The sequence below is a fragment of the Syngnathus floridae genome, chromosome 1 (assembly GCF_059516105.1).
Source record: "Syngnathus floridae isolate MCC-2025c chromosome 1, RoL_Sflo_1.0, whole genome shotgun sequence".
Classification (NCBI taxonomy): domain Eukaryota; kingdom Metazoa; phylum Chordata; class Actinopteri; order Syngnathiformes; family Syngnathidae; genus Syngnathus; species Syngnathus floridae.
Genome location: NC_142413.1, coordinates 9,497,705 through 9,563,269, shown reverse-complemented (window position 1 = coordinate 9,563,269; position 65,565 = coordinate 9,497,705). Strand labels below are relative to the sequence as shown.

General features: G+C 41.6%; 10 protein-coding genes and 1 long non-coding RNA gene across 29 annotated transcripts; 5 read left to right on the top strand and 6 right to left on the bottom strand.

The window, feature by feature from the left end:
• Window positions 1–292: 292 nt before the first annotated feature.
• commd5 (COMM domain containing 5) lies at window positions 293–2,892 on the bottom strand. Its single transcript, XM_088371625.1, has 7 exons — window positions 2,685–2,892; window positions 2,410–2,570; window positions 2,167–2,195; window positions 2,049–2,099; window positions 1,474–1,569; window positions 1,324–1,399; window positions 293–991 (listed from the first exon to the last, which is right to left on the bottom strand). Exons 1-7 carry the CDS (start codon window positions 2,803–2,805, stop codon window positions 890–892), a joined length of 636 nt encoding a protein of 211 aa, XP_088227751.1. The 5' UTR covers window positions 2,806–2,892; the 3' UTR covers window positions 293–889.
• fam199x (family with sequence similarity 199, X-linked) lies at window positions 2,875–6,530 on the top strand. Its single transcript, XM_088371614.1, has 8 exons — window positions 2,875–3,015; window positions 3,667–3,873; window positions 4,399–4,618; window positions 4,864–5,022; window positions 5,105–5,266; window positions 5,367–5,550; window positions 5,735–5,838; window positions 5,922–6,530. Exons 2-8 carry the CDS (start codon window positions 3,680–3,682, stop codon window positions 6,093–6,095), a joined length of 1,197 nt encoding a protein of 398 aa, XP_088227740.1. The 5' UTR covers window positions 2,875–3,015; window positions 3,667–3,679; the 3' UTR covers window positions 6,096–6,530.
• Window positions 6,531–9,286: 2,756 nt separating this feature from the next.
• Window positions 9,287–10,318, top strand: smim19 (small integral membrane protein 19). The gene is made up of 3 exons (XM_088371446.1): window positions 9,287–9,567; window positions 9,683–9,807; window positions 9,894–10,318. The coding sequence occupies exons 1-3, from the start codon at window positions 9,434–9,436 to the stop codon at window positions 9,956–9,958; spliced, it is 324 nt and encodes a 107-aa protein (XP_088227572.1). The 5' UTR covers window positions 9,287–9,433; the 3' UTR covers window positions 9,959–10,318.
• pld7 (phospholipase D family, member 7) lies at window positions 10,179–16,010 on the bottom strand. Of its 4 annotated transcripts, none has more exons than XM_088371327.1 (12): window positions 15,661–16,010; window positions 15,159–15,254; window positions 13,728–14,603; window positions 13,128–13,306; window positions 12,515–12,695; window positions 12,316–12,430; window positions 12,123–12,250; window positions 11,807–11,998; window positions 11,565–11,704; window positions 11,164–11,329; window positions 10,985–11,084; window positions 10,179–10,902 (listed from the first exon to the last, which is right to left on the bottom strand). In XM_088371327.1, exons 1-12 carry the CDS (start codon window positions 15,790–15,792, stop codon window positions 10,700–10,702), a joined length of 2,508 nt encoding a protein of 835 aa, XP_088227453.1. In that variant the 5' UTR covers window positions 15,793–16,010; the 3' UTR covers window positions 10,179–10,699. The 4 variants fall into 4 exon arrangements, with proteins under 4 accessions (XP_088227453.1, XP_088227461.1, XP_088227471.1 ...); XM_088371335.1 differs by having other exon boundaries at window positions 13,728–14,591; window positions 15,661–16,009; XM_088371345.1 differs by lacking the exon at window positions 15,661–16,010 and adding an exon at window positions 15,383–15,530.
• On the top strand, window positions 15,439–19,304 carry gpr137 (G protein-coupled receptor 137). 9 transcript variants are annotated; one of them, XM_088371419.1, is made up of 9 exons: window positions 15,441–15,645; window positions 16,053–16,131; window positions 16,605–17,056; window positions 17,158–17,207; window positions 17,369–17,603; window positions 17,750–17,899; window positions 18,049–18,183; window positions 18,401–18,519; window positions 18,602–19,304. In XM_088371419.1, exons 3-9 carry the CDS (start codon window positions 16,676–16,678, stop codon window positions 18,696–18,698), a joined length of 1,167 nt encoding a protein of 388 aa, XP_088227545.1. In that variant the 5' UTR covers window positions 15,441–15,645; window positions 16,053–16,131; window positions 16,605–16,675; the 3' UTR covers window positions 18,699–19,304. The 9 variants fall into 9 exon arrangements, with proteins under 9 accessions (XP_088227553.1, XP_088227545.1, XP_088227536.1 ...); XM_088371410.1 differs by having other exon boundaries at window positions 16,037–16,131; XM_088371407.1 differs by having other exon boundaries at window positions 15,441–15,958.
• Window positions 19,305–19,590: 286 nt separating this feature from the next.
• syvn1 (synovial apoptosis inhibitor 1, synoviolin) lies at window positions 19,591–25,897 on the bottom strand. Of its 2 annotated transcripts, none has more exons than XM_088371366.1 (16): window positions 25,497–25,897; window positions 24,595–24,746; window positions 24,417–24,509; window positions 23,799–23,951; window positions 23,240–23,288; window positions 22,959–23,062; window positions 22,739–22,865; window positions 22,560–22,659; window positions 22,078–22,143; window positions 21,829–21,945; window positions 21,539–21,696; window positions 21,193–21,333; window positions 20,964–21,110; window positions 20,650–20,833; window positions 20,404–20,522; window positions 19,591–20,330 (listed from the first exon to the last, which is right to left on the bottom strand). In XM_088371366.1, exons 2-16 carry the CDS (start codon window positions 24,724–24,726, stop codon window positions 20,149–20,151), a joined length of 1,872 nt encoding a protein of 623 aa, XP_088227492.1. In that variant the 5' UTR covers window positions 24,727–24,746; window positions 25,497–25,897; the 3' UTR covers window positions 19,591–20,148. The 2 variants fall into 2 exon arrangements, with proteins under 2 accessions (XP_088227492.1, XP_088227482.1); XM_088371356.1 differs by having other exon boundaries at window positions 25,591–25,895.
• Window positions 25,898–26,260: 363 nt separating this feature from the next.
• Window positions 26,261–34,287, bottom strand: smad5 (SMAD family member 5). The gene is made up of 7 exons (XM_088381612.1): window positions 34,135–34,287; window positions 31,297–32,075; window positions 29,686–29,982; window positions 29,053–29,160; window positions 28,253–28,474; window positions 27,926–28,182; window positions 26,261–27,161 (listed from the first exon to the last, which is right to left on the bottom strand). The coding sequence occupies exons 2-7, from the start codon at window positions 31,697–31,699 to the stop codon at window positions 27,018–27,020; spliced, it is 1,431 nt and encodes a 476-aa protein (XP_088237738.1). The 5' UTR covers window positions 31,700–32,075; window positions 34,135–34,287; the 3' UTR covers window positions 26,261–27,017.
• An 818-nt stretch (window positions 34,288–35,105) lies between these two features.
• ap1ar (adaptor related protein complex 1 associated regulatory protein) lies at window positions 35,106–40,482 on the bottom strand. Of its 2 annotated transcripts, XM_088391163.1 has the most exons (10): window positions 40,212–40,480; window positions 39,383–39,431; window positions 39,277–39,303; window positions 39,076–39,101; window positions 38,892–38,988; window positions 38,625–38,723; window positions 38,103–38,164; window positions 37,557–37,627; window positions 37,318–37,440; window positions 35,106–36,685 (listed from the first exon to the last, which is right to left on the bottom strand). In XM_088391163.1, the coding sequence occupies exons 1-10, from the start codon at window positions 40,436–40,438 to the stop codon at window positions 36,414–36,416; spliced, it is 1,053 nt and encodes a 350-aa protein (XP_088247289.1). In that variant the 5' UTR covers window positions 40,439–40,480; the 3' UTR covers window positions 35,106–36,413. The 2 variants fall into 2 exon arrangements, with proteins under 2 accessions (XP_088247289.1, XP_088247299.1); XM_088391173.1 differs by lacking the exon at window positions 38,625–38,723 and having other exon boundaries at window positions 40,212–40,482.
• A 512-nt stretch (window positions 40,483–40,994) lies between these two features.
• cfap100 (cilia and flagella associated protein 100) lies at window positions 40,995–59,877 on the bottom strand. Of its 4 annotated transcripts, none has more exons than XM_088400274.1 (17): window positions 59,026–59,877; window positions 50,921–51,015; window positions 44,888–44,994; window positions 44,753–44,824; window positions 44,568–44,677; window positions 44,275–44,497; window positions 44,138–44,202; window positions 43,208–43,371; window positions 43,033–43,113; window positions 42,775–42,950; window positions 42,652–42,709; window positions 42,512–42,551; window positions 42,288–42,442; window positions 41,957–42,086; window positions 41,673–41,875; window positions 41,461–41,554; window positions 40,995–41,216 (listed from the first exon to the last, which is right to left on the bottom strand). In XM_088400274.1, the coding sequence occupies exons 3-17, from the start codon at window positions 44,922–44,924 to the stop codon at window positions 41,091–41,093; spliced, it is 1,734 nt and encodes a 577-aa protein (XP_088256400.1). In that variant the 5' UTR covers window positions 44,925–44,994; window positions 50,921–51,015; window positions 59,026–59,877; the 3' UTR covers window positions 40,995–41,090. The 4 variants fall into 4 exon arrangements, with proteins under 4 accessions (XP_088256400.1, XP_088256328.1, XP_088256249.1 ...); XM_088400202.1 differs by lacking the exon at window positions 59,026–59,877 and adding an exon at window positions 56,867–56,944; XM_088400123.1 differs by lacking the exons at window positions 50,921–51,015; window positions 59,026–59,877 and adding an exon at window positions 45,438–45,569.
• Window positions 43,542–44,237, top strand: LOC148403960 (uncharacterized). The gene is made up of 3 exons (XR_015863553.1): window positions 43,542–43,838; window positions 43,911–44,025; window positions 44,109–44,237. It is a non-coding gene; the product is annotated as an uncharacterized LOC148403960 (long non-coding RNA).
• On the top strand, window positions 53,817–65,351 carry gabra4 (gamma-aminobutyric acid type A receptor subunit alpha4). Of its 3 annotated transcripts, none has more exons than XM_088400570.1 (10): window positions 53,817–53,979; window positions 54,104–54,241; window positions 54,332–54,450; window positions 55,138–55,205; window positions 56,132–56,352; window positions 57,251–57,333; window positions 59,228–59,371; window positions 59,628–59,780; window positions 61,955–62,208; window positions 64,010–65,351. In XM_088400570.1, exons 2-10 carry the CDS (start codon window positions 54,156–54,158, stop codon window positions 64,553–64,555), a joined length of 1,674 nt encoding a protein of 557 aa, XP_088256696.1. In that variant the 5' UTR covers window positions 53,817–53,979; window positions 54,104–54,155; the 3' UTR covers window positions 64,556–65,351. The 3 variants fall into 3 exon arrangements, with proteins under 3 accessions (XP_088256696.1, XP_088256781.1, XP_088256620.1); XM_088400655.1 differs by lacking the exon at window positions 53,817–53,979 and having other exon boundaries at window positions 54,000–54,241; window positions 61,955–62,016; window positions 62,119–62,208; XM_088400494.1 differs by lacking the exon at window positions 53,817–53,979 and having other exon boundaries at window positions 54,002–54,241.
• Window positions 65,352–65,565: the final 214 nt, after the last annotated feature.

Here is a 65,565-nt window from a genome sequence, read left to right as displayed (position 1 = left end):
ACCTTAAAAGACTGCAACAAGATTGCGGTGAAGGGATTTTCTCCCAAATGGTTGCGAATGCTTCCACCTTATCAGCATCACCTCGTGCCAGCTGGCATTTCCCCAACAAAGTTGTTTGTTAATCTGGAAACTGTGCGTGATTATGTGTTAGATTGATCGGCGCCCGTGTCCATCGTAACGGAGCGCACAATATAGGTCGGCTGGTCTAGCCTGTGAACTCAATCCCTTCCATAGACATTCAGGCAGACATAGACTTGCAGCAGACACAGTTAGACACGAGTACTTCTACAAATGAGGACACAAATGACTCAATTTATTCAAGAACATAGAAGCCAATGCTGAGGGGAACTTTTATATTTTCAGCATTATGCACCTAATCAGCCCAGTGGTACAAAAGGTAACACGCTTTTCATTAAGAATTTATTTTAGTGCAGAAATGAAGGATAACACGAGACAAACGTTTAAATTGTAGCCCCGCCAGAGGTCTTCCACAATAACATTATCTCACAACGTAATGTGTTACGTTGATCGACTGCAAATTATTAATAAAATTAATGATTTTGTTGTCATTCATCTTACAGTGAATGAAATATGGTTTAACGGATCGTAATTTTTGTTAACATTTGGCATACAAAATAGTTTGTTGTTTTGAGTCATGATGAAGCAAAATCAGAAAGTCATGCTCCTGTTCATACTTTGACTCGAATTTTTGTTTCGGCTTTGGTTATGCAGACTGGGCCATAGGACACCGGTGTGCACCATCATCAATCAATCATGTAAAGGTTTCTTTTTTTTTTCTCCAAAATTGCAAAGGTAAAGACCAAGTGAAAAATAAAAAAAGGAGCATTTTTTTATTATCACTGTATTGTCATCGATTGTGGAACGTTTATCAGTCCTGAATCCTGAGGATGCTCCTCTTTTCCAGATCATTCATTTCTTTGAGGATCAGAGCCACATTGTAGCGCAGCTCCTGGAATTTAGCTGGTGGCACCTGCACGGGAAAACAATAACATGTCACGTGAGAAGTCACTTCCTGCTGTTGTTCTGTAATCTGGTTGAATAACACTTTCACAGCGGCAGTCGCCTCTCTCTGGCCTCTTACTCAATTCATTCATCAGCCACCAACCATCGTTGGAGTGCGGCGCCCCCTATTGGCCAAAGTATTTTCCTCACTAACAGAATGCTTGGTCAATTTAAATTGATGATTTGTCTCTCTAAAGCACACAAAGAAATGGCTAATACATTTTTTACTACAAAACACCTTTTAGCACTGCATTACACTGCTAATGCCCAAATTCCAGCTCAAATTAACACTAATCGTACCTCAAATTGGTGAAAACTTCCATCCGACAGTTTTAGGTGCATCAGGACAGACGGCTGCAGTGCTCTGGCCAACGAGCTGTGTGCATATAAGTGTCAAATTTACTCACCAAGACCCAGAGCAAAAAAAAATTATGCATTTTTTTAGTTTACCTTGTAGAAATGGCAACATCCACTCTCCATTTAAATTCTTCTATTGTAGGCAGATGGGGATCCCTCTGAGAAGTTGCAGCTTCGAGAGCTGCGCGGCTGCAGTTGATCAGGTGCGTGGTACCATAAAAAAGATCATGTTAGATTTATTAAAAATAACACTAACATGTGTGCTGTAAACCGAGGCTTAGGTTGTCACAGAGTTTTCTAATGTGAGAACGACCCACCACAACTGAAAACTGGAGGGGCCCCCCTGAGAGCCCAGACCACAAAATTATGCATAATCTGTGGACAGAGGCACAATCAAATCTAGGCATACCTCCCCGCTTTGTGTGTTGTCTCTCAAGGGTTTGCCCTTGGCCCAATTCTATTCATTTTGTACATGCTCCCTGTGAGTCATGTCATTAGCTCTTCATTAGTAGGCTGATGACACAATGTTTTACAAAGAACCAAAATCTCTGAGCACTCACTGCAACCCCAGCAACATCCCTAATATATTTTTTTCATTATTATTGGTAGGTGACAGGCACTACAATATCATATAGGAGGCACCAAAAGACTGAATTGTCAATACACACCGATTTTCGAAGACCACGCTGCAGAAATCTGTGATGAAGTCTTCTGATACCCTGGTGTCAAGAAAAAAATCCGTGAAAGCAGAATCAATGCATGAGGTTATCAGTTATTGATACTTGCCTTAGTTCTCGAAGATCTTCTTTAAAGGCCTGCAAAGGAACACAAGCATTTTAAGACAATTGCCTTTTTGGTGCAATTCACCAATTTGATACACAATACTGCCGACCTCAAATCATCAATTAAAAGAGCAACTTACGGAAACAATATTACAGTAACACTATTCATAGGTCACGCTATTAACATACAACATCATTGTGGATTTGTTTTTGAAGGTCAACGATTTATTTCAAGTGATAAGCTTACCTCCTGTTTAAGTAACGACTGCGGTATGCGAATCGCCTCCGATAACAATCTGTACATTCCAGCTACAATGTGACTGAGCTTATCCTGTGGAAAAGCACTGTTCTCTGCTATTGACTTCATTGTGTCTCTGCAGTCTTTTCCTTCCAAGGCATTCACCACAGCTGAAAATACAGAATGGACGTTTAAAACACATAATTTCACTGCATACCGAATAGAGATGTTAGGAAATTGGTAATACACTTCCTCCAATCGAATTACTACTAACCAGCACATACCCTTCAGTAATTTTCGAAACATCTCCTGCTCCACATCCTTTAGGTTTTTTGACATCGACTCAATTTCAGGTGGTATTCGGCCACCCAGAAAGCTGGTGTCCTTTACTTGTGTCAACGACATTCCTAAATGTTCTCTAAACTGTTATAGAAGTCAGGACAGTCATGTTTTGTTTTAGAGTTGGCGACAACTTCCGGTTTGCGTCACGTGATTTCGTTCTCGCCGTAGTAAATCCCGCGATGTTTTCATTCTCGCGTGGACGGCTGAATTCGTTGGTGGGGAGGATTTGCAAATGGAGGTCGCGCATAGAGCTTAGATTTTGAACAACAAAAGGTTGGTTCTTTTTCTCTCATTATTTACCCATATCGATGTATTTTGTATTGAATGTTTCTAAGGATGCTTAATTTAGTAAAGTCACTTTAGTGTCTTTTGAATTTTTTTGTCAACGCCCCGTTGGCACTTAGCAATGTAATAAAAGCAAGCTAACCATTATGGCTAGCACTGCCGTACGACATTACGTTATGAGTTACTAATAAAACCAATAACTTGCCGATAATTATACTATCGAAAATATTTTGTCGTTCTATTACATTCCCTGCATTGCAGCAGTTTTGCCCTGTGTTTTAATGGACGATAAAATGATGACGTCAAAACAACAAGTAATACATTTAAATTGTAAAAGCGGTCCTATAAAATCTTTAAAGCTACTTTGGGTGGGACAATTAATAGAAGAAAATGTTTACGTTTACCGTATTTTACTGTGATTCGGCCGAATGGGCCATTATGGTGTAGTTTTTCATGTGGTTGTATTTGTATAATCGAGTTGGATGCATATTGGACCAAAACTTAATGCAACTTATTCACGTCTACTTTTATAGTATTTAATGACTATCAATATTGTCTCAGGTACATTCAGACTCATTTATGCTTAATGCAACTCCTACTCTTAGTTGTAGTATTTAATGACTACTAATATTTTCTCAGGTACATTTACACCATGTCAGATTCTCTGTATGAGAAGTTTCTGGCCCCAGAGGAGTATGAGAAGTTTCTGGCCCCAGAAGAGCCTTTCCCCCTCCTCTCCCAAAGAGCCAACCTCAGCGATGTGGGGACCCTGGACGTGAGTGATTTCAGCTGTCAGCTTTCCTCCTGTCACAGGACAGACCCACTACGCCGCTTCCACGGCAACAGGCGAGTGCAATATTGTCAAGGAAACTTTGTGGAAATAGTTTGCCCCGAAGAAAGTCATTTTAACAATGAACAAGACAGTTTAATTCCTCTGTCTGCATGAATCAGTATGGCCCCCCGACTCCTCTCCCAACAAAGACACTAGCGCAAATCTTTTTAAACTGTATTAATTGGTTATCAAAATCGTCATGTTCTTTGTTAAATGTAGAGTGTAGAAAAATGTCAAATTTAGAATCGATTAAGTTTGTTTTTTGTCGTATAAGAATGCCTTTGTTGTCACTGTAACAAGTAACACAAAATTGATGGTACATTCTCTCGAGTACTGTATAAACGTAAATCCCACAGCTATAAGAATAAAGGACAGGCATTGTGAATAAATTGCATTTTATATAAATGGACGACCCTCTGTATTCCCATTCGTAGCCTTATAAATGTGCATCTGCATTTAATTTGTAGTGTACTTTCTTTTGCCAGTCCAGTTCCGAATACTTGACACCTGAATTGATGCCTGGACTTACTGCTCTCCAGGTGGAATCTCACTTCCTGCGGCACAAGCGTGGCCAGCTCGGAGTGCAGCGAGGAGCTCTTCTCGTCGGTGTCTGTCGGCGACCAGGACGACTGCTACTCCCTGCTAGATGACCAAGAGCTGGCGTCCCTGGATCTATTTCCCGAGGGCAGTGTTTGCAGTGACGTCTCTTCCTCCATCAGCACCTATTGGGACTGGTCTGATAGCGAGTTTGATTGGCAGGTGGGTTTGTGATACAAATGCTTTTCCAATCCTTTTTCACGAAGCTATTTCAAGGTTTTTGTTCAGCCCCACAAAGAAACATACATTGGTGCTGATTTAGATTATAAAGACCAATCCACTCAACATGGAAAGTTATTACCACCATCTGCAGTGCCTTTTTTTTTTTTTTTTTTAATGTATAATTCATTCATTCATTCATTGTTTCTCCTAAGAGGAAGTACTCACATTCTTGACCCGTCTTCCAGCTGCCGGGGAGTGACATCACTAGCAACAGCGATGTCTTGTCCGACATCATCCCGAGTATTCCCAATTCACCTTGCTTGGTTCCCAAGAGGAAGCCAAAGGCCCACCCACACCGGAACCTGGATGAGCTGCCATGGAGCGCCATGACCAATGATGAACAAGTAATGCCAATGAAAGCTGGCAGATAAATGAACGTATTGGGACAACCGCAAGCGGCATGCTGACACCCGCTTTGTCTTTCAGGTAGAATACATCGAGTACCTGAGTCGTAAGGTCAGCACAGAGATGGGCCTGCGAGAGCAACTGGACATCATCAAGATCATCGACCCCTGTGCTCAAATCTCCCCCACGGACAGCGAGTTCATCATCGAGCTCAACTGTCTTACTGATGAGAAACTCAAGCAGGTGAGCCATCTCCATTAAAAAAAAAAAAAATCTCTACATTGCTATTAGGGCGTAGAGAATGAGCGAACGATTCTGAGGTGTATGCGTGCGCCGTCCCCAGGTACGTAACTACATCAGAGAGCATGGCCCAAGGCAGAGGGCCAGCAGCACCAGGGAGAGTTGGAAGAGGAGCAGCCACAGCAGCGCCAGCGCAGGCGGCGTCAGCGGCGCCAGCAGCAGTAATGCCAGCATGGTCAGCTCGACCAGCTCTTCCACCAATTCCACCGCGTCCAACTCTGTCGCAGGTACAGAAGCCATTGCGTCATGACTCCCTGCGGTTTGTCTCATGTTTCAGTTTGAGTTTTTAAAACCACTTCAATTTTTCAAAAAAAGAAACACTGTGCTTTGCATGGGAAGTGGAACACACACAACACAAAACAATTCAGAGGCCGAGGTTCACAATTGGACAATCTCTGTCATGTCCTTCAGGGGGGACCGCTTCAGCATGCAGCGGAAGCAGCGCCACTAACATAAGCCGAGCCCACAGCGACGGCAATCTTTCTAGCGCTGCAGAGCGGATCAGAGACTCTAAAGTAAGACAGCTTTTTCTTTTAATATCCCCGGCCCCTAATGTATTTTGCGCAGCGTCTCAAGTAACCTCCCCGCCTCTCGTTAGAAACGTTCGAAGCAACGCAAGCTCCAGCAGAAGGCCCTGCGCAAGCGTCAGCTAAAGGAGCAGCGTCAGGCCCGCAAGGAGCGCCTGAGCGGTCTGTTCCTCAACGAGGAGGTGCTGTCACTGCGGGTGACCGAGGAGGACAACCACGGTGATGACCTGGACATACTCATGTGACACCAGTGAAGGAATCAGTGCTGCCTCTAATGCCCGCTCTTGCCACCGCATGCTTAGTTCAGGCACCACCGTTTGATTTGCTGTTGTGGAGAGCTTCTAGTAGTTAACGTGATCACTTTGACACTTAAGCTTTGACTACTCCTTATTAAAGCACCCACAAAACATTTTGGATATTGGGCCTACCAAAGATTTATCAGGGTGAAACTAAAACCTTCACTTAAAGTTACTGAGCAAAATTCACAGCAGGTGTTTGATCCACGTATTGACCGATAAATTGTTTTGAATTTTGCCGTTCAGCCCCATGCTCCAGTACACCAAATTCTGCAGTGAGGATGATCCGTATTACCAACTACGCCAACTACTGCCAAGCAGGACTTATTTGATGTAATATATATTGGTTTGCCTTAAGCTAATATTGGTAGCTTAGACAAGAACTTGTTTCCCTTCGAAAAAGTACAGTTGGACATTAAGAGATGCTCAAATAAAACTCACTGGTAAATATTCGCGTTATTTTAGGTTCATTCTGAAGTTTCACCCCAACAGCTCAACATTACTACATTGTTGTGAGTAATGTACAACATATTTAATATTGACTACTGTGGTAGTCTTAAAGCTTGGACATTATAGAAGCAAAATTTAGCTGCGCTAAACTATCTTGCTGCTAACTAGGACTTCAGGCAGAAGGACTGAAGCGGACCAAGGTGAACTGCGCTGTCCTTCTCACTTGCGGTTCCATTACGCTGTCGAGGCTTTAGAGGGAGCACTGAAACACACTGCATGTAAAAGCCGGCACCTCCTCAATATGAGTCAGTAAACTTCAGCTTTGTTCCTTTTCCAACCCAGCCGTTAACCAAATGTACGTGTGCTGTATATAACTGCATAGCTTAGCGCCAGCGGTAAAGGTTTAATTCAATGTTTCCCACCTTTCTTTGTATGTATTTCTGCCACTATTGAAATGTATCAATATTTTAATAACATCTAAACTCGTTTTGTGTTTGTTTGGTTGGTTTAATCCTGTTTTTCCCCTGATAGCACTCAGAATGTAATTTAGCCATGCACAGATGAATGAAAGACTTGACAGTCCAGCTGGAAATCTTACGGTAGATCGTGGTTATGTACTGTACAGTGCCGCCATGGTTTCTGAATTTTAACATCAAACTAATAACACCTTTGAATGATCTTTGATGGCATTTTAAGTGACAACCGGTTTGTGCTCTCCATCTTTACTCTGATGCGTTGAACCACTCGAACCACAGCCTTGAAATTTGATGATGTACTCTAGCTGTGGTGCTCATTTCTCCGGTATTGTTTTTTAATTGCAGCAATTCTTTTCAAAGCAGTTCTATGTATTCTGATGTGTTAAGTAGTCAAATTCTATTTTGGGAAAAAAAAGATAATTTTGAAAAATAAAAAGTAACAGTGCAATCAAATGAAATTCTGTAAATAATGTTTGCTGATTATAACATTAAAATGTTTGAAAACGAAAAAAAGTCTGCATTTGTTTTAGCGAACTTTTTATTTGCTCACGAGACACAATGAGAATGTCCAGCAGTTTGCTTAGCCAGGGGTTAGGGTACTCTGTAGCTGCAGTTAGTGTTGGCTCGTGAGTGAACGATTCGGTTTAAAAGACCGAATCTTTTCAGTGAACGAATCACTTCTTAAACTGATTCGTTCCTTTTTCAGTTCATATGAATTCAACCAGTAGGTGTCGGTAATGCGCATTGAAGCTGGTGCCATCTTGCCATAAAACAAAACGAAGAAGAAAATGACGTATTTTTCAATCAATTTCACATTAGATTGCTGGTTTGAAATTTAATTTTATTATTATTATTTTAATAAACATTTATGTTCAAACTTGTCTGGTGTTTTATTCCTTGTTTTAATTTTTTTGGGGCATGAAAACATAAAAATCTGACATTTGGCTTTATATGACAATATGTGTTTTACCTTGTGTAATATGTGTTGGTGTCCCCCCAAATAAAGAGCAAGTAGCCAGATACACATTCTTGACACATACAAAAAATGCATAAAGTTATTAGGTACACCTGAAAATGGCCTAATAGAGTGTCTGAGTGGCGTCACAGATCAACCAGCCAATCAGGAGGTGGGGGTGAGGGCGGGTGTAGTACTTTTCACTTTCACTTAAGCTTTGGCCATGATTTTTCCCTAATGAAGTGGCCTGTTATTAGGTACACCTGAAAATGGCGGTGTACCTAATAGAGTCTCCGAGTGATGTCACAGATCAAACAGCCAATCAGAAAGTGGGGGTGAGGGCGGGTGTGGCACTTTTCACTGAAACCAGGGGTGTCGACCTCCGGTCCTCGAGGGGCCGCGTTCCAATATGTTTTACGAGTTACCCTCGTTAAACACACCTGCGTGAAAAGATTTTGGTCACTTTCGTGTTCTGCAGGAGCTAAAACTTTTCACGCAGGTGCACTTAACGAGGGAATCTTGGAAAACATGTTGGAATGCGGCCCCAAGGACTAGAGCTTGACACCTGTGACCTTTGACCATGATATTTCCCTAATAAAGTGGCCTGTTATTGGGTACACTTGAAAATGGCGGTGTACCTAATGGAGTGTCCAAGTGATCAAACAGTCAATCAGAAAGTGGGGGTGAGGGAGGGTGTGGCACTTTTCACTGAAACCAGGGGTGTCGACCTCCAGTCCTCGAGGGGCCGCGTTCCAATATGTTTTCCAAGTTACCCTCGTTAAACACACCTGAGTGAAAAGATCAGCTCATTTTCGTGTTCTGCAGGAGCCTAACTTTTGACACAGGTGCACTTAATGAGGGACTCTTGGAAAACATGTTGGAATGCGGCCCGAGGACTGGCGTTTGACACCTGTGACCTTTGACCATGATATTTCCCTAATGAACTGGCCTGTTATTAGGTACACCTGAAAATGGCGGTGTCAGTCACAGAATAAGATGTTTCTTACTGATGCAGCAAAGAACATAGTACATATAAACCTGCCCCAAACTGCAGGCCTGCATGGTCCTAAAATCCACCACAGTATGGTACATATATTTGGCCAGTGGACATCTTTTTTGTTTATTTTTTTTTTAATCGCATTTATGATTTTATAATTAAATTGAGAAAACAAATTCACTATTAATTTCGGTCTCTTTTTTTGTATTACGATCCGTTATTTTGAAAAATAAACCCACCAGAAACAGGAAGTGATTAGAAAAAAAACAGGAAGTAAATAGAAAACGTGACGTCATTGTGTTTACAATGGAAAGCTCTTTCACCGTTTAGCGCAATAAAAGCAAGCTAATTTAGCTATTGAATGTTTAACAGATATTTATAGTTTATCGTTTGAGCGCTTAGTGTTTGCATGGGGGCTCACGGCCTTTTGGGGAACGAGCCCGAGTCCATCGACTACTCTGTTCACGAAGCCTGGAACGAAGCCACCAACGTTTACCTGCTGGTTATTCTGGTTAGCTTTGGCCTGCTCATTTATGCCAGAAAGTGAGCACACTATTTTTACTTCTAAAATGAATCAATTGCACATGAAAACATTCAAGGTGGTGTTCTTGACATTTGCTTTCGGTCGTGCTGCTAAATTATTTATTTGCTTATGTAGAAATAAGCGGAAGATCATGCGCATCTTCAACCTGCCTCCCAGCGTTGGTGGCAACCCAGAGCCAAACTTCTACGACAGCCTGCAGAAGGTCCGTTTGAGACAACAGCTGGAGATGTACTCTCTAGGTTGGTATCGAGTCTGCTACTTCGGTGGTTAGTTTTGCACTTTAGAAATAAAAGACTTTGCTAAAGTCCTCTGTTGTTTGTTCTAGCTCGGAAATATGATCAGCAACAGCATCAAGGCCAGACAGACAGTGTTCAGCTTTCCATGGAATGAGGGTTCTTCTGGACAAGAAAAAGGATGAATAGAAATCCTTTCTTCAAGCCAATGATGCATGGAGACAACTCAGCCAGATTGGACCTAAGGATCTAGGTGTGACTGGAGAAATGTCATGCTGGGAGTACATAAAAGTGAAGACTATGTGTTGCACACTGAATTAAGTTTAATGTCTAATTTTTAAAGACTCATTTAGAATGCATAATCTCCCGTAGAAGTGTTTCTCATTGTGATAAATGTACTTTATTCTGCGAAATATCCCAAAACATTTGTACATATCCACATCCCTCATTCTTTTAGTTAACAAAAATGTTCCATGATAAACGTTTGCATTCAAATATAATAAATTGAAAGCTCTAACATATGTTCTCATTTGGTTTTTAAGGCATTCTTAATCACTTAACAAGAGCATGCTTTTTTTGCAGCATCTTTTTTTAAATATTTTTCAAGTCTTAGTATTGCATACCCAGAATTTTGAAATTACCTGAGGAAATAACATGCAGAACATATACAAATTGCTCCAGGCAAAAAAAAAAAAAAAGGGGGAGGGATCTGTACAGCTCAGATTGGTAGTTGAACAGCACTGAGCACAAAAACTGTACAAAAACATGATTGGGAAACCAACCATAAAAAGGGCAATTATATACAGTGGTTTCTCACAGCAGTCCCTTAGCATGCTAAAAGGGGGGAAAGGAGGGATGAAGTTGGACAGGCAGCAAAAGAGAGATGCTCATCAATAATTTAGTGTGACATACGAGGGCAGACTCTGACGTCGGTGGCCGACAGTGTGCTGGAGTAATGAGACCTCCAGTCTCGGAGGAAGAGCTCCTCTGCTTGGCTCTGCAATGTCCGCTGGCCTTGTCTGACCTCGGAATCTGTCTGGTTCACCACCAAACCCACTCCGGCGGTCTCGGTAAAGTAGGTCTCGGACCAGTTGGATGTGCCTGTCCACACGAAAAAAAAACCCCATGTAATTTCTAGAATTTGCAGGACCAGCTGCGTCACGAGTGGGAGTAACAGACTGACCGATATAGAGAACTCTGTCGGTGACCATAAACTTGGCGTGGTTGACTCGAGCAAAGGGGATCTTCATCTGCTCTACGGTCGCGGGCACTGTGAAAATTTTCTGCGTAGAAACAAAATCCTCAGTGTGACAAAATGTCCACCCCGTTAGCACCCAGCCTTCACTTCATTCAATGACGCACCACTTCAATGTCGCATTTCATGGGCGGCCTGTTGAGAACTAGCAACGACTGCAGGAAGGTGAACATGGCGGCAGGCGAGTGCTCCCAGCAGCTGACCAGGAGACGGAGTTTCACACCTCGCGCGCAAGCTGCTGCGCGTAGGGCCGAGTCGATGGCAGGCCAGAACCTGAGAGTGGACCACCATAATCCGTTACATTGCTGTAGTGTGTCCCACATCTGAAAGTTTTTTTTTTTTTTGTACAGCACTACAATGTATTTCAATATGAAAGCAAAAAGTGTGTGTTGAAAGAGCATGTTGTGCATTTTGTTAAGTCTAAATGACACCTGACCAGGCAATTCAGTATCACATGACCTTGTGATTCAATTTACAATTTAAAGGGACATTGATAGAAGTTGGTAACCTGATTGGCTTGGTGAACTCCGTAAGAGGAAGATAGTCCATGACAGAGATAAAAATAAATTCCTGAGCATCCTCGATGACGGACAAGATGGCGTGGAGATCGTCCTCGCGTCCTCGTGCTGAGATCTGTGGTGGGGAACTCTGCACAAGATACAAGACAAGCGGTGAGCGGGGCGTGCTCAAACGTTTGAGATGAATTAGATTGTGTTTTTATTATGATTCAAGAGTGATAGTGGAACTCACAGACAAGTAGACTTTGGCGGCGACTCCGTTGAAGTTGAGCTTCAGAGGATCCCGGGACCTGGACAGGGCGGTGAAGCGAGCTGGCCAATAGAGTGGCACGGATCCATTGAGGCTCCAGTACATCTCCAAGATACGAGCGGCGTCTTGGGCCAGGCAGCTGCAGTCCTCTATGACGACACCGACCTCCTTCACCTGGGAGGCACCAAGATCCATATTGACCCGGGCCACACTAATGGATCACGTTTACGTGAGCCGACCCACATGTGAGCCATTCACTCACGATCCATCCAAAATAAACCAACCCTAACTCTTTTACCTGAGTCAAAGAACGCCAGTCCATGTTGGCACTACCCAAGTAGAAGTGCTTCTGATCAACCAGCAGCAGTTTGGTGTGCACGATACCTCCAGATATAGACTTCAGATCCACCTCCCTGATGTTGACACCTGGGCAAAAATTCAAGTGTCTGTGTGAGGTCATGCATGTGGTTAGAAACAAGGTCATCATATACCTGCTGCAGCCAATTCACTCGTGTCCTGAGTGGACGTCTGTGGGCCATTCACGGCTATACTGAGCTTCACATGTTTGGATGGAAGTTGCTTCAGCTGCTCAAAGACCTCCCTGCCCTGCAAATGTGCAGTAACAACGTCAGAGGTGAGGACGGGCGGGGGCAAGCGTCACACGCGCGAGGCCCGCGCCACTCTTCTTGCCTGAATGTCCACGGAGCCGGCAAACTTGGAATCGTTGCTCCGCAGCGTCACGTAGAAAGCGGCGATGCTGACCGAGCTGTTGGCTTGGTCCAGCAGCTTGAGCCAGGTGGCCGCTGTGCTGTGCTGCGGCGACGGACTGGACGGGTACAAACCCACGGGAATGCTCTCCACCAAATGAGCTCTAAATAGGCAAAAGTCATTTCATTCATTGAGACGTGGTACGGGCTCCCAAAGTGTTGCTCTTGAGTCCAACGCAAACATGGTGAAGCAGCATTTAGCTGCACATAAACAGAATAAGATGCTAACAGCCCCAAGTGTAAATACTTTTAAATCCAGATTTAAAAACTGTTTTACCTCTGAATAACAGTCTTTTAAAAAACTTTTTTTCAAAATCTTGTTCTTGCGTTGTACGTTCTTTTAGTAAGCTCCTTTTTTTTTTTTAACTCTCAAACTATTTTGTTTGTAAATGCCTTTAAATGTGGTACTTTTTATGATGTCAAGCACACTGAGCAGCCACCCAACTTGGGAAGTGGTGAACCCTTTTTGATTTCATGTCTTACTTCATTCTGTTGAAAGGAACGTGATCGGAAAGATGTCGCTACAAGTCGCTCACCTACAATCTCTGCTACACTCCTCCGTGATGGGGCCCACGCCCTCCAGCCAGTGTAGCTCCAGATGAGCAGCGAGTTGGCTGACCGACATGGGGAGGCCGAAGCGCCACGCGTGCATACCAAACAGCAGCAGAGTTGCCGACAGCAAGAAGTAGAGGGCCAAGCCTCCGCATCGGGATCCCTGCAAAAAGAGGAAGGCATTTGAAACGCGACAACAGCTCAGCTTCTAAACTGACAACCATCTTCGGAATGCGTTTACGTTCCGAAGCTATTTGGAAAGGGTGTGGGTAAACTCCTCTGGCTATACGTCACACTCAGGTCCATCACCATTCTAACAGGCATGTTTCCCACTTGGACTCATCTGTTTTGTTCTTTGCGGCCTGTCCTGTTCAACTGCTTAGTCAGGTAAAATGGTCAATTTGCATGCTTTTCTGCCAAAACACTTAAAAACAGTTGATATCAGGTCACCATTCTTTTTACACATTACAACATAAGACAACTTTAGTGGCATTTGATTAAATCGCTATATTGGGTGGGGGCGAGGAAATAGCCATTCAATTATGTTTAGAAGTGTTAAGTGGTGCCTAAACACGCCTACTCACTTTTGTTGACTTGGTTGATGGACCTTTAGCAGGCTGCTTTGCTAGCACAGAAGAGGCCAATTTGGCGTCAATTGCAGCTTCGTCCTTTGCAACCTCCTCGCTGTCCTGTATGCTTGCTTGTGGTTCATTGCGGTCCTCTGTATTGACAGAATCATCTAAGGAGTGATCATCCGATGCCTGATCATTCTCACTATCTATGTCTGATGATCTTGGGTCATTTGACTCAGCTGCGTTTGGATCTTCGACCTCCCATGGTGGTTTTTCGTCCACAATAGCTTGTGTGTGGGGTAGGCAGGTGGGCTCTTTGGGTATTGTTAGAGGAATATTGATCTTTTTCTCTAAATAAGGCTTCTGAGGAATTTCTTCCAGACATGCGTTATTGCTTTGGGCGGCCATGAGCGGAAGGCTGTCCATTTCCGTGCGTTGGCTCTCGTTTTCCACTCGGATGGGATTCTCCTCTGCTCTGAGGGCAGGCCTGGGGCTGAGCATCAGACTGGGTGGCACTGCCTCACACAAGACGTAGTTTGGGGGGGCAGCCCCTGCGGCCATTTGTTCTATGCTGAACAGGGTGGTGCGGGCCTCCAAATTGACTTTAGGGGTGCGGACCAGTGGCTGGAGGTGGGGTTCAAGTATTTTGGTCTTGGATACGTCAACATTTGCAGGCTTGTCAGTAGGCTGAACCAGGTTGGGAGGAGGCTCTTTTTTTGAGACAGGCAGCTCTGCGCTCACAGGCCGCTTATGGAAAGTTGGGATGCGGGAGGCAGGCTTGGCGCTTTTGCGGCTCATGTCGTCTCGCTCCTCAGGTTCTCTTCGCGTGGCTTTATCGCCGAGACGGTCCAGCACAACGCTGCAGCGCTTCATTTCCTGAAGATAACACTTATAAGAGCATTTGACAGTGCAAGCATTGCATTTTTTTGTAAACACATCATTCCCTTGCCCATGGCTGCCCAACCGTCATTGTTGCAACATTTCCTTGCAGCAAGACGTTTTTCTGTCCCCGGCTAAAATTTAGCACCAGTTTACTAAGCTTGATGGCTCCAAGGCGTAATGCAATTTGCACTAATCGGGGCATGTTTCATGCAAATAATCCTGTCCTTGACAAATTATGCAGTAGAGGTGTTCGAACAAAGCCAGGAGTCTGTCATATATTATCATTTTTAGCCATATTAAGTACACCTAATGACATACAAGAGTATATATAGTCTTCAGTTGAGCAGATCATTACAAAGTAATTTTAGAGCTGTACATTTTAATACCTTGGCATGCACAGTATTGTGTTAATTTGTGTTGGAATCACATAAAATAAAAAGAAAAAACATCCTACTTTGTAATTGTAAGGTCTCAAAAGATGAAACGCTTCAAAGGGTATGAATACTTTTTCAAGCCACTTAAGATACAAAGCCGATAGACATGCATTTAGTGCACCGATACCGTGTCATCGTTTTCCTCCATGGATTCTTCATCATCAGTCTGCACTCTCTCCATCACTTCACCGTGCACAGTTTCAGAGTCCAAGTCCTCGAAGTCCTAGGACACAAAAACACAAGTCGGTATAGACAATCCACCTCTAAAAAATTAATGCGGCGTGGGTTAAGATACAAAGCGATGAGTCATCAGGGCTACGTAACAAACGTGCTCAGAATCAAACGATCTACCATGACGCAGGAGCTTGGCGAGTGTGAACGCACAACGCGTCGCAGTCAAACAATAAAAGCTTGTGACGATTAGCGAATTCTACACGCCCAGAGTCGATGTAATGCGCTCGGTCCGCTGCTTGCGGATGCTTCTTATTTTGGTTTTCCTTCAAATTTCCGGCTGAGGCGGCTGGCGATGCTGCTACCGTCGCTGATTGTGAGGAACTACGTGGCTCGCTGCGAACTTTTCTTTGCTCGGTTGAGGAGGAGAAAGAGGCGGAAAAGTTGAGTAATATTACCGCGTCCGTGGGTCTCTGCGCCAGGCGGAAGGACTTCCTCAACGGCATTTTGGTTGTTTCTGCTGTTTCTTCCTGTTCGTCGTCCTCATAATTGCGATTCATTGATTTTCTGGGTCGCAAAACCATATGCATTTTTTGGGAACTTGAAAAGGGACGGTGGAGGAAATTTGAATTGGATACTGAATACAAGTGAAATACTGTCGAGCCAAACCGTTCACTAAATATCACCCGGCGTCAATTTCCCCCTTAGGGTGTCCAATAAATGAATATTAAATCTGTTTTTCACACACCTTTCGAGGTAAGGTTAGTAAACAACAACTGAAAGTAACCGCGAGTTCCTGCTATCGCTGATTGGTGGTTGTAATCCAAACTCGAGGTTACGCCTATCACAGGTGACGCACGGGACGTAACACGGAAGTAACGACGTGAACGTCGTCCGCTGAGGATACAGAAGCTTCCTGTGTAAATAAGGTCTGTAATTTGTCATCCTGCAGTCATTTACGCTATGCTCAACAACTAATGACGGAATGACAGTATGAAATGGATAAAACCTCGCGTTGTTACGCTTTAAAAAGGCAAAGTCAACAATGGTTAGCTTAGCTTTTGAAAGTTAGCATTGAGTTGTTGACACAAACATCCGACCTTGTTGACACAGCGTTAGTATTATTCAAAGTCGTTATTGTCTTAATGTCCCTGTGCCCCTCCAGAATAATGATTCCGAATACACGCACACACAAAATGCCAAATGTTAACCGGCTTAGTGACAAGGGTCTGTTTACGACCCAACGTAGAAGGAAGTAAATTTATATGTCCAGCCTCAATTTTATCAGGTGACTAAAATGATAACCTTTTTAAAATGATTTTTTGTACTCAATATTGCACAATTCTCCTTATTATTAAAAAAATCATGAGTTAACTAAAAAGTCCCATGTGTGTGCCGTCAGGTGTCCTATGTTAACTTCCAATTGAGAGAGAAGGTTGGTCAGCATGGAGCTCTAGAAGTGTCAGGACCACCATGGAAGTGCCAGTCACAGCCTCCCCTCCCCCCAACTCCTCCAACCTGCCCGTCCCACTGCCCCTCCATCCCGCCCTGGCCCCTTCGGTCCAGCTCGGCTTCACCATCCTGTATACGGTGCTGTACGGCAGCCTCTTCCTGGCGGTGTACGCCGAGCTCTGGCTTCTCTACCTCTACAGACACAAACGATGGAGCTACCAGAGCATCTTTCTTTTCCTCTGCCTCCTGTGGGCGGCATTGCGCACCACCTTGTTCTCATTTTACTTTCAAAATGCGCTGGAGGCCAACCGCCTACCTGTAGTGGTCTACTGGCTACTCTACTGCTTCCCCGTCTGCCTGCAGTTCTTCACTCTGAGCCTTATCAACTTGTATTTCACTCAGGTGAGACCGTGAGGAGTTCCTCATCGAAGATAAATGACAGGTTGAGGTGAGCTTTGCCACAGTTGCCGTGACGAACTTAATTCCCTTTTCTGCTTCCACAGGTTCTGCTCAAAGCCAGGGAGACTTACAACTCAGATGTAGAAAAACAGCTGTGAGTAATGTAGATTGTGCAAAAAAATGGATTCATCCTGGCAAATGAACTGGAATTATTGGATTCAGTCAACAAATCACCCGAGTCCTACCTGGTCAACATTTTCCATTTCAGTCGGTACTCTGGAATGAATCTACAATCCGGAATCCATTTTGTTTCAGATGCAGAGCCCGGTGCATGTACGGGGTGCTGAATGCTGTCTTCTTCTGCGTTAACGTGGGCTGCGCAGCTCTCGGAGGCCGCGGTGAAGACACAGGGGAGCGGACTTGGACTCTGGTCCTCGTCCGGGTGCTCGTCAATGACCTACTGTTCATCCTGAATGCGGTGCTGCTCGCTGCCCTGCTGCTGATGCTGACGCGACACTCGCGCTCCACCGGGCCCTACCTGACCAGCAAGGTCTGTCTGTAAAAACACAGAAAATTTTATTTTTGGAGCTTTGCTTGATCTGCTTTTTGTTCGCCACATTCTTTCCCAACATGAGTCAGTTCATTGTGTGCTGAAGAATCATACCTAAATTTGATTTATTCTTCGACTCGTTCCAGGGTACCACAGTGTGTCGCATCGCAGCCCTGGGCGCCACAGTCATCTTGCTCTTTGCCAGCCGGGCTTGCTACAACTTGAGCGTCCTGGTTTTGTCTCAGCACCACCACGTCGAGTCTTTTGACTTTGACTGGTACAATGTCTCTGACCAGGTACTTGTCCAATTGTTTCAATGTCCATTTTTGTACACTGCCAAGACTTTGCGATGTTTGCTGCTGCTTCTTCAGGGCTCGTTTATTAATTTGCTGCTCGTAAAACTCAAATGCTTCCACAAAGCCACTGTGCATTGTTTTGCTTCCAGGCTGACTTGCGTAATGAACTAGGCGACAGGGGCTACCTGGTCTTTGGCGCCATCCTCTTTATCTGGGAGCTGCTCCCAAGCAGTCTGCTCATCCTCATCTTCAGAGTCCGCAGGCCTGCTCAGGAGGGCAATCAAGTAACTGAAAAATCCAAAACGACAATTTTTTTATTGGATATACATATACATTGATGCCATTTCTAATAAGTTGTGTATTCTTTTTTAAGTATCTTTGGATTTCCACTGTTACATTCGAACTTGCATTCCAATTTGTATGACCACAAGGGGGTGCCACTGTATTCTACAAGTGTTTCTATTTTCTGGGAAGTCATAATGTGTTTTGTGACAACGGCAGGTCAGCAACCTGAACGTCAACAACAGGCCCCTACCTCGTCCTTATTTCTTGGATGACCCTCAGGGTAATGAGGAGGAAATAGCACCTCTGTGGACTTCCACCTACCAGCCTCACTCAAGGTTGGCCCCATTGACTCACTGCACCAGTGATGCTGTCACAACACGTGTTCATTTAATCCTTGACGTCTTTCCTGTTTGTCAGTTGGTACGGATCGGAGACCGCTCCTCTTCTGTTTGCCAGCAAACCCCCAGACCGAAGTCACCAGCATCATTCTTTGTACTCCACGCCCCAAAACTGATGCACAGACCTGGTCATCTCAAGGAAAAACAAAAGCCAGCTCGCCAGTCCGTAGATTCTGGTCTGTGTTCGTTTTTTTGCACTGAAAACCTCAGGAACTGTCACCAATCAATAACTGCACCTTTTAGTGTTTTTACCAGCTACATCAAAACATTTTGTTGTTTCTTAAAGGGAACCAACTCCGAATGCCAAACATTGAGTCGGTACTCTGACAAAGTTGAACTTGAGTTTGGCTGCATTTTTTCACTTTTCTAGAGGTCAATCAACTATTAAAGTGATTTAAGCATTGTAAATAAGCTCTTAAATGTCCTTGAAAAGCTTCATTAGCATTCCTCTTTAAAAGAATGTAAGAGTGGGCTGACCAGTAATAACAGCTTTTCATCACTGCACTCTTTACTATCCCACTGGTTTGTGTATATTATTTTAAAATATTTTCCATCTTAATTTTTCAATACTCTTCCTTTGTGATTAACCTTTATTTTTGATGAAACCTTTACTGTTAATTTATTGTATTAACAGTTTGGCTGACAATTGTAGAAAGACATTTAATGTGGCTTTGACTCGATCACATTTACTGTGTAAAGAATTAAAATGTACTTGTACAGCCTGCATGTGTGAAATTTGTCTGATCCACATTTGTTTAAGAAAATATACTTCCAAACTCACAAGTGCAGAAGTGTTACAAAGCCCATTCATATTGTTGACCGCAGCATCTCCTTTCAGTTTGAGGGCACTTAACTTATCTTCACTCATAATTTCACCACCAAAGTTCTAAACAAAATAAGTTTAAACTAGGTCATTACACCACTTAAACTACCATTTGGGTAGTGGTGAAAAATGTAACTCCTTCAATCTCAATCATAAACTTCCAAGAATGAACTTTCAACATAGCCTGAAAGAAAATGTTGCAGTTTATTATCTATGTACAGATCACCCTAATAAAACTCTTTATACAGTATGTACACATTCAAACAAATGTTACAGAACCTGCACCAGTGGGAAGCGAAAAAAAAAACTGCACAGCACAAGCTGATTTGTAAAGGGGAGACCATGTTTATCAACTTTCCTTTTTAGATCAGAAAAGTTCACTGTGCAGCGTAATAAGTGACAAGCTTTCTACTGAAGCCAGTTTGTTAAAGAAAAAAGGAATTAGGGTGCAGGCACTGAGCCCAATGATAGCCAAACTACCAAATACTAAACCAGTGTTTCACTCACTCAACACAAACACATTGCAAGTTGCTCGCAACTTTGAAGTGCCTGCAGTCTTCTCATTGCACTATTGTGTTAAGTGAAACAGAAGGGGGGGAAAAACATGCTATCATTTAGGCGGAGTCAGGAGTGCAAAAGATCCTCTGGTTTAACCCCCGAAGTCCGACTCCAATTGGTGATGGTGAGAGGGGCTCAACAGATGAACCACGTAAAGAGCTCCTGTTGGTCTGCAGCCATTGGCCTTAATCGTCTGCAGGCGCAAGTGGCGCCGTTACGAGCTTCCGAAGCCTCCGGCGCCTCAGCTCGGCGGCGTTCGGCTCGCCGTCCTCGCCCTCTGATCCTTCATCCTCTTGGTTTCTTCTCTCGCTATCCCAAGTGGCAGAAGTGGAAGCGGATTCGACCGTTTGGATTGGAACTTTGCTCACTTGGACACAAAAAAGTGTGATTAAATTACGATGGAAATTTGAAATTCACACACTTGAAGAGTAGTTACTAACTGCTGGGAGAGGAGATTTTCTCCTGACTCTGATCATCCGTGCTCGCGCCAGCAGTGGGGAAGGAAGCAGAGCCGCTTGTCCCGCTGGCTTCTCCTATGTTGCCGTCAGACCTCGGAGGACTGCGAAGGAAGAGAATATTCTTTAGCCGATATCAGCGCCACCTATTATTTCTACTGTCTAATTCTCACGCAGAAAGTTACAAAACAGTAAGTACCCTTAAAAAGTGCGAGTAGGAAGTTTACTTACGTGAGCGTGGCGACGGTGCTGAGGTAATGGTGAATGTTAAGCATGGCGGCGTCCAACAGGGTGTGAATGTTTTGGAGACACTGCAGCCTGGCCTCTAGGCCCCGTCGACCCTCGGCCTCCAGCTCCCTCAGCTCCTCCTCGGACAGCTGCGACAGAGACGGAGGAGGAGGCGGCATCGACGACACTGAAGAAGATGGGAGAGGTCCGTTTGCAATGAAAATCTGATCAGCCCTATTTTGAACTACTTTATTTTCCAAACAGTGTGGAGATCTATCAAAACTGAAGCTCTAAATGTGGAAATACAAACAGCTTACTGAAAGGAGGAGGTGGCGGTGGCATGGGCAGCCACGGTGCAGTCGGGAAGGGAGGAGGGGGGACGGAAAAGGGGAATCCCGGCACGGCGGAGCCCGGAGCGTCACCTGTGGCCTGGTCCGTGCCGGATGAGGTGGACGGGCCTGTGCCTGATGAAAAACATGGATTCAAAGTCGGCAAAACCACTTCACCTTGACCGTCGATTCGGCGGCTCGGCTTCACGTGACCTACCGGCTGCCTGCGCCGCTTCCGTGTTTCCCTGCAGCGCATCGCCAGCACCGGGAGCTGCCGGAGCTGGATGAGGCATTCCGGGAAATGGACCCCAGAAGGGGAAGAGGCCTGGTGGGAAGCCGGCCAACATGCCAGGGGCCACTAAAAAACAAAAGAGTGGCAAATTAAACTGTGCCACTACTCCATGCCAAAAAAGAAATAAAATTACACTTTGCAGACACGTATGACTTTGAGGTCCACCTTTTCTCTGATCAACTTGCTTTGGAAATATAATAGCGGATGGCAATTTCATGAAACATCGGACAGCAGTGTTGCTGATGGAATTCGTCTTTCTCGGCACTCTCACCGTTAGCTGGCTGTGCAGCAGGAGCGTGCGCAGGGGCTGCTGCTGCAGGGGCCGCAGCCTGGGCAGGCGTAGGAGTCGGATTGTTATGCGATGCCCTCAGGACGTCCATACGACAGGTGGGGCAGGTCTGCTGTCTCTGGAACCAGGAACGCAAGCAACTGCGAGTGGAGAAGCTTTTGTTAGCAATCACGGCTTTGTTGGACTGTAAACAGGATTACACAAAGACCTGACTAAATTACAATAAAGCATTCATCTTCTGCGCTTGTGAAACCGGAGGGGTTTTAACGTACCTGGAGTGGAAAATGTGATTACAAGGTAACTTCTTTGCTCCGGTGACCATTTCCTCACGACAGATGATACAAACGTTGTCAGAAGCCTGCAGATCTTCAGGAGTGGCGTCAGGGTACCTAATGACCAAACAAAATCAGAAATCGAATTTAGCTTTTATTTTGGCTTGGAATGTTAGGTTGACAAAATATTCTTTCATGCAGTATTAATATTGCAAATTATGCCAATGCGACAATATTTGCACTACTCACAGTGTATTCATGTTGCGAATGGCTCTTCGAGACATTACAGCATCAGTTACCGCTTTCTTGAATTGCCTGAGAGGTCAAGGAGCAGACGTTTCAATGCAAAGAATAAAAAATCTGGTAAATAATACTTAGAGTCAGAGGTGGAAATAAACTTAAAAAAAATCAGGTATATAATAATAAATAAAAAGTCAGAGGTGGACATAAACTTTAATCAAGCTGTAAGTGTTTTGAATATTTTGGATTTAGCTGAATAAATGGACAATACTTGGTAACTTTTCTGTTTAGTTACGTCTTATTCATATCTTCATTGGGACTTTAAGGCACCATGTTTACTGTCAACTGAACAATATCAAGCAGACAGAGTGAATTACGTATTATTGATTTAAAGCTATTATTTGTTTTCTTCTGCTACAAATAGATTGGAATTGAAAATGGGGGTTAAAAAAACAACAACAGTACGTTCGAATAGCTGCAAGACTCCTTACCTCATAGCCAGATACATGGGCCGGATTGCAAATAGGGGGAAAGTGTGAACCTTCATCATAATGGTCATAAAGGCAATGTACAGGATAACTTTGATGAAACCTGAAACGGACAATCCCCCATTATTATTATTATCGTCATCACAATAGACGCAAGTCAAGTATGAAAGAAGCACAGTTACCAGTGAGGAGCTCTGTGTAGAGCATATACACAGCCTTGTTGTCCCAGGGATTCTCACTTTGCAAATCAACCGTGTGCAGGATGTACTTAATGAACATGGTCAGTACCATGGTCAGCAGGATGGCGTACTGAAGTGCACAAGAGGAAACATTAAACAATTTAGCAAGCGCCATCATGCTGCAATCTAATTGACTGGTAGTTATTATTGGAAGATGACAAACCTCAAAGCCAAAGACAAGCTGCACAGAGGCACCTCGGGTGATGATGCTTTGACAGGCGTGGTAAACAAACAGGAAGTCCAAAGCTCCCAGCAGACCCATGAGAGCTGGAGAGCATAAAGAACGATAATCCCATTTCCAAGACATCCTCACAGCAGCAGAGGGACAGCGAAACGCATACAGCATCCGGTACTTGCCAAAACGTTTTCGTTTGGAAAGAGTGGAAATAATAAGACAAAGGCAAGAAGCAGAAATTGAGAAAGCAATTTAGCATTTGCACTTACATAACACTCGAAAGTGGAAAAGACAGGATATGTTTGGACTTCGCTCCATCTGAGATTGAAAAGGGAGAAAATAAAAAATATACCTAAATTATAACACTGGCAGTCTCACATTACACAATAATGCATTTCATAGTATTTTTACCAATTAATATTAAAAAAGTTCAATACCACTTTTTTTTCCCCAGACCGATATTAGTAAGAGTACTCAACTCTACCACTGATAACTGTTGATACATAAAAGTACCCCCAGATTATAGAATAATTTATGGAAAAAAAGACCTTTATATCCCCATGTAGCAATTTTCCTTAAAATTGCAGAAAATCAATGGCAATTTTCGGTTCTTCTAATTTTGAGTTTGTAATGATAAAACAGCCACAAAAGGGTGCTCTGAATAATACCGCAACATGTGTCATGGTGGATATTATCACTTGCATTGTTACAGAAAATGGAAATTAAGAAATTAAGCATTAAATATGCTTCCCAAAAATTGCAGCCTTTGTGACTTGAAACCTGCAGCGATTTGCTACAGAATGTTTTTCTTTCTCTGCGATCACTTACAAAGTCCACGCGATCCTCAGCCAACCAGTGAAAGCACTTGAGGAAGACCAGAAGTGTGAAGAGGGCGACAAAGCGTGGTGAAAAGTCGTCCCTGAATACAGTGAAGGCCAGGCACGTCTCCGTCACCGCGTACCAGGAACGCTCAATGAGATGCTGTTGTCAGGGAGGGAGAAAGAGAAGTCATGGCGGATATAAATAATCTACACACCCCTTGTGCAAACGCCAGGGTTTTCAAATGAGACCAAGATGAATTATTTCAAAACTTTTTTTTTTTTAACCATTAACCTGGAGAGTGTCTGAACTGGATAAAATAATAATAATAAATACTTGAGAAGTTTAGTAATATTTGAGAAGGTAAGTAAAAATACAATCGACATAATGCAGTTGGAGTCAATTCACAACTGCCACTACTTCAAATGACCCTCAAATAAAGTTCAGATGTTTATTTGCCCTCCAAAAAAACTTTTTTTTTCCAAATGAGTTCAACAAGTTATAGGTCAGATTATTAGTGGAAGCTTGGAAATGATTTACTATTTTTTTTTCTTTAGTAAGCCATTTTATTTTCAATCATAGTTGTCCACAATATCTATTATACATCAACTTTTCCATGCAAACTACCTCCATTTCTGCAGCCCGTAGCTGTCCAAAAAACACTTTCCTCATGAACTTTCCCAAAAGAAACACCAACACAAACGCCTGAATGTACAACACCTACAAAAAAAAAAAAGGTCAGTGCTTAATGAATCTGAAAGTCACTCCAAACAACAAGAAATTAACTTATGTTGTATTTTCTTACCGCCATGCTGGGGCTGCTCTTGGTGAGGTAGACGACAGTTGGGTAAAACTGGTGTTTGAGGAGATACGCGTGCGCCACCACGGCACCGGTCAACACCAGACTGGTGACGGTCACCAAGGTTGCTCGCACCATGTTGAACTCAACTGCAGCTCCTGCAGGAAAAGGGGAATAGTTACTTTTTTTTTTTTTTATTTGAAATGTGTATCCAACACAAAGGAGCCACTCTTCTAACAGATAGAATTTTCAGATGTCTACCTTGTCATTTGTATTTATGGACGCTTTCACTTTGAAGTATTTCTAAAAGTACCAGGATTTTTTGCATAGTTTTCTTTGCTTCTGTCAAATTTGATGTAGATTGTAAAATCTCACAGATTGGCAAGTCCCTTGAGAAGTTACTCTGACCGGCCGAGGTGGCACATTAATTTCCCTCGCTCCCAACGCTAATTTCATAATCTTTACGAGTTTACTTTTGAAAATGAGGAAAAAGCTTCGAAGATTGAAAATCGGATTCTACTTTTAAAAAAAAAAAAAAAAACGACAACTAAAATCTAGACCCCAACTGACCTTGCCTGAAGACGTCAGCTACTCTTGGTGCATTTCTGATGCTTTATGAAAGTCACAACTTTCTTAAGATTTGTCATATGATACTTGTAAAACTGGAATTGTTTTTAAAAGAAAGTTATCAGACATAACGATGGTTTTAATCTATTACATTTGAGTGAAATCTGGGGTTACGATCTTTGCTCTTTCAACTTGACAAGCAACATTTTGGCCAATTTGGGTCCACGGAAAAATGAGACAGTCAACAGTTGTAAAATAAGTACAAAGGATAAATGACGGCGAAGAATTAAATGTTCAGTTGCTAAGCAACGTTAATTTATCTCGATTACTCGCACACGAACCGCAGGTAGTTCATCAGATGGTTAGCTTATGTCAGCTAACATGAGCTAGCTTAGCCGGGCAGCATTACAACTGTCAGTCCTCTTCGGAACTCACCAAACCGATGTATGCAGAAGACTGGCTCCTTGTCTGCAAGAAGAGGAATTCCTCGTTTACGAAGATCTGTGTTCCCCCCCAATCACTTCATTTCGGGAATTGAAATCAGCCTTTCAATTGTATTTCTGGGTCTCGCCCCTCTCGTTCAGGCTACGTGTTTATCTTTGGCTTGCTGTCTGGCAGCCACATCACATCCGGCTTTACGGTAACTCGACGCAACAATAAATTAACTAGCGCAATTGTACCCTAACATTTCGCCTATAGGAGTTTGTAAATACCCGAATTTTACTATTCAACACGTAGAAAACATGTTGGTGTCCTATTTATAAATGTTTAGGTTCTGGCTGTGTTCTGATCGCTGCACGACAAAGACGTTTTATGAGTATTACGGCACAACTCAACGTGGACCAATAGGAAGTTGCCAATCTGTCTTTTAAAGTTAACACATTCCAAATAATTCGTGCATTTTTTTTAAATCCCAAAATCAAATTTCCATTTGCCCCGTTCATATATCTAAAATAACTGTTTCATGTCTCTAAAAAAAATTACAAGAATGTAGGGCTTCTTTTGCAAACAGTTTGCCAGATGAGTTGCATATTCTTTCCAGGTTTAATATTAGAGAAATGAATAGATCTAACATGTCACAAGTGTATAAGAAGTAACCAAAGACTTGGTAACCAAATAACCGGTTTATTTAATGAGCTAATGAAGTCATTCAACATAAAAAGTCTTGTAACCCACGGCAACATTTAATATATGCCTCCACATAATCTTAGTGCACAATATTAAGAGTGAATGTGGACAGTGCAGTCACTCCTAAAATGTCTATTATCAGAATTGATTTTATGCAACTATTTCTACTGCAACACATGTAACATTGACAAGATGTTATCTTATGGCATGATGAACTTGTCCATCTCCCACATCAAAAACTATCAGATTACAAAGGCAGTAGCTCAGTGTTCTTTCTACAATTACATACTAAAAGATTGAAGATTGCAATATCTGAGTCTTAAATTGCGATATCTATTTCTTGACATTGCGTCATTAAAAAAAAAAAAAAGTTCCATAACATTCTGAATTAATTGTCAATTGCGCCACAATTCAGAACTAAACATACAGAGAAATAAAAAAAAAAATACTTGGACCAGATGCAAAAAGATCAAAATTGCATGTATCCAAAATGAAGAATGGGTCAAATGATGCAGGTATGGCAGTCCATGCCAACATTGCTAGTTGGGGATTCTTGTCTTTCTCCAGGTAACATTTCAACAACTGAATCTGGCTGCTGTCATTCCAGTCCAACATCTCTTCCCAAATAAGTGTAAACAGTTCAGTCGTTAAGACCAACTTAAATTAAAAATCACAAGGGGAGGGGTAAGAGTGAGGAGGGAGGGGGGGAAGAGTCTAATCCAAATGCTCTATTATTAGGACACAGAGGAGATTGGGTTTAGGGGAGAACCCATCTGAGTCAGGACCTTGTCCAGCCACTGCAGCGGCCCATGCAGGTGCACCTCGATCCAGCAGGGTGTACTGGTGACATCCTGTCTGTGGTACTCTGCTCCCCAGCCCTGGACAAATCACAGAAAAACAGACGAATTACAATCATACTATCAAGATATTTATTTACAAGCAGGGGAAATACTTGGTGTGCTTAATCACAATTCGGTAATCTCAGTTTGTGATCTTATTTCGATGGGTTTAGTTGCACTCATCAGCAATGAACTCTCAACCCAAATGAAGTGTAATTGCCGAAGCTACAAATGTTTATCATTTATTAAAAAAAAAAATCCACTGATGCAGCTGGGGTCAAAATGATATAATATAGGAACACAGTTCAGGGTTTTCAAAAGACTCAAGACTACAATAACAGAAAATGTTGGGCTCTTTTTGGAGAAGTGAGACACAATAAGTGTCCGTGAACTCACTAAATATATTTGCAAGGTCGCAAACGTGCTCTTTTGAAAGGGGCCATCCACAACACAATACACTAATATTGTGGTAACAATGACAATTGGAAATTGTGATACTGTGTGAAATGTTATCATACCTTAAAGGGAAAAGATTGCAGTCAAGGTTTTTAAGAAATTTGGGGAAATTTAATAGCGACAGTCCGCCGTCCTCAGTTCACCAGTACGACTAACAGCTCCAGACCATGACGCTGCCCCCCCTTACACATCAACCAGAAACCTTTACTTTTTATTAATGTTGGTCAATCCTATGACTGCCATCAAAGCAGATCATTCTTGGGAGGCTTAAAAACTGCACTCTGTAGTTCATGCCACTCAACATTCGATGAAGGTCATTATTACTCATAACGATGTGGCAATCCTACCTTTACAAAGCTCATCCGGATGGTGCACATTTTGGTAAGCTCATAAACTGCCTCAAAGCCGTGGTTGACGGACTGAGCCAGAAGTTGGGCAAACTCCTGGTTGTTGAAGATCTTCAGGCTGCAGCCACTCGGGATCTTGCAGACAGTGGTGGGATGGAAGCCGTGGTGATAGTTGCAGTTACGGCTCTGGACGAAAATGCTGGTGTCACTGAGGCACTCGGCGTACACCTCGCCGCCAACGTAGTACAGGTGAACACCTGGTGCGAGACACAATTGTGGTCATCAAAAGTGTTTGCCCTGTCACGTGTCGATCGCCGTTGGTCAAACCTTTGCCAATGTGCCGCCGGGTGTTCTCAATGGTGGAGTTGCGATTGACATTGGACAGCAGCCCGAGGCAGAAGCGGTTCTTGTTGTTTGACGGATCAGTGAAGCCGTCCACTAGCACGCTGGTTGATGAAGCGTGGTAAGCCTCACCCACGCGGTTGTTGAGTTCATAGTAGACGATAGAGCACCAGTGGCTTGGCTCCTCGTACTCCACGGGCTGCACGTCTGAAACAAAATGGTAGAGTTACACGCACACCGTGGATATCTGCCCACTCTACAGACCTATCTTGCGAAATCCCCCTCGACATTACACAGGGCCTCCGCTATGGCGCTATTAAACGATGACCATTGATCGAAGCTATTTTACTTGACCTTGCAACATAGAGAAGCGGACAAATCAAGAGTTTCAAAGCCATTTTTGAGAAAAACTGAACGTGCTTGAAAACAACAGCTTGACAATTTTGATACGTCTCTGAGTCCAGATCAATACTCAATATTTTGTTCCCCCTCTGTGTTACGGTCATGGTGGGTGCACTGCTTGTGCTTTTATTTCTTTATGACCTTTAAACAATGACCTTGTGCACTCTGCTCACTAGCTACTAACTTAGCATTACCTTGGTAATCCAGGTGCAGAATTTTTTGTGGTATAATTGTGTCAGGTTTGTATCAATTCTGGTTGACTCAGTATTGAATCCTACCCTGAATCAAATGAATGCAAATGACGTTACTCCCGAATGCACATCATCAAGGTACTCCCATAGTGCATCAACAAGCCCGGGTGGCCAGGGTGCTGTTCTGCTTACCTCCTCTGGCCATATTCGGTGGCCCTAAACTGCTGCTTGTTTCCATGGACTGGCTCTCCTGGCCCAGCTGCTCATCAGGAGGCATGTATGCTGGCGGTGGGGTGTCAGCTGAGACAAGTGAGGAAGAGCCAAAGAGCGGTCAGTGAGGATGAGCCACTTGCTAACGGTAAATGTTGCGCGCACACACCAGATCTGAACCGTCATCACACTATCAGTCCCACACAAAGGTGTCAGATTTCACAAGTCCCGGGACTGCCGAGCAGCCACATGCCAACTATTCCCGACAGAGATGCAATATGAGCCGTTTGAAACTGGGAGACAAACCATCCACTATACTGTGAAAAATATACTAGTCAATGGGAAAGATTGCAAAATTTAGACACACTGAATATTATGCCCTCCCCGTTTAAGAATTAAGAAAATCTTGGTTTGGTTCACAAAATGCAATCGTTTGTGAACGGTACATATGGGAACGAAGAGACAAGGATAGATTGCGCTTTCAATTAGGATAAATACTTGGAGGGCAATCAAGACATTTGAAATATAATCCAAGTAGGGATAAAACACCAATAAGTGTTTTCCACAAAACATGCTGGATTGCTTGTGTATAGCATAATACATAAATACACTTACCTGGGAGCTGGAATGGACTCGAAGGCCCCGAGCTGGCAGGAGAGTTGGGATAAGTACCACTGCTGGCAGGGGATGGAGGATACGGAGAGTTGGGCGAGATGGGGAAAGAGCCTCCTCCTCCCCCACCACCACCACCAGTTCCGCCACCGCCCCCGCTGTGCGGCTGCTGGAAGGACTCGGGAAAGGTGGCGTTCAGGGGCATGTGCGGCTCGTTGTGGGTCAGGTTGCGGAACTGGACGAGCAAGCTGTGCTGTGGGTTGAACTCGCTGTGGCGCGGTACCAAGACAGGGGGGAGCACTGGATGGCAGATTGAACATGGAAGAGCGAGAAAGTTGAAGGTGATGTGACAAGAGACTTCATTTGATGAATTCAAGAATTCAAAACAAAAGTGACTTCATTTGATGAATTCAAGAAATCAAACCATGCGAGGAAATTCTTATCCACATCTTCTTGGTTTTACAACGACAGACCCTTAATCTTTATTTGCACACTCATTTATCCTTTATTGTTCAACTTTTCCTAATTGTTGGTCAGAAGAATAGGAAGGGAAACATGCCGAATCTTTTGATTCTCTCTTTGATCACCCTCCAAAATTGCACACCAAGGCTAGTTTTACAATTTTGGATATGCAATACGTACATACATAGCACTGCTGATTTTGGATCTTTGGGATTCAAAATGAAATTCTGCGATGTAACTGAGTTTTTATGTGGCGATGTCCTTCTGACAAGTGCATCTGCTAGCATCTGCTTTATGTTGGGACCCAGTCTCGCCATGGAGGAGAAGAATGGCAGTTTTGTTTCTTTAGGGCTACATTTTTTTTCTCCAGAGAATCTTGTGTTCATAATTAGCTGGCATAATGTGATTTCCCCCGGCCGTGTAAAAAAATATAAATAAATAAATTTGTAATCTAATTTTCCTTTACAGAGTGGTGTGAACAATCATGGGACTTCCCATCTAAACAAGCAATGTCCCAATTATTATAAGTTTTCCATGTCTGCAGTTCTGAGGGTGAGAATGAGATCAGACACACAGCTATGATGTCATATGTTAACAGCTGTGGGCGCTAATTCGACGAAGATGTGGAAAGATAGACTCTGGAAAACGCTTGTGAAATATGAAATGCGGGTATTGCATTACTGATCTAACCGAGATGCCGTGACTTGTGTCTAGGGCCTGAGGTATTGATTAAAAAACAGAAAAGATGTTCGAGTGTCTAAGATGCTGTGTGTCATTCCAACGGGTGAACAAAGAAGTCCATGCGGCAATTTGTATCATTTCTAAATAAGAACTTCCATACAATGATATATTCCTGATCAATAGCCTGAGCATGATGATGCGCTATGCACTTAGTCTGAAATGTTCATACGTTTCCAAACACTTTCTCATGCCACACCCTTGTGGAGTCTCTGAGGCACATCATCTAATAAGAGCTCGTCATATCGATTTTCCGTGCAACAGAGGGAGCGGCCGAGCGGGCCAGATCCCTTCTCGCTCTCTGTGCATTTGCACGTCGAGGGGAATGTGAATGTTTTCAAACGCGTCATGCTTCACACATGGACACCATATATGAATCTTCAAAGCATTTCTACAATTTCGATGTGCGCTTACCGGGACTCTCCACTCGCTTGTAGTGGTACGGGTTGATGCACACCTCTTTCTGTTTGGAGCCAAAGGGATACTCGCACACCTCCAGGGGCTTGAGCTCATGATGGGACTGCAGGTCTGGCCAGCGCCACACCCGACAGTATATGACGTGCGGCAGACCTTTACGGTGCGAAACCTGCAGCCGTCCGTCCAGCGATCTGGGAATGGTAACGCATTTGCTGGGCTGTCCGGGGCAGCTCAGGGCTTTTTCCAGGTCCTCCATTGCCCCTTTCTTCTTCTTCAGCTTTTTCACAAGAGCGTCCACTGCCTTTTCGGCCCACTTCTCCTCCTCATCTCCTTGCTTCCAGCCGAGCAGGCGCTTGACCGCTGGACTGGTGAAGGAAAAGAGACTGGACATGGAAGTCATAGTGGAAACGAGGGCAGGTCAACAGGGAGAAAGTCTGCAGGGTTGTTTTCAAGGCCCTCGCTGAGTGCTTCCACGAAGTTATTTGGAGGCTGAGATGGGGGAAGCGAGGAGGCTCTGGCCTTGTCTGACCAAGCACAGGAAGGAGGGGAGGGAGAGGAGTCAGCGAGCAGGACGCAGCTGCTGCTGCTCAGGAAGGGCCCTGCAGCAAGCTGTCCGGAGTCGGGTCACCGCCGCCGATGGAAGGAGGGAAGGGGTGCGGTCAGTCGGAGGGAAGAGTTCGACTGCTGTCCAACAGACGGGCTGAAGCAGCGCTTGGTGCTTTCAGTCAACATCCAGCTCCTTTTCACTTGCCACGCGCTTTTAATCCATCACGCGTCTGGAAAAAACACCAGAAAACTTTATTGATAATTTCGAAAGCGGTTTGAGATGATATCATCGTTATTATTTCTCTACACTCTACACACACTTTTCGTTTGGTGGTAAATATGTGCCCTGGCACAAATACTGGGAACCAGCACTGCAACAACGCAAGCAATAATGTACAGTACATTTAAAATGCCACAGGGTGACAGTATCGACCTGTAGGTGCCTTCCTATTTCCCATCCAGCATCTTAAAATACTCAGGTATTGTACTTTATTAGAGTTTTATGATATGGGAGCTTACAAAGCTCTGTAGTTGTATAACAATGTTAAAATTAGGTCGGCATGAATTTTAGCAATGGGCAGCTCATGTGTACTATTTGTTTGCTAACTGTTTGTTCGGTAAAGTGATCGAAAAGTGGACCGACGGATGTCTATACGCTTGACCTTTTGTGAAAGTTGAGCCATGGTAGGCTCATTTAATTAGCGTGTTCAACACATTTTTTTTTCCCTGAGAACAATACCAATCCAAGAATTCACTCTTAACCAATGCCATCACCAGACTCCAAGACTACCGATCTCTTAAGATGGGAATTGGCATCGATACTTGGTATTGGTACTCACCCACCCCTATTAGTTGCAGACACTAACCAGTACAGAAAGAGGGAAATTAATCTTGCAATTACAACCGTTTCATAGTCAGCCAGCCTCATACGTGGGTTGAGTTCTGTATTCAAGAGACTCTGTATGAGATGTTGATATGTAATGCGGTCCAAGAAACAACAACAAAAAACAACGTGTAGCCTTCAGCTGCTGTCTGGGGGCTTGTGAAAAGCCATCCTGCTAGAAAAGGATGTAACCACCAAAAGCTGTTTCCTGCCTCAATCCCTCCCTTACAGCACACAGCTGTCCAGCGCTTACTTCCATGGTTCATTGTTCTACATTCACACACACAAATTTGGAAAAGCGCCAATGGGGGGGTGGGAGGGGGCATGTAGGCATACACATGACATTACTGGCCCATAAAGTTGATTTTTCCTGACACTCACCCTACTGTTGGAACATTCAGTCAATTGGACTCACGTCAACCCCATCGGTGATTCATAGCTGATTCATACATTGTAGGTGAGCTATGACGCTTTACATGTCGAAATAGGTACATTCTCAAACCTTCTGAAACATCCTGTATGAGGATCGTTGATGTGTGACCTGTCTTAAACACAACTACACGCAGTAATTTGCATCGAGTTGACCAACCTTGTAGATAAAGCTCATCATCTGTTAACTGATGAAACTTCTTTGCACTCTTGGCTCTTTGTGTCAACACGATCAGAGTACGACTCGTATCTCAATTTCAGAATTTTCTTAGAAAACATGAATAGCGTGCTCGTTTCAGCTTCAGTAATTTATGCAAGTGTAGGTTAGAGCCTTGCAAAATTCAAACCTGAAAAATGAATTCATTAGGAAATGATGGCCCGCATGCATTTGTGGCCTCGCTCAATTCTTCCATATTTAAAGATTTGGACAGAGACAATATGGAAGAACGATTTGGTAAGCACCCCCCACCCAGAGGAAGAGCGACTGGATTCAGAGAAACGCAACACGCCTCACACAAATCCCAAACAGCTGTGATTAGATCGTCCCAAAAGTCAACGCAACGTGAAAAAAAACACTCGTTGGGATTTGCGTTTACACACACAAGAGGTAGCCAACAATGACATAGTGGCAGAGAGCTATTTGCTAACTTAGCTCTGCTAACATTACAAAACTTGCCAAGAAACTGGTTAAAAACTCTAAACTCCTCATAACACCGTGTCCTTAAGCGATTGCATCGCGGTTTAAAGTGAACGGCAGCAAAGTACAAACGCATAGGAAGCCCCAGGCGAGTGAATCTTCCTTGTCTTCCTAGATTCCGTGAACTTTCTGAACTACACCAGCGGAGTTGAGCTATGCTAACTGTTAGCCTAGCTAGTCCTCCCAGAGAAAGTGGTGAGCTCGGCGTACCGTGCAACTCCATTTAACTCTCCTTTAACATCATACCCTCAAGGACGTTAAACACACCCAGGTGTCATACCTTGACCGAGGTGCGTTTCATCTAGTTTGCAGAGCGCCCATGTGTGACGTCCAACTTTTAAAAGGAAGAATTTTCGGCTGTTCTCCGCCGCCTTATCCGTCAGTCTCGCATGCCCTCCAGATTCTGAAAGCAAGTTGCTGAAGGAGAGAAGAGGCGGGGTACATATCCCTCCACTGTGCTGACGAACTAGTCCCTGCATTGACATGACGTCTAAATCAATCCGCAACACATAATAAAAACTCACATAGATTTGATTATTTTAATTATATAAAATGTGCATTTTCATTTAAAACGCACCAGTTTCCTGAAATCCACATTCTAAAATACATTGTATGAGAATATGCGATGAATTGCGCACTAGTTTAAACCATTCTGTCACGTTTTTCGTAGTAAGGTGGAATATCACAAACTTTATAAATCCTAATGGAATGATCGGGGGAAAAAAATCCTGGATAGTTTGGAAGCGTCTCCAAGGTTTCCGCGTCTGAGGTCTGAATTCTTCCGCGGGTCGTGCTACGGCTCTGGGACGCCTCGTAAGTTGCTGGCTCCACTCTGTCTGGGGCTCTGTGGTTTGTTGTATATTGTTGTCCTTTGTTCCAAGCGCCACTGGCGACCGTGCTGTTAATTGCATTTCAATTAATCAGACCAGTGGCCACTCTTCCTCACGCATGTGGGCCAGCAAAGCGCTTGTCTGGGGCAAGGACACAGCATTTGAAAGTTTGGGTACTCCTGAAATCCTCTACAATTATTTTACAGTTTATGTACATATTGCAGTGGCCATAACTGGCGACATATTAAATAATGGGATGCCTCAGTGGTCTTTATAATATTGCAATTATGCCCAAATGAGTTTAATAAACAGCTCATTACAATGGAATGGTGTTTTTACAGGAGCACATCCATTTTTGTTGTCACCCTTCAAAGGGGGTTCATCTGGGGTACTTAAAAGGATGAAGAATCAATCAGGCAACTGTATGTTGGTGTTTTATTTGCAGGTTTACATCCTATGTAAACAAAAAACTTAGCTAGGCAATATGCAGCGAGCCCGTGCATTCTCAGACAGTTCAAAGAGACATTTCTCAGTGTTTGTCATTTTAGGCCCAGTTTGCAAATAATTTCCAGTGACTGTAACTTCAAAATAATTACAAAACATGTTAGTTTCCCTTTAAAAGGGAACAAGCAGACATAAAACATGATGAATTGTTATGTGGAATCTGCATGTCATCGTATGTCTCTGCTACATTCTCCAGCAACAGAAGCAAAGAATGACTATACTTATAATTGCAAATAAAACACTGGTGTCATGCTGCAAAATACATGACTAGAAAACTGAAGGATGGATGATGGACACATGATATGGAGAGCAGCATTTGATCACCAACACATCTCAGTTTGAGCCATGGTCTTTGGTCCTGTTCAGCCTGAAATATTGCTTTCAGTGTTTACAGTGTGCGACAGCCACAGACCAAATTTACAATAAAAACAATCCCAACAAAAACAAAATCTACTTTCTCTGTAAGGAACATGAGATAATTTGTGTTTCCTTTCTATTTAAATAGCAATCCTAGCCCAACATGTTCTAAACACAATTTAAAGCTATTCTAGACTCAACATACATGTTACATATTGTGCAGATTGTCAAAAACAGTTTAGTTGATCAGCAACTCCTTCCTGTCATGCAATTGGTTACAAGATGGGAGCGTAAACCTGAAAAAGTGTGGGATTTTATGACTTGACATGTTTGTGTTCCCGTGTACAGCAGCGAAGAGATTCATTTTGCAAAAATGTGATTTTTTTTTTTTTTTTTACATCGTACTTGTACCAAGTGTCTTGTTTACTTTCAATTGTGTGCAGTATTTTCTTTTTCTTTCTTTTTTCTGGAGTTCTAATCAGCTCTCAGGCATCATTTCAGTATAATGAGCAGCATATTATTTGTTTTGTATTGTTGTAATTGTTTTAAGGGTTTGCTCACATTTAATGTTGAGAACCTTTATGATACCGTCTAAGTAATACATGCTTAGTTGTAACGATCCTAGGAATAGTTTGGCAACAGATTGATTATGTGGGCAGTGTGAACTGGTCATAAGATCTTTCCTTAGACGGTAAATAATTGCAATTGTTTCGCGACAATACAAGAAATGATCAGCAATGAAGGCACTGAAAAGGAAGTTAGAATTATATTTATTTCATGAGATGGGGCGGGGGGGGGGGGGGGGGGGCGGGGCTGGTGAGCTCGTGTGTATGTGAGAATGTGTTGAAGTCTCATTTTGTGCTGGACACTATCTGTCCTGGCCATCCAACCCAAGACTGTAGTCCGAAGCCTCCTCTGAGGGAGTGTCCATCACAGGATTGACAAAACCCTCAAATTCCGGGTCTGCATTGTCCTCCGGGTGGGTACTCACAAAATCATTCTCCCACTCCAGCGCGTTTGAGTCCTCAGAGGCGGAAGTTGGGCCGCTGTGCGCTTGCTTTCCGCCGGGTCGCAAGGCTGCGCGCAGGATGTCCTCTTCTGTCCGAGATCTCTCCCAGGCTGGAAGCGCTCGGTTGATTCCTGAGAGAAAGATGACTATTTACATTATTTTCACCTCTCTCTGCTATGAGTCACTGTGGCTTTGCCACATGGATGAATGCTTATTCTCTCAGTTTAGATTCTAAAATTTCATAAGTAGTAGAGGTGTCAAAATTAATCGACAACCAATCGATGATCACATTTATCACCTCGTATTTTAACAATCGTTCAGCGCAATTTTTAACTAAAGGTATTTTTTGATTTCCCAATTTCAAAAGTTAGAATTCTCTGATTCACAAAAGCAGAGTGATTTATTTTTTGTGTTTAATCAAAATAAGACATTTGCAACTGCTTTTACTTTAGAAAACAATGACATTTAAGCCTTCTTGTGTGATATAGCTTAACTGTTGTTTAGTACTTTTTGATTGCAAAATAATACCAAATGAACTCAAATATTTTTAATACACTTTAGCACAAATAAAATTCTATGACAACTCTAATGCATGGAAGCCACAAGGTACAACATCAGAGTAAGAACAAGACAGGTAACATATTTATCTCCACATATGTATTTTGTATGACTCCATCATAACCTTGCGACATGGTTTCAATGTATATCATCTGGAAACAAGTAAGCCGATCTCCCCAAAACTAAACAATAGAATTGTACTCACCCTCCTCATCCTCCCACTCTAGGTCCAGTGAAGTGGCGTCATCATTGGTGGAGCGTGTCTTGGTGGTGAAATCCCAGCTGCACTCTGTGTTAGGCGTCACCACGTTTGTGTCGGAGGGAAGTCCTAAAACAGGGGAGATTATAAGCGTGTTTTTTTTTCTTATGTACAATTAAGGAAATCATAGTTCCTTGTTAGCGTGGATTTAGATTAGATAAGACTGGGAGGTTGAGTTCACTCACGATTGCTTCTGAAAGCCTCAGACTGGGCTTTGACATTCTGCAGGGAGGGGTCGAAACCATCCCCGGTTTGTCTGAAACAGGTCAGGATGACAATTATAAAAACAGTCCCTCACAGCTTTGGAATGAAAACACACAAAAGTGGGGTGCAGACACGAAAGGGTGATAAGTGTATTTTACCGGCTAAATGGGAATTCAACCGAATATTTGACAATCGTGAAGAATTTTTTTTTACTTTTAAGATATTTAAAGGCAACCTCTGGAAAAATGTTGTGAACTCCTGTTTTCATGCCATTGCTGTACCATCTCATAGATCAGTTCTCAGCTGACGTTTATAGCCCGTAATCTCCTCCATTTTGTCAGCTACTGCAATGTCCATTGAGCCATTCATTTGCGATACTGCTTCCAACTACATTTCTGAATCGCTCTTTACATTTACTGTCAAATGGCAAAAATGAAAAAGGACATCTCTCCAACAAGAAAGGTTTATAAAAACCGCTGACACAGCTCCAATTTCATCCGGCTGTCCGATGAAGGGACATGACTCACTTTCTCGTCTGAGGATCGCTGCCGCACCCATCTGCTTTCCCCCTCGTCTTCTTGGCCAAGCGCTGCAGAACAAGTCAGATATATTCAAATATCGCAGATAGCATTCTGTCATTCATTCACTCGAGGCACTGTTGTAAGACTACACAAACAAATGAAGTGTAAACAGAAGAGCAGTGGAATGAGGCATTATTGTATTTCAGTAGTAGTGATCTTTCATTCGCAACTTTACTCCAGTCATTTTTACATCATAAAATGAGAAGAAATGAGATCTTCTGGACATGAACCAGAAGTTCAATTTTCCCATTTTGTGTCTGTACTTGTAACGACAGATTCTCAGAAATTATGTACTTCCCAAATGTGCAGCACGTACTCAAGGCCACCAGACAAATGAGGACTGGCACAATACAATCCTGACAAATATTCATAAAGATGGAAAAATAGCCACAGAGCTTGCATGCCGGTCAGTAAAGAAAAGTGGTCCAGTCAACTGGCAGAAGGGAGGAGCGCCCAATGTCGCCTCACCTCCTTCCCTTTTCGTTCACGTGCCAACCTGGCGGCCTCCCGCTGGGCAGCATTTCTAGCCTCCTCTTCTAGCCTCAAACTCTCCTCTTGTGCCTCTAACTGAGTGACATAACAAAATGAAGCAAAACATAAAGACAACAGAAAATTACCAAACAGAAAAAAAAACAATGCGGCAAATGATAGGATAAGCAAAATTAGGTCTCAAACGAGAAACAATAATAAAGGAGGACCCACGGGAAATGAAGAGAATATGAGGAAGAATATTACCTCCGCTTGAAGCTTCTGGTCTATCAGGACCTGCTTTTTGGAGATGTCAGCATATCGATGCTCTCGAAGGTTTGTCAGTTCATCCTCACTGATGGGTCTGAATTAACAGCAAGAAAAAGAAGACAGACAATGCGTCAAGTTTAGATTTTGTGCTTGAAATGTGTAATTTCAACAAATATTCTACCTTGGGCAAGGCTGAGGGCTCTCCTCCTGCCAAAAAAGACAAACATCACTTCATTGAGAATTCATCACTGCACTGCTGAACTATTTAGGCACATTTCTTGTATTCAAAAGTGAAAGTTTTAATAATAGCGGGACCTCTGAATTTGAATGTCCTTTACATTGTACAAGCCTGCACAAAACCAAAGAGCACAATTGCACTTACCTCATCACTTTCTACAAGGTTTTCAAACTGCAAAATTAAAACAAATACAACAATTAGATCAAAATGTACAGTTAAGACAAGACGAGCCTCAAAGTGTAAATTGTACCTCGATTGTATAATGCTCCCCGGTGGTGCTACTGCGAAAGTATTTGGACCTGTGAAAACACGAAGGTTATTAGCAATTAAAAATGTAATTCAAATGAGCTCAAGTTTGTCTTTGTGTGTTTATTGAAGGCGTCGCCGACACACCTAGACTGTGTCAGGTTCAGCAGATCAAAAAATGACAGAAATGGAGAAGTTACACATCACTTCAAGGCAGTGCGAGTTTTGAGCTGAGCTGCGATGGGAATTATTTACTCAAACCCTGTTACCTAAACACTATAATGGGATTCATTACTCCTTTAGCACATTGGATTGGTGTGTTGCGTCATGAGGTGCATTTGCTTTTCTAGTGCCCATCGTTGTTTACTACATTTCAATATGCATTGTCGGTACATGGAGGAGAAATTCCTGGCATCTCGGTGAAGTCAGTCTGCTCGTGACGTCACACAAAGAATACCGTTTGAAAAAACCTTGAGCAAAACGACAGGTAGAATTAACACTTGGCCTTTATAGAGTCATTCAATTACTACACTGATATAAGATCCAATACATGCAAGTTATTCCATCGTAGTTATTCAATGTAATCTCAAGATAATGGCCACAGGGGTGGGGTTTTGTGCTCTGCTGGTACAGCCACAGCACAGGTTCATACCCCACTGACATGGGGGTCACTTTCAGAATATATGAATTTTAACAATTGAGTCTCAAAAGGCACACAAGAACATCACAAGTCATCCATTTTAAGCTAACCTTATTAGCAGGAAGCAAGTTCCCCATTTTCATGATGCTGTCAAGCTAGTTAGCTCACTTAGCCAAGCACACGTATTACTTACCCGCCTCCTCTTTGGATCCTATTAGCCTCTCTTCTGAAGAGTCCTACGCAAAAGGCCCAACAGTTACCCATGGCATTTTCAAATATTACAAGGATGTCGTTGCTTCGCGTGTACTTGGCACCAAGGCAGGATTTGCATCCCCTATGCGAGACAGCGAGATGAAGCCGCAGCACTTCCTCATCCTTCTTCTTCCTTGCCTTCCTCGGTGACAGCACCACGAGTACCATTACCGCCCCCTATCGTCTTGTTCGGAGTAAGGGCTTGATTGTCACCTGTCACAATTCATACGCATGGATATGGAATTGTGGAGTTGCAGATCTCATCTGCGCATGCGTGAGTCAAGGCTTCAAATAAACTATCAGTCATTGAAATTTGGAATGAAAAGAGTGCATAACTGAACTGGACACTATAGTTTTAAATTCTAGACGACTCATTCACTTTGTGCCACGTTTAACTCCTCAAATTGAGTGTATATAATAACTGACAGTAATTTCTAAACACAAACATCCATATAGTACCTTAAATATCAGAGTGTAGACCTGCCCTGCATTACCGACACTGAATAAACTTTCCCACAGATTTGCACTGCAAAAATGGAAACTAGTACAATACTATATTTATTTAATAATCAAAATGTTCATAATTTATTTCGCAATCAATCTAAAAGCTGGCCCAATACCCATATCAATGTGGACAAACCTGATCACCCTGACTAAAACATAAATTCACACAAACTTATGTACCCCCACCCCACACACAAAATAATGAGATTTGACACAATAATGCCTTGAATACTCTGCAGCAAGATCAAACTGCATGTATTTTTAATCATGTATATTGCCAGTCAAATCAGGCATCGCACGGTTTCATTTTGTGTCTTTAGTCAATATCTAAAGTTGCAAAGAAGTAGTCACTAAAGCCATCATCGGTAGGAGCACTTTCCACTTTTTTGACTTTGACCTTCCGAGCAGTGGGTAAGCATCTGGGCATTAGTTTGCGTCCACTCTGAAAGAGATAAGAATTTCAAATCTGACAGGTTGGCGTCTCAATGCCAATATAATTTAAATCAGAGCAGCCAGAATTTGTGATTCTACTGAAGATATTTTGTCCATATAGGGTTGCCATTCTCACATTCTCAACATTTAGTATGTGTACTATTGAATAATTCCACTGAATGCATATGTTAAATATAAAGTACCAGAGAGAGAGAAATAATTAAAATATTTTGGGAAAACTTTAAATAACTTACCGTTTTCTTGGCATCAGATAGGGATCTCTCCAAGTATCTCTTCATTCTTTCTATCTGTTTCTCTCTTTGCAATCTCATCTTTTCTTCACGTTGCCTCAAAAAATAATTTTTAACGTGTCATGCATTGCAGTCAGTACAATAACGGGTTGACGTAAATTTCTAAGGTAACATCTACCAATGTCAAGGCATGGCTGCAGATCACAAAGACATACCTGGTCCTCCTCTCGCTGTCCTTGATCTTTTGCATGGTTTCCAAACTTTCCTTGGGGATGTCTTCGATGGAGTGCAGCAGTGAAGACATCTGCTTCTCGATGCTGGCCAGCTTCTCCAAGGTGCTATGGCTGTTCACCCTATCATCCACACAGCACCTATATACCTCTGATACTTTCTCGCCGAGCGCCCTCATCATATCATCCTGCGATCGAGAAGGCAGATCCATGAAATAAATGTCCTTACATCTGTAAAATGTGGTGAAACCTGTTTTCTATTTCCTCACCTCATCTTGTGTGTTCAGCAAGACGTGGAGCTTCACCTTCATTTTCAGCTTTGAAGCTTTTGTTTTCTCTTCCTCAACTCGCTTGTTCATGTCATCTATTTGCTGGGTCAGAAGTTCCTCCTCCTTTTCACTTAAAGCGGACAAAATATAGAAAATTGACTTTTAAGGGGTCAAGTAAAGTAAGTCAAAGTCGAGTCAAGGGTAAATTAAGTCAAAAATCTTCTTTACACTGATATGATTACGCGGCCACACTCATTTAAACATAGCCAACAAACGGGAGAAATAATAAAAAATGTTGTCATCATCATATTTATAAACATGTGCCAATTACGTCCGCTTCCTGATTTCCTCCATGGACTGTTTGAGCTCCTCCAATGTTTCCTCGGCTCTTGTAGAGTTCTTGATCAAGGACAAGTTCTGCTCAGTTAGCTCTGTCATCAGCTCAATAAGTTGCTTAGGATCAGTGAAGTACAACTCTGGGTCATCCTGCATGGATGCAACATTTAATAAGTCAGAAAAGAATACTAAGCTGCAATAGATTTCAATAAAACTGACCTCATACTCTGAAATATCTGGTTCAGACACTTTTGTGGCCCTAAAATGTGAAGACAAATATTTAGGAAGGGTGTTTAAAAAAATCGCAAATATTTATTTCATGTAGTAATGGTGTGTAGAATGCTGTGTGTGGTGAACACCTGGCGCGCTCTGCAGAGGACTGTCTGGGCCGGGCACCTTCAAGGTTGCTCTCCAGTTCTGTGTGTGCAATAATCCAAAAATCAGAACAGCAAAAAAAGAGTATCTTGTAAAGAACTTCTTACCTGGCTTGAAATCTGCGTCGTCAAGGTCCTTGTTCTGTTCATCATCTGTGTTTTTTTTAACTTTATTGAGAAGCTTTTCCCTCTGGGCTTCCTGCCACTCCAGAGGAGACAACTTGAAGAGAAGGTCCTTGTATCGTTTGTACTCTTTGAGGATTTCTTCATAATTTGCAACTTCACTAATATGAGAAGACTTGATTTAGATAAGCAATATATTCAGATTACCATAGTCACAGTGAGTTCTTTGAAGAAAAGGGCCACCTTCTTAGCATTGATATTTCAGAAGTCAACTTTTGGATCTCAGCAGTTTTCTCCTGTTTGGACTTCACCTCTTGTTCAAAACTGACAACAGAAACAAAATTAATTAATTAAAATTAATTTTCGTTTTATCCTGCATTTCCAGCTAACCCTATACTTTCCATGAGTAGATTTTTACATTGTTTGGGCCTCCAAAGACTTCTTCTCATTGTCCCTCATTAACACTGCAAAACTCTGATTGTCCTTCTCAATGGTCTTCTCCAACTCCTTCAGCTCTCTCTCCTTTTTTGCGATGGCCTTGTCCATCTTACAAATCTCCGACTTCTTTGTCATTAGTGATACCTGAGGAAGAGGGGAGGTGGAGAGACGGTGGTTTCTTGGGTTAAAAAATAGAAACGCCTCTGAAATGTATTCTACGTGTTGAAATAATTGGATAGTGAAGCCTGACCGTGGGCCTCATGTCTTTGCTTCAACAAAGCTTTGTCTAGCTTCAGAGAGTTCCTTTTAACTCCCAATCATACATACCTCCCTTCTTCTCTTATCTTCCTGTATATGCCTGCGAGAGGCCCTCACTAGTTATGAGTAGAATGTCTTTCATCTTTTTTTAGTTCGAAAGATGTTCTTTCTCTTTAAGTCAACTCTGTAGCTTTTATTCATAAATTGTTGTAGATCAGGATTGTTTTTCTTTGTTATAGAAAGGACATACATGTTGAAGTAGTTGCATCTAAGTTATCCCATATTTACTCAATGTTTAAGTAACTTCATACATGTTATCTCACTTAATATCTGTTGAAGTGTTTGGACAAAAGGTATCCGATTATTTACTCAATATTATTATTGTGTGAAACTTAGCAAGAAATTCTAGTTGCATTGTTCCACAGGAAAACGGCACTCAAAACCTTTCGAGACATCTAATCACAGTCGAGGACGAGGCTGAGGAGTACCAGGACATCTGCACTGCCAAGGTCACGGGACGGCTAAGACCTTCGTTACAGTGTTAGTAATGTAACCCTTTACTCATGTTATGAGTGATTTTTCAACAACATTAATTATAGTGAACCTCTTTCATATTCCTCTAGGTTATTAAAGTCTGAGTGCAGTTGTTTACCTCCAACACTGCCTTCTGACGTTCCATGGAGATCATGTCATATTTAGATTCTCTCACGATGTTTTCTATGAATAAATAAGACACAATGAATTCAAATGTAGGTTGTGAAGATACGTTTCCAATCGCTTTCCACTTACTTTGTTTAAACAAAGCAATCTTCAGCCCACGTCTTGCGGTTGTTTGTGTTTGGAGTGTTGGCTTACTCTTGGCTTGCTTCATCATTTTTACTTTGTCTTTTTCCTTCTCTTCTTCTTCCTCCTCTTTTAGCTGCTTGAAAAGTGCTTTTCTCTGCTCTGCCATTATTTGAGTAGCATGATTTGTCTTCTTGTGAATTGGGAGGGACAGGAAGTAACGCATCTCCTGAGCAAGGAGGACAAGATATATAGCGACTAATAGAGTAGAAGATTTGCATACACAAACAGATACGCACCAATTGTCGCTGATCTTTTTCAACTAAACTTTGTTGAAGAATGCTTTTCCCATCGAGTGAGTTTAATTGACTCTGAGGTGTCTCTCTCTTCATGCTTCTCCTCCTAACATCTACAGACATACAGTGAGGAAAATATGTTTTTTCAATAATTTCTTTCTGTATGTAAGCATGGCACACTGCTTTACCTGGTTTGCTGGATTTGACGTCGCCATTCTGTTTTGATGCAAGACTATCTGAGGAAATTGCCGGACATTCAGCTGTTGATAAAAAAAATGCAGTAATGAGCTTCTGTTCTTTATGCTGTTATATCCAATACTTACTGGAATGTGGCATCATGTCTAATGTGGTTTGATGCATGTAGCCAGTGATATGTTGAACTGACTACTGGTTGGCGGCCAGGCCAGGATGCCTCCAGCTCACCTGAGTTCTGATGAAGACAAGCAGTATAAAAAAAGGATGAATGGACCGTTTGCAAAAGTGTAGAAACTAAATTGCATCAATATTTGGTCACTTGCATATACTGTAACAAAAAAAAACAAGTTAGCAATCGTGTCATTTTTTCCTATGCAGCTCCTACTAATTTTTTATTCGGAAAAAATCTATACATAACAGAAAAAATATCATTATTATTATAATTATGAATGTATGAAATGAATGTTTTATAAATGTATTTTAGTTTTACTGATGTATGACAAGGCAAACAATAACTAATCAAGCGACACAATCACTGCCTATCATGCTCAGAAAGTTATCTTAGTCGCATTTAGATTACGTTAACTAGTAGTTTACGTTAGCATTACATCACACACGCAACGCTCACTCCGTTGAACACGATTGCGCAATATCGCTTCACAATAATTTTAAACTAACCTACTGCACTATGATGATATCCAAGATATTGATTAAATTTAGCAACAAGACAAAATAACGATAAAATCATGAATAAAGAACAAGCAACGAACGCTTCGAGCCTCTTCTGTGTACTGTTGTCATGGTAACTGGTTACCGGGATTTGTTGCTGTTATTCAATCCGCTCGTCTTCACGGGTTAACTACACTGTAGGTAATTCTTATAATTTAACTCTGCAGCCATTCTTATCGGACAAAAAGCATTTAAAATCAAAATCAACCAGATTAATTTTGTGTGGCAATCAAATGAATTAACCGCTAGATGGCGTTAAGAAGTCATATGAACAGATTTAGCTGGCACAGACGAGAGGAAATACAATTATTTATTTCTATTGTGCAAACAACGCCGACTATTTTTTTTATAATAATTAATTACATCTATAAATTGTGTTAAAAAAATATGTAATTTTGTTTAGACGAAATAAAAAATATTCCGGATGTGGTCTGGTAGAGTCCTCTGATTAGCAATGTGCATGAGTGGGTATACTTAGAACCGAAGAGCGTCCTGTTACTCCCCCGCATCCACACATGACCCTGCACATCTCAGCTGAATAAAAAAAAAAAAAAAAAAAGAAAAAAAAAAGAAAAGTAGCCCACACACTACACTCCCTTGTAGGAAATCCCAGGTTAAAATAGCGCAAACTCACGGGGGAGTGAGTTGGCCCTCAAAAGGTCACGTTGCGTAAGAAGACAAAAATTGAGACGTTCACATTTGAAGCAAGTCATCTTATATTGAGTTCTTTTGAAAAAAAAAAAAATCAAGCATTGGTATTGACATCATTAAGCAGTATAGAAAATGGATGGGTGGAAGGAGGACACACAGCTCATTTTTTTAAATGATCAGTTCTTCCTTCCACTGCCCTTTAATCTACACTAGGTGGTGGTTTCTCTAAAAAACACCGCTTTAAAAGTTTTCCCGATTAATAATTCTATTGGCTGATTTTTTGCCATAGAAACTAGGCCCTAATCACATGTTTTCTTGAAATTATTATTTTTTTCTCCCGCTTTTAAAATAAATGTGCTTCTCCCCTTGTTCAGCATTTGAGCATCAAATGTTGACTGGCATTCCTTCCATCACTTGGCCTGATTGCATTGAGGGCTGTGTGAGGAGGAGGAGGAGGAGGAGGAGGAGGAGGAGGAGGAGGAGGAGGAGGAGGAGGAAGATGATGAAGAAGAAGGGGATTGTCGTGCCGTAGACTTAGTACTTACTTTTTGTTGTTGCAGAGAATATGTTCCAAAATATGTTCCAAACATCACCACCACCATGTTAGCATGTTTTATTTATTTATTTAAGGCCGCATAACTCTGTCAAGCATGCGAATAGTAATTAATCAGCATAATACTCTGTAAAATGGTATCTGCCAAAGCTTTGAAATGTAATGAGTATGCACAATTGATTATAATTGGTAGCATATACGCATATGCCGTTTAATTGAATTAATTATTGCACTGTGAATTGAGAATTGGAACACATTCTAAATATAGGGTGCTCACAAGTTAATCCCCGGTAACAATGAATAACAATTTAGTGGGTGCAAATTCAATTGTCAGTTTGACACTAAGCAAAGAAACAAATTGAATCCCACCAACATAGTAGTTTTTATTGAAGTGTTTGAACAAAAAAGTCTAATCACTTTTATGTAACAACTGCCTATTAAGACCGGAACAATAATAAGAAGTTTGTAGTCGTTGGCGGCAGCAAATTACAGGATGTAGCTGCAAAAAGAAAATGTTGTGGTAGCGATTCTTTTACAATGAGCAGACAATATGAATGATCCGATCTTGTGTGACATCCATGTAATTGATTAAGTACTTTCATATCATCAGTAAAATTTGAATAAAGTGACAGATTGCTCTAAATACAATCCCCGACAGGGGCAGAAACAAAACAAAAAAATGATAGACTGAGACAAAGGAGGGCTGCGCCAATGTGCAAGTGGTCACAACCAACTTCAATCACGTGAGAATGGGAAGTGGAAGAAATAGAGGTGACTCATGTGTTGTGGTGTGGTACATTATCTTTGACATTATTTCTCAACATCATTTTTGAGGATGATCAGCCCCACATTTAAAAGTGGCCATCAATCACAGATAAACCACAGATTCCTCATCAGTTCCATGTCACAACATACAATGAACGACTCCCCACTGCAAACCCAGAGCACTGAAGTAATGAGACGGAAAGATGGAAAATACTAACAAGGCCCAAGAAGATAGAGCAGCAAACCAAGTCGTCATGAGTGTACCGAATCCAATAAAGTATACACAATGTATTTGTGTGCAATGACCAGAAACCACTTAAGTCGAGACGTATTTGCACAATGACAATGATTTTGCCTTGATATATCACCTCACTAGATTAGAAATAAAAGAACATTAGCGTTGTTGTTTTGACTGCACAATGATTGATTCATTTTCTCTGGACCCGATAAGACTGCCTCACTATGTTGTGCCATGCATTTGTGTAGAATCCACTGAGATGTAAAAGTCTTATCAATCAGCCTTGGTGCTTTCTTTACTCATGTAGTAGTAGTATCGTGCTATATGTTAGCATTTGATCAATTACAAAATCAAATGAAATGAGCAAATGAGTGACTGAATTATAACAAGTCAAATGGATCTGGATCTTACCTAGGTTGTTATCTTGCAATATGGTACCTTTAAGGGAAGAAGTAAATTTAGCATCCATCTGCCTTGGTGTTTTTGATATTCATGTTAGTAATCAATCAATTCTAATGTAATTAACCTGTGAGCGTGTTAGCATTTAGCCAATTTGTATTATTTGCACTATTTCTTCAAAAACTGGTTACTGTCGCAATCAAAACTCACAATTATTTTTATTTGAAGTTTTCTATATTATTGACCCAAAAAGTCTTCCCAAAAACCTTTCCACTTATTTCTCCATTTGAAATGTGAACAATGTGCCTTTCAGTCAGTGGACATACTGCTGCATGTTATGAGGGTTCTGTCTGTGCCTGACGGCTTTCATCTGAACAATAATAATCCTCACATAATTGAAATTATTTTTAACAGACAGATGCTTACTTGTCTCGATGGGAGAGAATGTTGGGCAAGTGGGTGACAATTAAAGAGAAATGTTTAACTGGAGAAATAAGGATGGAAAATATAAATAGCATTTCAATAGCATTTCATTATTATTATTATTATTATTATTTTACTATTTAGCTTGTTTAGGGTCTCGGGTGAGTTGGAATCTCTCTTTGGGCGAGGTGGGCTGCCATGAATTGGTTACTCGTCCGCGAGATTTATACAGTACTATGTGGATTCATGTTTTTATCAGTATACTTCAAAAATGTTTAATTGAAGAGTTGACTTCCCCACCTCAGCTATGTTAATTGCCATTGAGACTGCAAGAACGAGGGATCCACACATCTTAGACTAAACCTCTAATGATGAAGGATAATGAGTTCTTTCACCTTGGCCTACAAATTTCCCTCATTTAAACCCACTAATCAGCCTAAATCCAGATCCATTAACTCTGAAAGCTCCTAGTTGTTTTGAAAACTCTTTGATTTTTGTTTCTCAATAAAAAGATAGTTTGATGCTGACAATGTGCCATTAAATCGGGGGGACCTCTGAGGGTACGATCATCTATAACAATTTACTGTCAAAATCCATATTACCATGGCAACCTATTTTCCTTGAAATAATGACATGTTTTGGAGGAAACTTTTTTTTACGTATCAAACAATTTCATCTGTTCAATTGAATACCTTTTTTGATTCACAAGCGTCTTGTGCTCAAAGTACACGATTTGAAAGAGGACTTTGACTGCCTCAAGATGTAAAAATAGATTAGCTTTTAATCAGATGACAATTGCAAGCAAGTCCTTCTTGCTTGAAGTGCTTCACCACTCAAGAGACCAAAAAAAAGGCGATTTGGGTTAGATTCTTTTCTGCTGCCGCTTTATTCCACTGAGAGTTGTCTCATTTTCTTTTGCAGCTATATGACAACTGCAAAAGCAGCCCATGCAACCTGGTGCTGCAACAGTGACTTAAGTCACTGAGAAAAATCCCACAATATTGTTTATTCAGCACTCATGTGCTTGCATCGAAAATCAAAAATACTTGCGCATACATTTTCACATTCTGGTTCTGTTTGGCTTTAGTTGCCCATTAATAATAATTTGACTTTTTGTTGTCCATGCATTTTTCCATTTTACTTGCCAAACTGATCTTTAGATAAGAGAAATCATATGATGAAGCAATTACTGTATATAATAAGACATTTATTTCATTTTACCTTCACATTTGTGCTTTTGAGGCTTCCTGTTATGTGGAATGTAATATAGAAACACCACATGAAAATAAATTTAAGACGGGTACACTGATTTAGTGGCTAATGCCCCAAGGTCATATTGACATTATTGTCATGACGTATCCAGATCGAGATCATATTAACCATCAGGGGTTGTGCACAAACAGGATCCCGAGAATATTGTGAAAATTTAACAATACCATCCAACAATTTTGGTGAAGATTAGCGTTTGACCTGACAATTGACGATTTTCTCACAGATACGGAAGGAAGTGCAGTCACGATTCATTAGCACCTTGAAAACACAAATGTCTTTGGGGAAAACATCTCTGCTCGTGAATAACATAATTGGGACAGCTCAAGAACTCGGGGATGGGAAGAAGCTCACACACAACCTAACAAAGCTGTCACTTGCACACACACGTGCACACAGAGCAAATTAATGAGGCACGGATGTAATAAAGAAAAGATGTTTTGTCTGCAGGAGGGAAATTCTTACAAAAAAAAGTTTCATTTCAAGAGATATTACAGTAATAAAATTACACACTAGTTCAAAAGTGAAGGGATTCCACATAAGAGCCCAGTAACAGTCTGGCCTATATGTCATTGTTGGAAATTTGGCCATTGGTCCTCTCTTGAGAAGTTCCGCTGAGAGATCAACACTATTTTAAGTCTGCCTATTTATACAGCACCGCCTCAATGGAGAGGTGAAACAAAGCGAGAACATCCCAGCAATCAGGCCAGGAAACTGAGAGCGTACATAGATCCAAATTAAATTTCCATGATGAGAAAACGTAAACTGATCCCAACATACATAAATATTAAAAAATACATATAACATTAATATATATAATATAATATATTATAAAATATATATTATATATATATATATATATATATAATATATATATTATTATATATATTATATTTTTTACAGGAATATTACTACAGAAACAAACGTTCGTTAGCCTGATTCTCTGAGTTAGATGCATGTTTTTTTTTTTTCGGTTTTTTATCCCCCTGCTTGGTGGACTCCTTTATGGTGAGTTAAAGTCTGCCCTCCAGGCAACTGCTGCTAAATTGCTGCAAGCTACTCGGGCCTTGTTTTTTGTTTCTATTCACACATCTGCTAAGGTGAAAATGGCATTCAAAAGGAAACTTTCATCACCATGTTTCTGTCGCAACTGTCATGGCTCAGCAAAAGAGATCAGTGAAGTCTTGAGGCTGCATCTGCTGCTGCTGGAGGGGGTCTACGCTGGCCTGCTGTGGAGAAGAATGAGGAAGTTGAGCACAAGCAAAAGAGCAAAAATCAAGACTCCTCATAATAAAGCATGAGTGCTTTTTGAGTAATAAATACACGTTAAAAGTGACGTAATTATAATTCATACATTTGATGGTGTTGATTTAACACCGTTTGATGGTGAGGAAATAGTTTCATCCAATGCATGCTTCTTCTTGCCTCTACTGCCGACCATGTTCCCTACGGGTTCTGCTGATAATTGTCACACGAATTAACATAGAAATGTGGGAATGCTTCTTTTATGTCTGAGTTGATGGGATAAAAACGCTACCGCCTACAACAGACGTGCTCATATTCAGGCAAAAATGATCTTCAATCACTTCAATCACCTTTTTGTTAAATTAAGAATTCATCACTGGAACAAAATGGAGTAAATTAAGTATGAAAAGATGCTGATTTTTGTAAAGTCTTCATTTCAAATCTAATTGATAAACACTTACAGCAATACGTATGATTTCCTTAATCTTGATTTTCACCTTCCACTTATTTCTCTCAGTCCGGTGACGTCAAATTGCTAACCAAACGATCCTTTTAAATGAGGCCAAGTTCTAAACTTGGATGTCGGGACAGCAGCAATCCAGGGCTGTTGCACTTCAGGGTAATTGAGAGGACACATTTATTATATTGCAGAATGAAGCCATTCATATCTATTTCAATGACACCTTTGTCAACCGTTTGAATCCTTTTCATTTCTTTTGGAGCGACAAGAGCTTGACTTGGAAGGAAATTACTTCTGTCATGCAGGATAAGAGTCAAATGGGATTTACTGTTGTTTCCATAAACACATGGCCATTTTAACCAATTTTTAAAATGTGAAAGACCCAACAACACACGGTGAGGAAGAACTGGCAAGTGTGTGTTCTTTTCGAGATGACCATCACCACGCACGTAACAATATGCCCATCGACAATAGCAAGTCTCCTCTTCCAAACCAGATGTCTTTTATAGCACCAAACCTGACCTGTGAGAGGCTGGGGAGAAAAAAAACGAAAAAAGAAGAAACAACCCTCCTTATTTAAAGATGGGCTTATATCGTTAAATGTTTAATATTATAGAGTTTTTTTTCCTGCATCATGCAACAAATCGTATCCAACTTCGGCAGTTCAATTGTATGAAAGCAAGTCGCAGGTCTCATTTAACTGTTTCTGCCACGTGCCGAGAGCTTCCGATGTGTTACACTGCAATTGCTGCCGAGTAGCGGTACTCGTAAGACTGTGTAGAAGAAAAAAAGGGGGGGAAACACACACAAATACACACACAGACAAAAACTAGGTTATAGCAGTTATTTCTGCAAAGCAGAAAGAGAGAGTTTCAAGGAATCTATCTACCTACATAGTACCTATCTAACCAACACATTCATCTGTCTATCCATCCAAGCTCACAACACAATAGACTTTCTTTATTCTATTTGTTTTGGACATTTAAAAACGTCCTGCTCTTTCACGTTAATCCAAATGATTTTCCAATCAGTTGCAGTAACCAAACGTACAAAAATAAATAAAAGGTAAAAAAAAAGAAGAAGAAATAAACAGACTTGGATGAAAGCCTGCTCCCACAAAGCACATGCGTATTACTCATCCCCCACAGTGCCGCCTTGTTCTCGTGTGTTGTGGGTGGACTGGGGTGGGTGGCTGTGCAGGGAATTGGGAAATGTGTGTTTTTTGCATGTAAGAAATCGACAAGATGCTTCCTCGACTTACCGTGATTGCGCAATTTTCTTTCGAGGTAAGTCATTATACATGTGAACTAAAAAGTCTTTTTATTCTGCAGAATTTACCTTAGCTACAGAACCGCACACATGCACTATAGTATTCATCTGACACACACGCACGCACGCACACAAACACACACACACACATACACACACACACACTGAATGTCTTTTACTTGTCCCAGGTGCAGTGAAATCTGTGAAGCAGCATGTGGCTTGTCCCACTTCCCCTACCTGTGTCCCTGCCTGTGTGTGTATTGCGACAAGACTGACCCATTTGAATCTCAAAAATGCAGTACAGATGAGTACAGTCCAAACTATGCAAGTCCACACCATTTGAAACATAATGGCGTTAAATGCCACTGAGTGGCAAAGCAAGGGGGAAGCACAAGAACAATCAGGGTCAGTCACCAAGCGCAGATGTGCTTCCGTCATCTGTCAGACTTTAGGAAACCGCATTTAAAGAGAATGAAAAGAGACATGATTGATTGGCCATGAATGAAATCCACCGTGACCACTCCCACAGCAGCGCAGCCTTCCCTTTCGCAGATCAGCTCATCAAAATGATCAACAAAGGTTTTAAACCTCTCTGCGCAGATTTACCCCGCACGGGATTCACCTGACTGTCACAAGATAATCTTCTTTAGGATGCATATGCAGCATGGTGGAGTCCAATCAAGTATTTCACTTCTCTTTTTCCACTGAATCTTGAAATGTTTCTGAAAGCCGATGTCTGTTCCGTTAACCAGGGTTGCAATCGTTCCCCCCCACCACTTTTGCATGCCTGTTTTCTCAAACATCTTGAAATTACAGGAAATGTAGCTTCTTTCCCTCGATGCCCTTTACACCAGGGTAAAGTTGTGCAAAGAAACTCCGAGGGGAGGACGCCTGATGTGTAATATGCAAAGCAGCAGGGGAGGTCACAGCCACACTGTCAGGAAACACCAAATGCTGAGAGGACGAGGCCATACTGTCCTTATGTGAACCGCCTCTTTTCTTTACGAATGTTGGGATCATGCAAAGAATTGTTTTACGAAAGCATATTGGAGGAAAAAAAAACAGCAAAGGCAAGCTGTAAGGATGGGAGGGTAAGACGCACGTAGAAGCAAAGAGAGTGAAGGAGAAGGCGGATTTGCTTCTTTCTGTGGATGCAAGTGCAAAGAAAATGAGCAGCAGCTAAAATCCAGGCTGGAGGGAGGTGTGACCGGGCTGGAAGGTGCGTGCGTACGTGCGTGCGTATTTGGCGCGTCTGCAGCGGAGGAGAGACTGCATGCGGCCGGGAGAACTTGCTCCGTCTGTGCGCCGCTCCATCTGACCTCTCCTCCTTCTCCTCCCTGAAGAGGCACTTGGAAGTGAGGAGATGTGAAGAAGCTTGAAGTATGGCATGCGAAGATGCTTTCTGCCAATACAAAGGCGCTGGCGACGACGATGCACCCCGTTTTTATGACTCTCTTATACTTTTTCTCTTTGGCGACTTGGTGAGTCCCAAATTTGGGTTACCGAAACTTCCTCTTTTCCCCCCCTTTGTCTTTTTTTTAACCTCTAAATTCTTCGACCTTCTTGTCTAGTGTTAAGAACACCACAGGACAGGCAAAGAAGGATGAAAGGATCTATCCGGGGAATTTTACGCGGATTTTAGACCGACTTCTAGACGGTTACGATAACAGACTGAGACCTGGATTCGGAGGTACGTGTTTTAAATTTGGTCATGATTTTATACGAAGTAAAAAACGCCCTTTGGGCAAAAAATAACGAGCTGTTTAATTCTACGCAATAGCCTCTGAAGTCAATATTAACTTACTTTTAATGAAGCAGAATGTGTGCGTAAATGGCCTTACATAACTCATATCGATTAAATAAATGGCGCAGTGATCTTTTTGGAACTTTGTGACGACATTTTCCCCCCCTCCGTGGGTTAAGACGACCAACAAACGGGACATCACGGCCCACGCAATGTCATACGGTATATCATATACTTTTAAAATCACACGCAGTGTGCTTATATAATCACATTATGGGACAAACGCTTAATGTACAGTTCAAGTGCTCAAAGTGCAGATTTGTTTCTCAAGCATGTCTGAAAGCAGTGTGCGTGTATTGCATTATTGCCAATCCACATTGGAGCTTATCCTCGCCGCAAAGGCTTCAGTCAAGTGCACATTTTTTTCACTAGAGGGCAAAAAAATCAAACAGGATTATGTTTTCCAAGCATTTTTAAACATCCATTAAGCAAGATGCGTCAGAGTGAAAGCCTTTTGACAAATTGAAGGCCTACAAGAGGGTGTTTACACCAAATATTAAGTGTGACTAAGACTAATGGATTGTGACTTGAAGGGGCATTTAAAGTTGAATGCGTGATTTAATGTCTCATCAGGTCCCGTGACCGAGGTCAAGACAGACATTTATGTGACAAGTTTTGGTCCTGTCTCAGATGTTGAAATGGTATGCACTCCGTTTCTTACAAATTCAGATTCTACTGCTCAAAAAAACGGTTCATCAAAGCCAATTGCATTTCTGGGATGTCCTCGCTCATTTAAGCCGAGTAGAAGTATAAATGTTTTTCTCGTTAACCAATTTTTAATATATGAGCGACACATGTAATAAAACATAATATAATAATAGAAAGTGTGTGTTACACCAAGTACAACCTAAAAAATAGCAAATTCTCCAAGTACCACCACGATGACCAACATTCAAATACTGTACAGCATAGGAGGTGTATGTTTTCATAAAAATATTCGTATTGCAAGTCACTGTAACATCATGCACAACTTACTGTGCTAAATATAGGAAAATTGTAGTAAAAAGTGAAATACAACTGAGCTGTACCTGGCCAGTATTTTTTTTTTCATACCACTAGAGTAAGCCCAAGTACCAATAGATAATAGGATGGGTTTTCTCTAACTATGTAAATCCAGGCAAGTAAATTGGTGGCTTGATTCAGGTCTTTATTCCACTGTGAGCTTTTGCCTGACTGTGCATCTTCCTACCTATCTGCATGTACACTTAACCAGTTGAAACCAGTTAAGACCACTGAGTCACATATTGTCACGTGGGTTATCGTTTCGGACAGATTAGAGACCTTCTGCAGTTGGCAGAAAATGGCTCCACAGTCTTAATCTTTCTGGCATCTATTAAATAGTTCAACCGAGCGTTAAAGATAAAAGAACCAGTAAAAGCTTGCTCAGAACCTTTCAATTGGTGCCGTGACTTAGATCAGATCCATTACTTTGAACTAGAATATTTTGTTCATGGAGATTAGACGTTTTGGATTGAGGTTCCCTTTTTTGAGCAGTGTACAAATAGTTTCAGTCCACAAAATAATTAAGAATGTAATCAGATGTTTGCTTTGTCCATTCTTACGTTAGGAATACACAATGGACGTGTTCTTTCGTCAGACGTGGGTGGACCGCAGGTTGATGTATGAGGGTCCGATTGAGATTTTAAGGCTGAATAACTTGATGGTGACCAAAGTTTGGACGCCAGACACTTTCTTCAGGAACGGCAAGAAGTCAGTGGCCCACAACATGACGGCGCCCAACAAATTGTTCCGGATCATGAAGAACGGGACCATTCTCTACACCATGAGGTCCTGGGAGATGAACTTTCATAATTCATTGCTTGTCAAACTGATTTCCTGCAAGAGCCATCCCTGATGTCCAAATAGTAGTGAGCTTTAAAACTTTAAATTTGTAGGGCTCTATTTTTGTAGATAATGGTGCCAAAGACAGCAGCTCCTTATCCAGGCTCTCTGCAAATATTTGACAATTTTGGCAGACTGGTCTCTCTAGCAATCTGAGCGGGCTGGTGCAGCAGAAGGAATGTCTTGAGGACGCACCTGGTGGAGTGACAATTTGGTGGCAGAAAGTCAATTTAGACCCAGACTACATCTAAGACTGGTGCATGGTGGAGGGCTGGTCTAATATGACACATTTCCTTCCTAACTTTGCAAATGGGCCTGAGTCCATCTGAATTATCATATTAGAGTTTTAAAATGATCATCCCGCTGGGCGAGAACAGCAATTTGGGGGGTGGGGTTGTCATAATAATAATAATAATAAAATAATAATAATAATAATAATAATAATGTTTTTATAACTCACCTTTCAATGCACTCAAGTTCACGGATCAATCATAAAATAGCATAAAAAATTTGAAAAAAAAAAGACTGATCAATGTCCTCCTCAGTGTGCAACTAGGCCACCACATTTATAGGGATTGAAAGAAGCAGTTTTGAATGGTCATGATTGAATGCAGCTGTGATCACTCCCACAGTGGAGCAGCCCTACCTTTAACCCGCCTCCGCATAGTGTTACGTGAAATACTGACAAAAACAGAGGCCTGTATTGAGTTGGTGCTGCTCCTATGGTAGAGGTGTTCACTGTTTATTGATTCAATTTTTAACACTTGAAATATTTGAGCAAAATGTAAATGCTTCCTGTCAGTCTTTCACTTTGTTTCCCTTTCTCCTGTCTTATGGCCAACAGATTGACAATCAGTGCAGAATGTCCCATGAAGCTTGTGGACTTCCCTATGGACGGACATGCGTGCCCCCTCAAGTTTGGAAGCTGTAAGTTTTGTGTGAGTGTGTGCTGCTCAATCACATGACTGTTCCCATTTTGGCACTGAAATGGATTATTTGCTGCAAAGCACAAAATGACAGTCGACTAATACTGAATAATGACGTAGTGTATTTCATTGTTGCACTTAGCAGTGAACAATGAAAGCTCAACTCAGCACCATTGTTTGGGGGGGGGTCTACCGGTCAGCAAAAATCTCAATTAAAGTCGCTACTCAAATAGAGCAGCTCATTCTTATCAGTCAGAAGCAGCCAGATAGAGATTTTATCTGCAAAAGAGAAACAAGGAATGGAAATCACATTTGCCTTTGTTCTTGGCCAATCTCCGTCAATTACACAGCATGATGATGACATTGTAGAGGACAAATTCCCAGTTTTCGGTTATTGTCACCTCCCGTCCCCCTCCTCCTTCTCCTGATGCTCACCTCCAGTCATGAGGAAACGACCCTGGATGTGATTTGGCCTGAAGCAAAGGAAAGGTCAGAATTCCTTCCTGTGCCCCAGGATAGCAAAGACCTATGCATATATTTTCCATATCTGGCATGTGTGTGTGTGTTTGTGTGTGCTCATTTCCCCCTCTTTCTCCTCTGCCTTCATTCCCCCGCGCTCTCTTTTTTTGCTTCTCCATCTGGACTTGTGTGCGCACTCCATGACACACCAGAGTCATTTCATTTTGGCAGCACAGTTAGTATCCTGCTGGTGTGGAGTCCCATAGGGAGTGGAAGGCAAAGACAGCTGTCATTTTGTTGTGCATTTTATTGAGTGGCCAAAGCACTCTGAAGGAAACATTGAGACATAAAATGCCATCTTGATATGGAATAAGTCAGCCACACAACAGGACTAATGGAATTTTTTGCAGAGTTGTCAGCAGAGTTGGAAAAAGTATTCAAGTAGAGATACTCATGTAAAAAAAAGACTGGTAAAAGCTGGTGGCACTGATCCTATGCCTCTATTTAGGTCAAAGTAAAGAACAGACTAAGGAACAGAAAAAAAAATCTTGATAATAAGACATTAAACAAACAAACAAACAAATAGATAAAATCTGTTAGCTGTCTTCCAAATTTGTGTTTTCAAAGTACTGGAATAAATTAAAAGAACTCAAAACATTATTTACGTAATCACACTACTTTATGTTAAAATTAAATGGAAAATTAAACAAATTAAGGTCAATAAAATGTTATGAAATATATTTCTCAGAGATTGATTGTAATCATGAAAATTTTTTTAAAAATCGTTGATTCTATAGCCAATTAAATGTGCATGTTGTCTTTTATTCCATTAGTGAAAAATATAAAGTATAAGTGTATATAAAGTATAAATAAAAGTGTTCTCATTTAAAGAACTTAAAGTTTGAATTTATTTTAAAATTCCGATAATTATAAATCTCTATTTGAGATGATGTAAAAAAACGTTACATCATTCAAAAATTATTTACATCAAGTGAAAACTTTCAGGTCAGAGTGATCATTTGGAATGATTAATGAAGCCAATTCAATTTAGGACTATTTGAAATCTTTGTTTTTCTTCACATTAAGAAATTAGGTGTCATGAAGTATTAAATGAATCATTTAAATCAAAGCTAAAATATGAGATGAGACAGATTACTTCAATTTTCACCTCATCCAATATTACATTTTTTATGTAGATCGATATTTACCACAAAAATTCTAACTGTGAACTAACCTTTGAAGTAGCCTTCGAAATGCATGCCCCAGCAGAATTTGCGATGAGTCAGTCCAAAAGTAAGCCTTAAGTATTAACCTTCAAGTTTCAAATGTGTTTAAACCCAAGCAAGGCAAGTCAGTACTTAAGTGCTGTCATTTTTCTCAGCCGAGCATGAGTCACTCTTCACTCAGTCATGTATTTTTTTTTTTTCTGTGCACAGATGCCTATCCCAAAACAGAGATGATCTATACTTGGACCAAAGGGCCCGAGCACTCCGTGGAGGTCCCTCCCGAGTCGTCAAGCTTGGTTCAGTACGATCTCATCGGCCAGACGGTCTCCAGTGAAACCATTAAATCCATCACAGGTGAGATTCTTTCCATTTCCACCTTGTCGGACATTTGTCGTGCTCTCTTTGGCTCAAGGGATATTCATCCCTTTTTACGTCAACGCCACATGCAAAATTAAACCAACATTTCATCAGCATCAAGGTTGACCTTGATGTTTTTTGAATTTTGCTGGAATTTTCGGATGACAAAATAAAACATGAGCTGCCCAAAGCTTTCATGAGTGAAATCTGTCAGACTGTTTTGTTCATCACGCTAATTCGTCTGATCCCACAGGTGAATATGTGGTGATGACGGTCTTCTTCCACTTGAAACGGAAAATGGGCTACTTCATGATTCAGACGTATATCCCTTGCATAATGACAGTCATCCTCTCCCAAGTGTCCTTCTGGATAAATAAAGAGTCGGTCCCAGCGCGCACAGTTTTCGGTACGTGGACCTCACTCATTGTGTTCAACCTTTTGGCTGGCTGTTAATTTGCTTGGAGTGCCTCCTCTCTGTGTGTAATTACGGCGGGTTATCAAGAGCTGCTGTACTGATACACATTTGTCTTTGAAAGCTAAGATTAGACATGAACAAAAGTCCTTTTCCTGCACCTTTTAAGTACAGTGGAGCCAACTACAATGAGAAGATGGGTACCTCAAAAAACAAAAGTGATTTCAACTTTTCTTTCATGCTTTAAACAGTTCAAGAAACACAAATAGAGAAAAACATGTTCCTTTGAGTTGTAATTTATATTTAAATGTGTTTGCTCTTGATCTTGGGTGTATGTACATTTATGAATTTGACCAAAGACTATTTGGATTTGAAGAAGAGGATACAAATAAATCAGTGAGGATACAGATTTGAAGTTACAGGGGAGCAAGAACTTCCCAGCCGACATAAATACAACACTTTTGTTTTTACTCCCATTTTTTAATGAGCTGAAGTTAAAGATTGAAGACATTTTCAGTACATCAATTTTGCTGATGCGTCATTATCCTCAGCTTGCGCCCAGAAGCTAGAAACCACCTAGCATTCTTATTTGGTTGCCTATGATTGACATGCAATTATATAGCGGTCACCTCCAGTTGCGAGTGGATGCATTTATGTTCAGGAAGGACTCTGTGGCACGCTAACGGTTCTGGTCTGTCAATGTAAAGGAGATTTTCCTCTAAATTCAATTATGGTTATTGGTTAAAGACACAGAGGACGAGTGGTGCACTGTTAGCATATAGAGCATCTTTCTATTTTTGTAGGAGCCGCGCATGACCTTGTATACACTCTGGTATATGCATTCATCTCGTCTAATTTTTTCATGGCAGCGTGACAGCGACAATGTGACATTCCATCTGAATCATTACATTGTGTCCTTTAGCGCTGTCATGCACACCTTTTCAATTGACTTCATCTGTGCCTATGGCTTTCTTACATTATATACATCACAGAGTGGATAGAGTAAATTTGGGCAATAAATAATGTAAATTAGTAGTTTTCAACTGCTGTCGCTCTGGGAATTATATTTTCTTAACTGTCATTAGGTCGCGACCCACTTCAAGAATTAAGAAAGAAAATGTATTGTCGAATTTTTTTTTATAAATTTGAAACATACACGTTACAGTAGTATTTACAGTAAATACAATAATGGTGTAAAAAACGTGCTTGTAAAATATTTGTCATGTTGGTAATACATAAATCCCCTTAGTTTTTTTCACATCACGATCCACCCACTTTTGGGTCTTGACCCACCTGCTTGAAATGACCCCCCCAAAAAAAGACATTAAAAATACATTGAATTAATTAAAAAAAACCCATTTTTTTCCCACACTGCACAGAGTTGCGAGTTTACTGTGGAATAAATATTCAGCTTAGTGCTGTTTGATCAAATCATGAAGAAGAAAACATATTTGCCATCTGTGGACACAACAAACTATCATACTTTGCATTTCATTTACACTACCACAGTCAAAACATTTCTGATTGTATACAGGAATGCGGATAGAAATAATGTTTTTGCAGGATATTACATGGTGACATTTATGTCACTGTTGGAAATGTTGCTGGCCATGTGACGTGCTCATTCGGAATTTTAACAAGGGTTTCCAAATAAACCAAACTGGGTTACTGCCGTACTGGGTCCGACTCCAAAAGGGACCAAGCCATTGCTGAGTTATTTAAACCCAGCATGTGAATAATTAATACATTAATCGTATATTTTTAGTGAGTGATACTAGCACACGATTGCACAATACAATGTTCCCTTGTATTTAATTACCATAACACAAAGATAATATTTTTTTAATGGCTTGTCTTGTTATTCTTCTCTCTCACCCTAAATCAGTTTACGATTGATCCTCATGGGGATACGTGGCATAGAAAATAGTTTGTATTACTCATTTGTCAAAACACGTTCTTGAGCTTGAAACACTGCTCATAAATGTGTACAAGCACCTTTGATGCAGTTTCTATTTTAGACATACATTACTGTTGTGCTTGCTTTAATGTGTCAGCGAGGCTCGCTGAGTTCACTTCCTTTAATCCCAAAGCGAAGTGAATTCAACATCCGACATCACTTTTTTTGTGTCATTTACTTACTTACAAACTCTCTTTTTGAACCCCTGAAGGCATCACCACGGTGCTGACCATGACGACTCTCAGCATCAGCGCTCGCCACTCCCTCCCCAAGGTGTCGTACGCCACGGCCATGGATTGGTTTATTGCCGTCTGCTTCGCCTTCGTTTTCTCTGCCCTCATCGAGTTTGCTGCTGTCAACTACTTCAACGCGCAGCTCGAGCGGGCTAAAAAGAAGCCGGCCAAATGCCCGCCTGTACCTCAAACCACGCCAGTCAAGGTCAAGGACACGGAGGAGGTGCTGCAGGTAAATGTCATGTCCTTCAAATATAAGCATGGCTGATAATCTGAGTGCAGTTTGAGCACTCAGCACACCTCTCACAAAATGTGCTTAGCAGACATTTAACTGACCTGAAGTGGCCATGACAGAAAAAGAGAAGGATGAGAATTTTGCTCCAACAAATTAATCTTAACCCGGTGTGAAAATGGATGGATGGACAGATGGGATGAGTGGATGGATGAATGGCTTCAAATTACTTTTAGAAATAGGCAAACAAACCCGTTCTATGATTATACCTCCCACAACGGCGCAGCCCTACCACACGCAGATCCACTGGTCTTCACTCGTCAATGTCAGGTCTTACCTGCCTCTGTGCAGGCCTTGAGCCTCACAGGATTTTTGTCCGTTACAAAAATAGAACTCTTTGTGTTCACATGCGTGTACTATAATAACGATCGTGCTAAAAAACACTTTATGATATGTAACCGTACTTTCTTTTTCAGACATAGACCTAAAGTAACAGCACAATATTAAGTCATAGGTGTAAAATTTCCCTTATTTATTTTTTATTATTTTTTTCATTTTAGTAAATTTTTGAAATCCATATTATTAAATGATGACTTTTTTTTCCCCACTGACATCTTTAAGTTGCCTCCTCCAGTCCAAATCCCACTATGGTGTAATCACGCCTGAATGCAGTCGGGTGACACCCGCACTTCAGTGGATTAAGTAGGTTGGCACGGCAACACAGCCTAGTTTCATCTGTATAGGTTTCCTAGAGAGCCCGCTGCTGGCGGGTGGAAATGCTATTTTACGCAAAAGCCGATCCTGTTGACCCTAGAAAAGATTGGACGTAAGGGTCACTGCGTGATGGGTCCACTTTGATAGCATTTCACACCTGCCGTGATGACAAGCAAACACACACAACTCGGTTATCCACATTGGACATTGAATATTTTCAGTTTCAGAGGTTGGGTGGGGGTGGATTATTTCTGCAAATGCTTTAGTGCCAGGCAGCTTCACACTCTTGCCTGTTGGAAAACATCAACTCCCAAAGGATAAGCTTCTTTGACTCTCTACTGCATTACTACTGTGATGCAGTGCTACCTACTTTCTGTCTTAAGCTTGTGTGAAATGAGTGAAATCCTTGATACGTGACATCTGCATTGCCGTCCGATTCGCCATGAAGGCCATCTGTGTGAGGGCCTCTGTAATCAGATCAATATGACAAGGTTTACACTCCGCCAACACACTTTTGCGATATAGGAGGATGAATGCAAGGAAAAAAATCAAACATTCACACGTAGACATGCACATTTCTGAATAATTGTGCTCACAGAGATGATCTTATAGCCTTTACTTTTGACATGGCTAGTTGTCACCCTTTGAATAAGCTGACTGACTAATCAGATGAATTATCCCAATGATCGGCCAAATTATTTTTATTCTTTTCTCAGAGTACAAGAATTTTTCTCCAGGTTTGCTGTTTATAAATAATTCTATTGAATCACAATTCAAAAGTTGCAATTTTCAAAATATTTTTTTCATTTATCATTCATACTTTTGTCATATTCAAGTTATTTCTGTGACCACTGTGGGTGTTTCTTTTCCACAACTTGTCCATATGCGTCGCATTATTACTTAGAATTAAACCGTTGGTTTTTTTCTTCAATTATCTCACTCCAAATATTTAAAAGCAGAGGAAGAAAAAATGCAGGTTATTGCTAAGACTACTAAAAGAAATACACCGTTCAGCTCCTTGTTCCAAGTTGTGCAAAACTCTGTGCATTCCCTTCCAGTGCAACTGACATCTTACTTGCTTTCACAGCAGAACCCAGACACCAACGGTAACCTGAGGAAGCGCATGAATTACATTTGCCACCAAGACTTGCGCAATCACCAGCGAGCCCAGTCCACGAGCAACATTTCAGGAGTGGGGCGAGCCCGACCGCCGAGACCTTTAAACAGCGGCGTCAACAGCAGCTCGCCCACCCTCTCCCGCTCCAGCCCCAAATCCGAGAGCGTGCTCAGCGTGGCTTCGTCGTCGGAAGTCAAACAGCTTGTGAAAAACGCGCCCCTGGCAGCGTCATCCACGCCAGACGTGACGGTAGGGACGCCGTGCAAGACGCAAAACGCCGCCGCCGCTTCCTTGCAGCATCTGCTGGGGCCCAAACTGGAGCGCCTCCAGATGATGGGGAACAAAGCGGAGCTCAAACAGACTCCCTGCTCCCAGCCCAGCGCTGCCGGGATGGGCGGAACCAGCAAAATTGACAAGTATGCACGGATCCTCTTTCCAGTGTCCTTTGGAGCATTTAACATGGTTTACTGGGTGGTTTACTTATCCAAGGACACCATGGTGGCCAAAGGAGGCTAGACTCTGGCAACAAGCATGGAGCACCATTTTGGTTCACAGATGGGAAGCGAATAAGGAATAAAAGCTGCCAAAACCAGAACAGACGTACCTTCATATCCCGAGAGAACACATGTTTTTATTAACAGCGAGCATGGGAACAAATCAACCAAATTATGAAATATTTCATTCGCTGTAAGGATGAAAACTAGCCCACTGGACAATGCTTTCCTCTTTTCATCTTGCTCAATGTGTATTTAAAGGTCTTCACTGCAGTCAAGATAACGCATGATATTTTTCTATCCTGCATCTGTGTGGATGTGTGCACCGCCATTCTAAAACTGTAAATAGGTTTATTTGTACGAACTGATTTGATTAATTACAGTGTGCTGACAATTGAATATTAAGACCTTATGAAAGCAAGTCTTTATTATGGAAGAAAGAGTTCAGGGTTTCTGGTTTCGTGACCAGCGTAAATTCGCGTGAATGCCGATTAGACCTGAAGTTGCTACATTTTTAAAGGGGCACGGGGTGTTAATAGAGCCTAGGATGTTAAGAGCGAGCATTAATCTAATATTAGACGGATGATCTCAATCTATAGTCAATCACTGGAAAACAAGAATTAGGAGATCTGGCAGACACAAACTTGTAAGGTCTCATTGTTAATTAATATTCCAATAAGCTTCTTTCCTAATAGCAATGGCAATTGACTGCGTAGTCAAGAATTGTGCAAGGGTTCAACTCACGTCACGTGATTTCACAGCACAGACAAACGGCTTTTGGCTAGTCCGTCACTGCAACAATAAAGTTTTTAGCTGAGTGACTGTTTTGTGTTAATTTGGAAATTCTATCATTCATACATCTAAATGCAGTGGTGCCTTGAGATACAAACTTAACTGGTTCAGATCTTATCTTAAATCATCTTTTCCCATTGATGTTAATGTAAATGTCATTAATTTGTTCCAGCCTCCTAAAAAAACATGTTTTTAAACAAGAAAAGATATACATATTATATATATATATATATATATATA

What these genes read in the sequence shown, in the direction of transcription:
- commd5 (XM_088371625.1), bottom strand. Translation starts at nt 2,805, where the DNA reads ATGTCGTTGACACAAGTAAAGGACACCAGCTTTCTGGGTGGCCGAATA. An exon ending in GTTTCGAAAATTACTGAAGG is followed by an intron (nt 2,571 to 2,684) that starts GTATGTGCTGGT and finishes CTGTATTTTCAG; the next exon opens with CTGTGGTGAATGCCTTGGAA. An exon ending in AGCGTGGTCTTCGAAAATCG is followed by an intron (nt 1,570 to 2,048) that starts GTGTGTATTGAC and finishes GATCAACTGCAG; the next exon opens with CCGCGCAGCTCTCGAAGCTG.
- fam199x (XM_088371614.1), top strand. Translation starts at nt 3,680, where the DNA reads ATGTCAGATTCTCTGTATGAGAAGTTTCTGGCCCCAGAGGAGTATGAG. An exon ending in CGCGTCCAACTCTGTCGCAG is followed by an intron (nt 5,551 to 5,734) that starts GTACAGAAGCCA and finishes CATGTCCTTCAG; the next exon opens with GGGGGACCGCTTCAGCATGC. An exon ending in AGCGGATCAGAGACTCTAAA is followed by an intron (nt 5,839 to 5,921) that starts GTAAGACAGCTT and finishes GCCTCTCGTTAG; the next exon opens with AAACGTTCGAAGCAACGCAA.
- smim19 (XM_088371446.1), top strand. Translation starts at nt 9,434, where the DNA reads ATGGGGGCTCACGGCCTTTTGGGGAACGAGCCCGAGTCCATCGACTAC. An exon ending in CTGCTCATTTATGCCAGAAA is followed by an intron (nt 9,568 to 9,682) that starts GTGAGCACACTA and finishes TTGCTTATGTAG; the next exon opens with AAATAAGCGGAAGATCATGC. An exon ending in GCTGGAGATGTACTCTCTAG is followed by an intron (nt 9,808 to 9,893) that starts GTTGGTATCGAG and finishes TGTTTGTTCTAG; the next exon opens with CTCGGAAATATGATCAGCAA.
- pld7 (XM_088371327.1), bottom strand. Translation starts at nt 15,792, where the DNA reads ATGCATATGGTTTTGCGACCCAGAAAATCAATGAATCGCAATTATGAG. An exon ending in GAGTGAATTGGCTGCAGCAG is followed by an intron (nt 12,251 to 12,315) that starts GTATATGATGAC and finishes ATTTTTGCCCAG; the next exon opens with GTGTCAACATCAGGGAGGTG. An exon ending in CGACAGAGTTCTCTATATCG is followed by an intron (nt 10,903 to 10,984) that starts GTCAGTCTGTTA and finishes TCGTGTGGACAG; the next exon opens with GCACATCCAACTGGTCCGAG.
- gpr137 (XM_088371427.1), top strand. Translation starts at nt 16,676, where the DNA reads ATGGAAGTGCCAGTCACAGCCTCCCCTCCCCCCAACTCCTCCAACCTG. An exon ending in TCAGATGTAGAAAAACAGCT is followed by an intron (nt 17,208 to 17,368) that starts GTGAGTAATGTA and finishes ATTTTGTTTCAG; the next exon opens with ATGCAGAGCCCGGTGCATGT. An exon ending in CTGCTCAGGAGGGCAATCAA is followed by an intron (nt 18,184 to 18,400) that starts GTAACTGAAAAA and finishes TGACAACGGCAG; the next exon opens with GTCAGCAACCTGAACGTCAA.
- syvn1 (XM_088371366.1), bottom strand. Translation starts at nt 24,726, where the DNA reads ATGGTGCGAGCAACCTTGGTGACCGTCACCAGTCTGGTGTTGACCGGT. An exon ending in ATTCGCAACATGAATACACT is followed by an intron (nt 21,946 to 22,077) that starts GTGAGTAGTGCA and finishes TTTGGTCATTAG; the next exon opens with GTACCCTGACGCCACTCCTG. An exon ending in AGCACCGTCGCCACGCTCAC is followed by an intron (nt 20,523 to 20,649) that starts GTAAGTAAACTT and finishes CTTCCTTCGCAG; the next exon opens with TCCTCCGAGGTCTGACGGCA.
- smad5 (XM_088381612.1), bottom strand. Translation starts at nt 31,699, where the DNA reads ATGACTTCCATGTCCAGTCTCTTTTCCTTCACCAGTCCAGCGGTCAAG. An exon ending in GAGTCCATTCCAGCTCCCAG is followed by an intron (nt 29,161 to 29,685) that starts GTAAGTGTATTT and finishes CACTTGTCTCAG; the next exon opens with CTGACACCCCACCGCCAGCA. An exon ending in CCGGCGGCACATTGGCAAAG is followed by an intron (nt 28,183 to 28,252) that starts GTTTGACCAACG and finishes GTCTCGCACCAG; the next exon opens with GTGTTCACCTGTACTACGTT.
- ap1ar (XM_088391163.1), bottom strand. Translation starts at nt 40,438, where the DNA reads ATGGTACTCGTGGTGCTGTCACCGAGGAAGGCAAGGAAGAAGAAGGAT. An exon ending in ACCTTGTAGAAAGTGATGAG is followed by an intron (nt 39,102 to 39,276) that starts GTAAGTGCAATT and finishes CTTTTTTGGCAG; the next exon opens with GAGGAGAGCCCTCAGCCTTG. An exon ending in GTGAACGAAAAGGGAAGGAG is followed by an intron (nt 38,165 to 38,624) that starts GTGAGGCGACAT and finishes CTTGTTCTGCAG; the next exon opens with CGCTTGGCCAAGAAGACGAG.
- cfap100 (XM_088400274.1), bottom strand. Translation starts at nt 44,924, where the DNA reads ATGCATCAAACCACATTAGACATGATGCCACATTCCA. An exon ending in TCTTTGGAGGCCCAAACAAT is followed by an intron (nt 43,114 to 43,207) that starts GTAAAAATCTAC and finishes TTCTGTTGTCAG; the next exon opens with TTTTGAACAAGAGGTGAAGT. An exon ending in CAGATATTTCAGAGTATGAG is followed by an intron (nt 42,443 to 42,511) that starts GTCAGTTTTATT and finishes GCATCCATGCAG; the next exon opens with GATGACCCAGAGTTGTACTT.
- gabra4 (XM_088400570.1), top strand. Translation starts at nt 54,156, where the DNA reads ATGCTTTCTGCCAATACAAAGGCGCTGGCGACGACGATGCACCCCGTT. An exon ending in ACTGAGACCTGGATTCGGAG is followed by an intron (nt 54,451 to 55,137) that starts GTACGTGTTTTA and finishes ATGTCTCATCAG; the next exon opens with GTCCCGTGACCGAGGTCAAG. An exon ending in ACACGGAGGAGGTGCTGCAG is followed by an intron (nt 62,209 to 64,009) that starts GTAAATGTCATG and finishes TTGCTTTCACAG; the next exon opens with CAGAACCCAGACACCAACGG.